The sequence below is a fragment of the Mytilus trossulus genome, chromosome 7 (genome assembly GCF_036588685.1).
Source record: "Mytilus trossulus isolate FHL-02 chromosome 7, PNRI_Mtr1.1.1.hap1, whole genome shotgun sequence".
In the NCBI taxonomy this organism is placed as follows: Eukaryota; Metazoa; Mollusca; class Bivalvia; order Mytilida; family Mytilidae; genus Mytilus; species Mytilus trossulus.
The window spans coordinates 58185234-58257322 of record NC_086379.1 but is presented as its reverse complement, the minus strand read 5'-3'; the positions used below and the strand labels follow the sequence as shown (position 1 = coordinate 58257322).

At 31.8% G+C, this 72089-nt stretch overlaps 1 protein-coding gene across 2 annotated transcripts; it reads left to right on the top strand.

The window, feature by feature from the left end:
* Positions 1–28115: 28115 nt before the first annotated feature.
* On the top strand, positions 28116–71662 carry LOC134725405 (substance-K receptor-like). Of its 2 annotated transcripts, XR_010108549.1 has the most exons (4): positions 28116–29284; positions 67332–67553; positions 69608–70005; positions 71546–71662. XR_010108549.1 is itself a non-coding variant. In XM_063589209.1 (3 exons), exons 1-3 carry the CDS (start codon positions 28451–28453, stop codon positions 69872–69874), a joined length of 1323 nt encoding a protein of 440 aa, XP_063445279.1. In that variant the 5' UTR covers positions 28116–28450; the 3' UTR covers positions 69875–70166. The 2 variants fall into 2 exon arrangements, 1 of the variants encoding a protein (XP_063445279.1); XM_063589209.1 differs by lacking the exon at positions 71546–71662 and having other exon boundaries at positions 69608–70166.
* The last annotated feature ends 427 nt before the right edge of the window (positions 71663–72089 follow it).

The following is a 72089-nucleotide window of genomic DNA, read 5'->3' as shown; positions in this document are numbered from 1 at the left end:
CTGTAATTAGAACCATTTCAAAATTTAAATGTCACTTTTTTAGGCAAAATCTCGTGCGGCAACTAATTTTGTAGGAGTTCAACTCCACGTTCATCAGTAAATGATACATGTATCTCTTTGTTCAAGTATTCACCACAGCATAGCATTCTCCGATTTTCAATATTTTGATCAGTTGAATAAGAAAATTGCGATTTAGAAATGTCTATACCCTTTAAGGCGGTGACAATTGCTCCACTCAAGCACAACCGGAAAATCCTCTCACGGTTTTCATTGCAGAAGCAAATGTTCTGCGTGTGTAGATTACAAGCCGTGAGAATATCATTTTGATAATATTCAACATTTTCTTTTCTTTTATCAGATCCTTGTATATCATTGGGATATATGGTACCAATTTAAGTTTTGTAAATTATGCAGAAATAGCTATTTATCATGGCTTGAAAGTTTATTCTCACACTGGCCACTTGTCAATTTACAAAAGTCAACTTTTAGCGTAAACTCAAGAGATAAATGTGGGGAGGCGGATCCATTCATTTTTAAAAGGGAGTTACCAACCCCGTATATAAAGTGTTAAACAATATGTCCCAAAATGTATTAATGTCCCCAAATGTATTGATCGTAAAAAGAGGGGGCTCCCCACCACTTGGAGGGGTTACTGGTTACTTCGCCTGAAGCTTGGTTTCGAGGAACCAATTAGATATGATTCCACGAACCCTCTCATACTTGTCAATGAAAAAAAAACCAAGGATCATATAAGTTTCACATTTTGTCCGTTCCCTTAATCAAGGGCTTGGGTATTCGTTGCTATGTTAGTAATTTTCATGAGATAAAGATGGACTTCATATTCTTTAATTTTGTCGCTAAGTTAATGATGAGAAATACATGCGTAGGGATAGAGAAATATTGGGACCCTCTTAACTGGTATACTATGTAATACTTTTGTATATCATGCCTCTCTGTCATCATTCTCTATTTTTATTTTCTTGGTTTAAACTTTGGTGAGACCGTTATCTCTCTGCCTAAATCTTCAGAATAGCTACTTTGCCCCCGCCACTCGGATGAGGACGAAAGCACAGTCGATTGATAGAGATAAAAACTTAAAGCCTATAAAGTTTCATCATTCTTCTACTTTTACTGTAGGAAGTCTCCAAATGACACAGATACTGTACCTATAGTTTATTATGTATTCTATTTAACTATAAAGAAAACGCAAAACCGTTGACAAAATGAGAAATTAGAAGTACCTACTCAGTCAAATATGATATTCAGTTTAGTCAGAAAAATGTATTTAGTTATATTAAACTAAAATTATTTCTCTATTGAATGAAAGCTAATTGTATGTACTTTTAACAATAAAATGTTCTGTGCGTAGTAAGAAATTGTGATTTAATAAGCAAAATGTCTCTTTGTCGATGTGGAAAACGTTAAATTTAGCGAATAAAGATATAAACTTGTTGTCTTAATTTACAAGATTGCCAATAGTAGTGTAAAATTAATTTACATCAAGTGTTCTTTATAGAATCATTAGGACGTTCTGCCTCCCACTCAAGTTTCCTTCTCAACAAAACAATAACATAATACTATTAAGGACAAGCCGATTTTGGCAATTCCATTCATAAAATGTCCTTTCTTGTCCGACTTTATCAGACTTATGAATGAAAAAGTTACCTTAAAAAGAAGTCGAGCCAAATTCATCAATGGTAAAATTGAATGCAACCTCAGGAGCTATTTTACCAACAGGACATAATCAGAATAATTCAATATATAATGGTTAAATTTTCTTGAAGTAGTTGGAACTATGGTTTCTAAATCATTTGTTTCATTTGTTTAAAAGTATATGTTTTAACGAATCAGTATCGAACTCCATCCACTGAGCTATACACTGAGTTACCCTGTTTGACTAACATTCCTTCAGCAGCAGTATCAATTCAGTGCTAGTAAATGAAATAACAATTCCGAAATTTCAATCTACATGGTAAGATATCGTAGTACAAATAAATAATGGATGAAATACACTTCATGGTATTTTTCTGGGGCTACCTTCATCAACGCTAATACCTTAACATTTAAAAGCAATGGATGCGTAAATAGGCCACAACTGGAAAATATGTTATATATATATATGTAAATTAAACACTTGCTCTGAAAGTAAGCCCAAACTCGTATGCACCAAGGTTTGCAAATGAGAAAATTTTTGTCCTTTACTCCTCGATTTGAACTTACTAGTATATGCATGCTTCTGTGATATCTTAAAAACTCCTACAGCACTGGGATACAAAAACCTCGGCGGTCATTTAACCTCCTTACATAGACCAATCAACTAACTAGGATATGTACTTATAAAGCCTTTGTTAGTACGAGCTGCCTTTCTCGTGGGCTTTACATAGAGTTGTAGCGCAGATCCACTATTCCGAAAAGTTTCACCTAACTGAGATTAGGTAATCTATTCCTGAGAAAGACAATCCTAACTTTTTCGAAAAAAAATAATAATTTGTAAACAGTCAATACAGAGTTATCTATAAATACTTACTATGCAGACATGCTGTCAAAATCAATATGTTTTGATTTAATACTTAAATATGCCAACTCTACAACTGAACTTCCCCATTGTTGTCTGAACTTAATATTGTATCTATCTCAAATGTTGTATTTCATTGCTATAGTCGTTGTTTTGGGGGCTATTTTGAAGACATAAACCTTGAATTAACACCAAATTCCACAGACAATTTAGGAACATCTGCATGAGTTTAATAGTACAGGTTGTTTCACCTTTCCAACTTGAATTTCAATCAAATTGGAAGAACAAGAAGCACACACGAAACAGTAAAACAGATAGGAGAATAGTAGTATCTGTAGCTATATCGGTTGTGTTATAGGAAAAACAAACAAAGGATCACTTTATAATAATACGTAAAATTAATTACTTTTGATAGGTGGACTCACAAATTTTAGCACGAAAACTGGCATAGTTTCCGAGGTCATAACTCATCTAAAATAATAAACATAGTGTTGGGTTTGTTAAACCTTATATCTGCCTAAAAACATGAATATTTTTTGCAAAAAATATTTTTTTGCTTTTGTTTTTATTTAAAACTTTGAATAAACTTCCAAATATCACGTATTATTTTACCAAGCCTGTACATGTGTATTCATCCCTGGTTTAATTGCGAAGAGCAAGAAAACATCACCAGTGACATAATTGATATTCTTTGTCTCCTAATTCTATCGGAACATAGACTTACTGGAGTCGTATATCTATACAGTTCTCATTTGTATGAGCACTGTGGCACCGTTAAAGTCCACAATTCCTCTAAAATCCACAACACCGCTAATGTCCACAACAATTTCCCGCTGAAGTCCACAACGCCGCTAAAGTCCACAAAATTTCCGCTAAAGTCCACAAAATGACCTCCGCTAAAGTCCACAAAAAAGTACCGTTAAAGTCCATTTTTTTTTTTTTTTATTATCAAAAGATCAATTCGCTGGTTTTATACTCCCAATAGTATATATGTCTAATAAAAAGCATGAACCCTTGTTTTTTCAAAGTATTTCTTACGAAAGCGTATTAGGGACATAGTAAACATAAAATTTGTAATGAAATATTTTTCAAAGTCGAAATTTTGCCTTAATCTCGAAATTTTGACCTTCTCAAATTTTTTAATTACGACTAAGTAAAATTTCAAAATTTTGATTTTTTTTAAAACTCGAAATTTCGACTTTTCTCAAACGCAAAATTTCACCTTTTCTCAAACTCAAAATTTCGACTTTACTTCAAACTAAAAAAATGACATTATAACGTACACGTGAGTGATTTTGATAAAAAAAAAAATTACCAATAATACTATGTTCAAAGTTAGCCACGCTCATCACGATCTTGAAGACCACACCACGACCGTGATACGACCTTACTGCGATCTACACGATCGTACTACGATCATCAAAATTTGCAATTTTGTCACAGATCGTAGTGTGATATTAATCATGCTCATACCGCGACCTCACCACGTTCTGATTTTTTTTTAGATCGAGGTGAGCGTGTTGCAATCGTGGTCTAGTGGGACTGGGGCTTAAAGCTTAAGCTGGGGTCACACATTCACGTTTTTACTGCCGTCTCAGTTTGACAGGACCATTCCCGATTAAAATTTGTCAAAAGTCTGATCTAGATCTTGTGAATCGTGCATGGAAATTTAAACCTTAATTAAAATTTGTAAAACAAATAATTTAATCACGACAACAGTCAGATATTGTTCAGGAAGCTTCGATATTCAACCATTTTCAAGCGAATGTATCCCGCTATAATCCCGTTCTCAATCCGCTTCTAATGCGGGGTTCACACATTGCCGATTAATGCTCCCGTTTGAGATCAGACAGCAATACGACACGAAAAGTGAAAAAGTCGGATTAGTATCCTCAATTATCTGGAATGTCCTATCATTGTCTGAACACAGTCGGTTTAGTTCGTAACAGATTCTTACGGGTCGGGAAGGGTCCGAATAGTTCGGCAAAGCACCCCGACAGTTAGGTGCATCCCGTAACATTCGGGACAACTCAGCCGATTTTGTCTAGTCGGATTACAATCGTGGCTATGTCGTGACAGATTCTGCTGTATCGGATCGAGTTCCGAACAATGTCTTGTGTATTCTGGACGGTGTCTTGTGGAACGGGAATGATCTGGAGTAATTTTTCATAGTTGTTTTCTGCCGATTGAGTCCAGATTGCATCCAGATCTTGTCGATTGCGAACCGTTTTTTGCCGAAACCGTTTCGAAACAATCCCGTTATTAATACGAAAATTAATCAATGATACCCACGTCAGAGTCCCGATAATTACAGAATACAATACGACTGAGACCAGACAAAACCGTTTGCAATGCGATAGAGCGGACCGTGATAGGATTACGTTCCGTCAGTACCTGATCATCCCGAATATGCCGACAGTTTTCTAACGGATATCTTCCGTCAGTGTCGGTTCACTGTCTGCTCACTGTCTGATCTCTGTCGGATTATGTTCGGTAGAGTTGGGACGAAGTCATACTCGGTCGAATTTTACCTGGCGAAAAATACAAATCGGGTTAGAAGCGGCTTCAGAACGGGATTATCGGTACTAATTCGCTTAGAAACGGTTGAATATCGTCGCTTCCTGAACACTATCTGATCGTTGTCGTGATCAAATTATTTTTTTTTACAAATTTTGATTTAAGTTTGAATTTCTATCCACGATTCACGGGATCTTGATCAGACTTCTGATAAATTTTAATCGGGAATGGTCCTGTCGAGGACGGTAGTAAAAATCATGAATGTGTGATCCCAGCTTAATCTCATTTGTATCTTTTAATTTACTGCCGTCCTTCCTTTTATCTTTCGCCAGGTAACATTCGACCGAGTCTGTCACGACTGCGTCCCGATTCTACCGAATGCAATCCATCAGCCATCAGATAGTGACAAGACAGTGAACCAATGCTGACGGAAGTTATCCGTTTGAAAACTGTCGGCATACTCGTGATGACCAGGTACTGTCGGAACGTTATCCTATAATGGTCCGCTCGATCGCATTGCAAACGGCTTTGTCTGGTCTCATTCGTATTGTATTCTGTAATTGTCGGGACTCTGACGTGGGTATCATTGACGAATTAAGAATTAATAACGAGATCTTGATGCAATCTGGACCCAATCGGCAGAAAAACAGCAATGAAAAATTTCTCCAGATCATTCCCGTTCCACAGGATACCGTAAAGAATACACAAAACATTGTTAGGATTTTGATCCGATACAGCATAATCTGTCATGACACAAGCACGACTATAATCCGACTACACAAAATCGGCTGAGTTTCCCCGAATGTTACGTGACGTACATAATTGTCGGGGTGCTTCGCCGAACTTTCGGACTCTTCCCGACCCGTAGGAATCTGTTACGAACTTATACGACTTTGTTCAGATAATTATAGAACATTCGAGATAATTGAGGATAGTAATCCGACTTTTTCACTTTTCGTGTCGTATCGCTGTTTGGTCTCAAACGGGAGCAATAATCGGCAATGTGTGAACCCCGCATAAGGGACATAGTAAGGCCGTTAGTTTAAGGACCCACATAAGGGACATAATAAGGCCGTCTCATAGGCAATAATTACCATATCTTCTTTTAATATATAGTAGAAATGAAATTAGCAGTGAACTTCTTTTTTCAAAGTCGAAATTTTGGCATTTCGAATCTGTAAATTTCGACTTTAACTCGAAATTTTAACTATTGAAATCTCGAAATTTTTACTTTAACTTGAAACTTTGACTTTCTTAAATCTTGAAATTTTTTCAAACTAAAAATATCTGTCAACATGCATGTTCTTTCCGAATGAAAATCTTCAATATTATCCTTATCATATTTTTAGAACCAAACGTATTTCTGAAAATAAATTGCCAAAATGTCTGGATCCTCGGTTGCTTTTTAATTTGCGTCCATGTCTTCTCCTCCTAAAATTGTAATACTAGTAGCTTTGTTTGATTACTAACAGCCTTTGTTTAAATAGTGAGGAAACGACGAAATTTTCAGTTTTAAAAGTTTTTTGTTTTTGTTTTAAAAAAGTCGATATGTTGTCCACACGTACATTTGATTCGAACCGAAGGCCAATCGAATTCGCTAATCGTGTTCACACACTCTTCCTTTTTAATTCGAATTGATTTGAATTGTCTAATTCGCACTTACCAATTCGCCTTATACATCCGTTTTTGTTGATACGAATTAAAAGTTAACAACGTTCGGACAGTAAAGCGAATTACGTGTGAACGCATCATAAGAAAAGTCACAATTTGGACTTTCTTTAAGTAATTTTTTTAGTTTGAAGTAAAGTCGAAATTTTGAGTTTGAGAAAAGGTGAAATTTTGCGTTTGAGAAAAGTCGAAATTTCGAGTTTTAAAAATAATCAAAATTTTGAATTTTTACTTACCGGTAGTCGTAATTCAAAAATTTGAGAAGGTAAAAAATTCGAGATTAAGTCAAAATTTCGACTTTGAAAAATATTTCATTACAAATTTAATGTTTACTATGTCCCTAATACGCTTTCGTAAGAAATACTTTGAGAAAAAACAAGGGTTCATGCTTTTTATTAGACATATATACTATTGGGAGTATAAAACCAGCGAATTGATCTTTTGATAATAAAAAAAAATGTTTGGACTTTAACGGTGCTTTTTTGTGGACTTTAGCGGAACTTGTTATTGTGGACTTTAACGGCGTTTTCTTGTGGACTCAAGCGGAGGTCATTTTGAGGACTTTAGCGGAAATTTTGTGGACTTTAGCGGCGTTGTGGAATTTAGCGGAAAATTGTTGTGGACTTTGGCGGTGTTGTGGACTTTAGCGGTGTTGTGGACTTTAGAGGAATTGTGGACTTTAACGGTGCCACAGATCACTTTGTGCTGGAATTCGCAAGAACTGAAAATGTAATTTGTTCATAAATGATTCAGTAATATTCTCAGGATATTTCCAAATTATTTTACAATTTTAACGCCCTTATTCTACAGCAATATAGATTAATACGTTCATTTTGTAGTCTTGCAAACGAAAACTCAGAGGCGGATTTAGGGGGGGGGGGGGGCAGGGGGCCGCGCTCCCCTTTTTGGGAAAAAAATAATTGCTTATGTAGGGAATCACTGAAGCGTGACTGGAGCAGGCCCCCTCTTAGGCAGTCAGTGGGCCCCCACTTATCAAAATTTCTAGATCCGCCAGAGAAACTGCCAAGTGCTTGTTTAATACTTAAATAACTTAACATCTAATTGATAAAGGAAACGGTGAAATGCAATACGTTGCTTATTTGTTTTTAGTACTTGAAGGCGGATCATAAAAATTCCATTTTCACTTTAAAACACGATATAGATGTTCATTTTTTTAATCGTTTAATATAGGAATACTGTATTAATACGGAAATAATTTGAAAATCAAAATCCTTTGGACCTGCACACCTCTATTATGCGAAGAAATGACCTACAAAATATTAAAGCTGTAGCTAAACAAGAACGTTCAGTATAATATATGTTTAAAACTATCATTTCGATAACCTTCAGAAGCACAATTTCTCGATCCTCGTATTATATCTTTTTGGTTTACATTCACCAAAACTCCGCGGAAATCTAACATGCGTAGGTGCGCATTCTAAAAGTCATGTACGTTCGTTCAACAAAGTTTACAATTAAATTTATATAATTGTCCCGAATAAACAGCTGTCATGGATGCAAAGAGCTATTGGAGAAACAATTATTTTAATACAAAAATATAAATCTTTGTAAGATCAAGTTCAAATATTTATAGTTTTTCACTTGCTTTCCATCACGACTTAATTAACGAGACGTTTTTTTCAAACACAACCAAATCACCCACCATGACAGCATTTTGTCCAATCACAGAAAGGATTTTCGAGCATGCGTATTATGTTGCCATAGTTATACCGACTACGTTAACTCGAATAATTCAAGCCCTTTCCGTGTCCATTTTCTCCCACACGAGGTATAACGACTGAAATATTCGGGTTACGACTACGTCGGAAAAATGTAGGATATTTATCTTGACGCATAGGGGTAAATTTATATACCCCGCGACAATATATCGAGGGGGTATAAACAAGTAAATTCAAAGCACACAAATAAAACTAATAAAAGATAATAATATTCAAGGTTGAAAAATACAATTCCATACAGTGTATTTCTTGTTTCAATCAGATAATTAGGTTAGGGTAAGAAATGAAACAGGATTAGTATATGTAAATTCAGCCGTAAACTTTATAAAGGATACTAAAGCAGTCTGGGTATTGGAAAAAATAATACATAACCTAAACACTGACAGTTGAAAAGTTTGTATTGAGAAAAGTGACTTACTTTGGCATGTTATATTTTAACTTAGACTAACATATTATATTAGTATCTGTTTTCACTTGTTCTCAGATAATTGTAAAAGTGTACTAGTGTATTGCAAATTGAAACAATATTGTTGATTAAAATAAATGTATAATTTATCATTATTTAACATGTACTAATAATTACTGAGCCACATGTCTTTATCATAAGATATAACTAAAACATTTTTAAGATAGAAAAAATGTCAGAAATAGCAATATATACGTCGAAAGATCAAGTATATCTAATTCGTAGGTAAATTATGATACAATAAATATTTTACCTTACTCATAAACGTCAATTTGCTTTTAAAGCCGTTGAAATCACAACTACAATAGCAGCTTACTGAAAACATTGTTGTCAAGAATTCACAACTTTTAAAGTAAAGGTTCATATAGTTACAATGTATCGTTTGCAATTTTCTCGTATCTGTTGTGCAGATTTCCAAAATAAAACTGAAACATACGAAATGTTTTGTGATTGTAGTGTTATACCTTCATAATGTCATGGTTGAGGATGCATATGGGAAGTTGTATAGTCAATAAAAAATCTTTAAGCTGAAAATCTAAACTATCAGTTATGTCTGTCATTGAATATTCGTAGGGTCTTTAGTTTTTGAAAATTATAATCCAGTTGTTACTACATATGTTTTGTGATTATGCTACTTCACAAAGATACAGCCTTATTTCATATTTGTGGCTTTATTTTTCTAAACTTTTACACTAAGATGAAAAAAAATATTGCCGATTTGAAATGGTCATTGTCTGAATAGATATTTAAGCAGTATGTGTTATTTTTTTTTTATATAACAGAACAATTGAAAACCCACGAAGTTAATGTAAAACGCGGAATATGCGAGGGTAAATCGACTTGTGATGCCAATTATGCATACTAAACATGTGTTAGCTCATGAACCTGTATTTATATATTCAAGATTATTTAAATTAGTTTGATGTTGGAACACACATTGATTTTATTCGTTACATCTCCCTGAAATTATTCATTTTGTCGAATTCTTTTAGGAACATTACACAATGTATCTAACAATTCTATTTTCAGGATGTCGGAAATCAAATTCCCTTTATTGAAGATTGGTTCTGAGAAAATCATTTGCTTTTGTTTGTGGTAGTTATATGAAAAATGCTAAAGATTAAAAGTACATTAAATTGAATATTCCCAATTTTCTGTCTCCATGTATATTTTGAATGATCAAATCTGTGTTTGCAGTTCCGTATACTAAAACAAAGAATGATAAACGAAGTGGAAATCCTAAAATGTCAAATCTTTTTTAAAATAATCTTTAAGCATCAGGCTATTTTTTCTGTAATATTAACTTTATACAGAGTAACTAACATATTTTCATGTTATTGTTTACTTAATTATACTTTACATTTCGACTTGTTTTCACATGCCTCAGAAAAGGCATGTTTGAGACCTTCTCATCCTCCCTTGAAACATGATAAAGGGCATCTAGTCCATTGCATTGTCCCTTTGTAACTCCAACAATAACTGGCTTTCCTATCATAAAATAAGTCCATTCTTTTGTCTGAGAATATACACGATTTGACCATTTTGATTAGGTGCACCTGTGACATTGGCAAAATTTCTTTACTTGAGAATAATTTATATGACGTTGGTTGCACTAGAACAGCACCACGAAAAAAGGCACAGGGCCGGCAAGGGAAGTGTATAAAAAGTCAAGTTGAAATAAATCGTTTATCAATCAAGTTTCCTCTCACAGTCTAAACACACGAAACAAACATTTCGTATTGTTAAAATTTAATAATTTTCTAATTTGTTATGAAATTTTTAATACTAAATTAAGTTAAATTAGGGATTGAAGGTTATTGTTAACCAACGATATCAAACAAAAATCTTTTATTTGTATTTTGACAAGTCTATTTAAATTTGTTCAATTGCAATGGTAATTTTTTTGAATCTTTTAAAGTATGGCTATCCTATTACTTTCAGCACACCTACATTTGGTATAAGAATGTTAATAGACCTAGTAGAACAAGTCTTAATCCCTTCGTTTACTCACCCAATTACCAATTATTCTGACCACCCTGGTCAATAGTTTTTCAAAGCAATACATGAAAATACAGGAACATCTCCAATTAGCTGTTATCCCTATAAGTCATAGTTAATACAAATATATTATGGCGACCGGAATCTAATGAATATTCAGGAAGCCAGCACATCGTACAAATTTAATGTCTATACTGTCACAATACTGCAAAGGTATTACTATACTCAGTAGAGTATAAAACCCGCTGCCATGATAACAGTTTGATCTATGAGTCAAGCCCTTTCAAATTAAATTTTACAGTTTGATCTTAATATGTTGTACTGTTAAAAGTACACCAATGGGTCGTGTTGCAGGGAGGTTGAGCACATACACATTTGTATGATAGAACATCATCTTATTTTGTATTACATATACCAACCGCCAACCCGTCTCAAGTCAGGAGCCAATCTCCGGCGCAGAGATCACATATCCGTTCCGTTCAATACTTTGTAACACTACACTCAATATGACAATGTGTGGCAGAGGTCATATTTAGGGTTAGTGATACGAAGTAAGTACGGAACGGATGTGAGCTCTGCGCCGGAGATTGGTCAGGAGCCTACATGTCAATACATATCTTTGGTTGCTGTCAGCAATACTTAGAAGATTTTTTGTAGTTTTGGATGTGGAATAAAGTCTGAATAACGTTTATTGTTCTGTCACCCAATTGATACCTGATCACTCACTGCTTTTGTATGGCAATATGAATTGCTGTACTATATTGTCTTTTTCTGGATTCATTGTCAAAATCTGATCTTTTTGCAGATGAGCTTTTAAATAACACTTCTATGTAAATATATCTAACACTCTGTACTTTACTTCGATACAACATAATTTTATATAAGAAATCAGATATACTCTTTAGAGAACTAACATCATGCCTGACAATCCCTATCTATTTAAAAAAAAAAAATCAGTTTGTTATGTGTCTTCTCTGTACTTTAAGACATTTAAAACAATTTAGCTGATCTGGTTTGCTTTATTTGAAGTGCAATGCTGACATTTCTCATTTGTTTGTATTTGAATAGTTATTCAATGAAAGATACAACACGTTAAAAGTCTAACAAAAGATGGTAGGCGTAGTGCAAAAACAATATACGACAAATGACATTGAACATATTTAAACAACGCAAATAAAAAGAGTAATATTGACCTTTACGTAGGTTAGGAACTTTTATTTGTACTAACTGTAGATGGTCGTAATTCTAGAAATTCTGTAAGAAAGATTCAAAAATTTGTATCGCAATGGGCTTAAATAAAGCTTTTAATATCTTTCAAATACTTACACCTATATTTTTGCTTTTCGCAGATTATTTATTGCGTCTTTACACCATATCAAAGGGATCGGTGCTTTGCTATAGCGCCAATTGACATTTCATTTGCGCCAAAAAAAATCTTTCGTTTGCGCCACAAACTATATTTCATTTGCGCCAGAAATAAAACCTTTCAATTGCGCCAATATTACAGGTAAATGCAGGTAATAGAACTATAAGAAAGAAAAAAATAAAAAAAGATTTTTATTAATAAAGGCAGATTTGTTTGCATAATTAAACATATTCCTCAGAAATTATTCCACAAAAAAACGAACAAGTAATTTCAAAACTTGAAAAAAACACAGTTCTGTTAAATTTATCAACACGTTCACAAAACCTAAAGCATGCTGATCGGTGTGAGTCAAGGATCAGTTTTGAAGACCGTACTTTGATCTATAATGGTTCACTTTCACAAATTTTGACTTTGATAGAGAGTCGTCTCATTGACACTCATACCACATCTTCTTATATCTATATGAACATTATATAATTTTTAACCTTAGTCACTCTAAGTTTTGTATCAGGGATTAATTTGATTTCACTAAATTATCCAGAAGGAATACATGTACTGTAGAAATTACTAGACACTTTTAGAGTAATGAATTGTTTAACCTTTCCATTGTATATTACCTGTATTACCTGTAAAATGGCGCAAATGAAGTTGGTTTTTTGGCGCAAATGAAATATAACCTAGTGGCGCAAATGAAAGATTGAATTTTTCAAAAATTGGCGCAAATGCAATACGCCCCAAAGGGATGTGTACTTTGTAATTTGGAGAACTATAATATACGTTTATTTAGAATTAGTTCTGAATAAGTCGACAGTAACTGCATGCATGGCTTTTTCAATCAATACTTGTTTTTCTTTTTTTTTCATTTTTTTTCTGTTGTTCTTCTCTTATTTTGTAGAATCAGCACTGTCCGATGTTAGAAGATGATTGGGCGCTCTATAACATGTTTCAGTCTGTGAACTTGTAATACTGGTTTTGCCGTTGGGTTTCTTTGTTGGATTATTTACATTTGGCCATTCTAGAACCGTTTATAGCTTATCGTACATTAAGGAATATAATATGTTCATTTTTGAAGGCAGTGTAGTGTCATATAGGTGTTTAAGTCCCAACCCTTTGTTCTTTAATGCTACCTGGGTAAGTTTTACTTAGTATTTTGAGTTCATTTCTAGTATTATACAGATACAAATACAGACGAAGATTTGTCATTTTTATAACATAAGTGGCAGTTCATTTAGTTCTAAATGCATACAAAATGTTGAACAAATCCAAATTATCGGCCAATTACTACGGGGCGCCGAATGGGACTCTTGTGGTTTTGTACAAAATTCAATTCTGTCATAACAAAATCATTTTTGTCTTACAAAACTATGTACTACAGACTTGTTTTGTGAGAACTTCAATTTTGTGATAACAAAATTCATTTGTGTAGACAAAATTCATTTTTGTCATGACAAAATTCATTTTTGTAGACAAAATTCATATTTGTCATGACAAAAGTCAATTTTGTCTTAAAGGTATGCAAATATAAACATATTTGCATACAAAATTGACTTTTGTTACCTGATATGGAAATTAAATCACAAAAGTCAATTGTGTACGGTAAGATTCAATTTTGTGAGACAAAATTGACCTTTGTGAAACAAAATTAACTTTTGTGAGACAAAATTGACTTTTGTGAGACAAAATTCAATTTTTGTCATTTTTGTTGAGACAAAATTCAATTTTGTCATTTTTGTTGAGACAAAAGTCAATTTTGTTAATTTTGTTGAGACAAAAGTCAATTTTGTAAATTTTGTTGAGACAAAAGTCAATTTTGTTAATTTTGTTGAGACAAAAGTCAATTTTGTCAATTTTGTTGAGACAAAAGTCAATTTTGTCAATTTTGTTGAGACAAAAGTCAATTTTGTGTAACAAAAGTCAATTTTGTGTAACAAAAGTCAATTTTGTGTAACAAAAGTCAATTTTGTGTAACAAAAGTCGATTTTGTATGCAAATAAGTTCACAGAAACCAAACTAAACTAATTTAAATACAAAATTGACTTTTGTCGCTCAATTTTCAAATTAGGTAACAAAAGTCAAGTCTGTGTAACAAAAATGAATTTTGTCATGACAAAAGTGACTTTTGTCCGCTGATAGATAATTTTGTATGACAAAATTTCAAATTTGTAGTATGATACAAATTTTGTTAAACTGAACTCATTTTTGTTGAACAAAAGTCACTTTTGTCCGTACAAAATTGAATTTTGAGTACAAAACCACAAGAGTCCCATTCGGCGCCCCGTAATTACGTCTACGTTATCTTAAAACCTTTATTTTCCGACGCTTTTCTTTTAGTTTACACACACAATTGCATTAGTTTCAATTAGCTATAATTTCAAGGTTCAAAACCTTGAAAGTGAATTTGTTCAGAAATAGCCAACATATTTCAATTTAAGATGCATCTTAAGGTGCTAACTTTACATTTTGAAATCTCATTAGCAGCGTCGTATTTACAATAACTTAATGTTAAGTCTATTCCAACAAATTAAATACCGAGGCAGAAGTTCGTAATCATATGACTGTTCGTTTCAATTACGATGACGGTGTCTAAGTTAGGACCAACTTATGACAAGTTCAAAAAATTAAATCTTTTTATGTTGCGACATAACAGAAGAAACAATAAGGAATCTGCACGTCCTCCAATTTGTTCATTTAAACAGAATACATTTACTACTGACTACCAAAAGACCCCTCTAAATCTGAAGAGAAAAACCCTGCACAAAATATTATTTGATTTGAAAAAGCATACATTTCAAAAAATCTAAAATAAAGTAATATATGAAGAAACTTTGCTATTTGAATTTCATGTTTTTTTCTTTTTTTAATTGGTGTTGATTACATATTAATATACTAGTAAACAAAAGAAACGATACAAGCATTTTTTTTTCAAATTAAAGATAAAGTTTTCCGTTCATTAGATCAATATTGAAGGTAGTATTACTTAATCATTATGGAAATATAAATCCGTTTTTTTGCTTTCGTGAAGTTTTTTCGCGATTTTTTTTTTTTTTACTTAATTTACATAAACCGACAATTAAAAAAAAGAAGTTCCAACTAATGATGTCAACCTCTCATTTAAAGGTAAAGACAATGTTTGCCATCAAATTGATTGTTTTTAAAAATCATACAGTTTCTTCGTTTTTTTAGTTAGGTAAAGTTCGGCCCTACTATATACGAGAAATCGTTAAAATATGTACATTCTCAACTGATTTACCATAGACACTATGTGTAAAGTAAGTGATATTCAAAAAGCGGTAACAATCTTAAAACTAATTCGAAAGGTTCCAAATTTACTGTGTGTTGTTTTCATATCTAAAGCATTGATTTGAGACGAAAATAAAGAAAACAATGCTATTTTTTGAGATTTCAAAAAAACACTTTTTTCCCCAAAATATTGAAAAAAAGCAATATTTCAACCCATTACTTACAACATTAACATAACTTTATTAGCATATTGAATATTTTTAAACAAATTTGAAATGTTATTTGGGACTTGGAAAATTATGTGTCGATTTTATTCAACTTTCCGCACAACTTATTTGCACCCTAGCTATGATCGTTTACACGGAATTTAGATACTTTCCGACAAGTTTTGATTTTCATTATCACATGTGCATACATTACAAATGAAAGCTTTTTAAAATAGTGTATCTCATTTTGTTTTATATTTAATACTTATTAATATATTTTATTTCAAAGTCGTGTATCGTTTCTTTTGTTGGCTAGTATATATGTACTTTTTATTATTATGTATTCTGTTCGTACTCGGCCTCTATATGACAAAAGAATGAATTTAGTGGAATCAGAAGCATACTTTCAATTTATAACCTGAAGTATTTCCGTTGATCTTGAAATTAAATCTTCGGACATTATAACTGTTAAGATAACAATTTCAATACTCTTGTCACTAAAAGAATGTCAGAACATACGTGAAAGAAATCCATCAGTTTTTTTTAATCTTACCTTTAGCACTTAACTGTTGTATAATAGCAACTCAAGTCTTTTCATCCACAGTGGGTTATAACATTAGCGCCCAACACACTTCTGTAAATCATCAAGTTTTATTTACATAAAGATAAACAAATAAACGAAGAAGTTTTATTATATGTTGAACGCTTTATTTTCACACTCTCAATTCTCCTGACAACCGATTGATTCATTCCAAACATATATCTGGTGATATGTGGTGTTGAAACATAATGCATCTTGTGTTTTATTTCAAATCGAGAATACAAACTGTATTTATCTCTATTTTTAGTTTAGGCAAGCCATCATCAAAATGGAGAAATAATCATATAATGGAAGATCTCTGTTCAATTCATACACATCTTGTCTAACCTGACTTGTATTAGTTTCAGAGCTTGAAATACTGTCAACCAACTTATTTTTGCGCATATTTTATTTCGCGTTTAGCCCTTTCCAGCCCGTTTCGCTGCGATTTAATTTCGCGATTCCAAATAAATTTACTTGTTGTATTTTTAAAAGTAAGGGAAAAAAATCAAAGTTTTACATGTTCGTGACCATTTATTTTCGCAATATTTTTTATTCGCGAACGTCGCGAAAATAAATCGCTCGCGAAAATCTTAAAACGCTCAACTTATCAGAATAGATTATAAAATATTGCTGAATGCCATATTTTGACCTTCAATTGATTACTTTCAAATTGGGACTTGGGAGAGTTGTTACATCTTCTTATATCAATTTTATGGAAGCGTACAAGCACCACCCTAAAAACAAAGCACATTTTTAAGAGTACAACATGTTTTACAATAGCACAATGCCGGGATGTATAAGTACAGAGCTACTTCATATGTATCAAGGAAATACAAAAAGGCATATAGACTAAGAACATTAGCAAACAATGAAAGAAAAGAGTATACAAAAATTATAGAACAATAAAACGTAAACGGGATGTAAAAGTACACAGACAGGGCATATATACATGTATCTAACGTCAGTATCCAGAATCTATATTTCAAGACTATCATGTATTATTTGTGAAGTTTATACGGAATATTTATCAACAATGTCAATGTACCTTCCGATGAACTGTTTTCGGAAAAAGGACGAGACGTTCCTTGACATACTCCTGGTTCTTCAACTTTCTGCTCAGACACTGGTGACGTTTTACAGAGTCTGAATAAGAGCTGCAAGCTCTTGAATACCGAATAAGTTTGGAAATATGTATTCCATATGCAGGTGAAGTTGGTACAATGGATATCGCTACTAAGTTTGGGAAATTAATAATTTCCGCATTAAAATCGTCTCGTTTGTCATAGATTCTGGTACTGAGATGACTGTGTATGTCAAATTCGATAAATAAGCCTAAAAATGAAGCAGAGGAAGCCGTGTCTATTGTTTCTTTAATTACTAGTTCTGGTAGATATATTAATGGAACCCAATCAGAAAAGTTTGGATTGTTTTAAAATGAAAAGAAAAACATCAATATATCTGAATGTGAATTTATTGAACCTGATTTTTTTTTATCGTTTTGTTTTTGACAAATGTCTGAAAAAAAATCCGATTCACATGAAAATAAGAAGAGGTCGACAAGGAGAGCTGCACAGTTCGTTCGCATAGGAATGCCGAGAACTTGTTGAAAAAGTCTTAGACTACCTCCAAATTCAACAAATAAGTTGTCAATAAGAAACTCCAGCAAACTGATTACTTGTTCCTCTGTGTAGCATGTTTTAACGTGGCTTTTTGTTGACTATTAACAAAATATGCCTTATGGTTTCCCAAAGTAATAAATTTAAAGCGTATGCTTCCTTTTTTATGTTGAAAAGCGTTGTGGATTTATAAACAGTTTCACAGTATTTCTGAATTTCACTCTTTTACTGCGGATACAATTGCTGACAATTTAACAAACAATTCTTCAGTCGCACATGCAGATGAAAATATACCGTTGTTTTATACGGAATTTCGTGAAGCCTAGTTATCAAATACAAGCAACGTAAGTCCTCCGATTTGTTGTTCAATGCTATGTTAAGGATGTCTGCTGCTCTAATTTAAAATAACAAGGATTTCATGTGGATGCTTAAAATGAAAACAACTTTGATATTTAAACAAAATAAAGTAATAAAATCATTAGTCTCGTGTGTAGTTTTCAAAATACGAGACATTTAGAAAATGGCGGGAAAAGGGTTTTCTTCAGACTTAACTATTTGTTAACATTGGAATTGTTTTTTACCCTTTAAACCAAGAAAAAATAACAAGGATTTCATGCCGCCGGATCACTAAATCTGAAATGATCTATTGAACAGATTTATGAAGACAAAAGTGGGGTGTCGTGTAAAAAAAAATTTAATACATTTGGATTGATAAAACCTGAGAAAATCGAAAATATGACAAGAATTCAAAAACATGACCAGCAGACATCCTTAAAGGGCATACAGTTACAGGGAAGGTAATGACGTTGCTGACGTAATTTGTTATTTTCGCGACGTCAAACTGTGACATATAGGGAAAAGATGCATTTTTCGACTGATTTTTATCATTCAAACTGATTTAATTTGAAAACGAGTTCATGGACCCCTATTTTTTCAAAACAGCAATTCGTTTCATTTTGCTGGGACATTATGTGACCCAAATTTTGTAAAACTGTAAATAGAGGATTTTTTAAAATTTTGATAAACATGCAGCAAAAAATGACGTTTTTTCCTCTATTCATGAACATTTGATAAATATAGAGATATTTCTGAATAAAAATTGCATAATTTTCATGATACTTATAAAATACATAAATGACCGATTATTTAACATAAAACAATTTGTGTTTATCTTTTAAAACAAAAAAGTTATGTCTATCTTTCGAAAAAGAAAATACGGACACAAATCTGAATTTTGAGCAAATATACAAAATTTCGATCTCATTTTACTCAAAAAGTAGCACATGAAGGTATATTTTTTATTACATATTTGATTTAATCAGGTAAAAAATAGCCTACATGCAAATTTTCATCAACTTGTAAATACAGGTTCAAAACTGTATCGAATGCCCGCGTCACACTGTCCCGATTTTTACGCCGATGACAACACGATTATGGAAATTTTCAAAATCGGGACTGATCGTTTTCAGATCGGGCTATTCGTAGTGCCATCTTTAACCATCGTAGAACCATCGGCCACTTTTTCTAGCCTTCGGAGACAACTTCGGGAAGGGTTCTAAATTTTTTGACATGTTAAAAAATCACCGAAGGTGCGACCGATGTTGAGGGTTCGTATTGAGTTCGTATCACCATCCTCACCAACGTAATATCACCGGGAATGCATCTTTGAGCATCGTATTGCATTCGTATTTCCATCGTTTACATCGGGCAGTTTTGACATAAAGATGTCTACACGAATGAATCGCGAAGCTACCCGAAGTTCTTACGATGGCAACACGACTTCCGCTAAAATTCATTTAAAGTGTCATGCACTGGTCAGTTTAATACGACAGTTAAGAAAGACGTTCACAAAACATGAAGCTCAAATCATATGAGAACAAGAAAAGCGACAGCGCTGTTTTTATTAATTCAAATGGAACAAGAAGAGCAGCTATTACAGGCTCAAGATTTACTTTTACAAGTAAAATATTTTTTTCTTGTCAATTTTTCATATCAAGTAACATAATGAAAATCATAAACGCGTCTCGTACACCAACACTGCAGGTACACGTATATAGGGAAACTTACTTTTTAGCTCACCTGGCCAAAGGGCCAAATCAGCTTTTCTCATCACTTGGCGTCCGTCGTCCGTCGTCCGTCGTCGTCGTCGTTAACCTTTTACATTTTGAACTTCTTCTAGAGAACCACTGAATGGAATAAAACCGAACATGGCATGAATGTTCCTTATGAGGTGCTGAACAAGTGTTCTTACTTTGTAGCCGATCCATCATTCAAGATGGCCGCCAGCGGGGGACTTAGTTTATCATATAGGACCCTTAGAGAAATGCATAAAAAGGACTTCTTTTAGAGAACCACTGAAAGGAATGAAACCAAACATGGCATGAATGTTCCTTATAAGGTGCTGACCAAGTGTTGTTACTTTGTAGCTGATCCATCATCCTAGATGACCGCCAGCGGGGGACTTAGTTTAATATTGGACCCTATGGGAAATACATAAAAATGTTTATTTTAGAGAACCACTGAATCGAATGAAAGCAAACATAGCATAAATCTTCCTTTCCTAATGAGGTGCTGGCAAAGTGTTGTTACTTTGTAGCCAAATTTTATCTTTTTATATGATTTTAAAAACCCAAGTAGAATCAGGTGAGCGATACGGGGTCTTGAGAGCCTTTAGATCTTTATTAGCCTGATTTTTTATGTATCGTCTGAGTTGTTGTCACACGAATGTTTACTCCATAACCATTTTGTTTTCTATATGTCATATTTTGCCGCATTTGTTGCTGTCCCCACATCCTTCCTTTTGTCTATATTATTATGATGTTCTCCTGGAAAGAGCTCTTTTTGAATAAAAGGGATCAACGAACCCATTACCTCACCTTTAAGATAGATCAGTAAACATGGGCATAATTATGGGTGATTATTCATACTAGTGCACACATTTTACAGTTCAAACAAGGCAATGCCGAGCGTGGCATCCCCTCCTATGTAACACATTGGGGACAAATATGGACACTATATTTGTATATGACAAATGCAGAAAATGGTAAATTGAATATGCATATTTGATACATAAAATATTTTCGTCTTTTAGACATCGTATGGCCATCGCACCATCATCGTAATCGATCGTGTAGCCTTCGTAATCCATCGTGTAGCCTTCGTGATCCATCGTGTAGGCTTCGGCTGAGATATGGAGCTTAAATACCCGTCTTCGGTTAACCTTCGTATGTCCATCTTTTGCTATCGTATATAATTTCGGCACCATCGTATAAACTTCGTTATTCATCGTACTTGCTTCGTTCACTTTTTGGTATTTTAACGAGATCGGGACCAACTTCGTACGAACTTACAATTTTCGCATTCGGGTGTCCATCGTATATAAAAATCGGGACAGTGTGACGCGGGCATAATTGGAGTCATGAACGACGTATAAATAATTCGCCAAAATCTCATCCTTAACAAAAACCGTTATTTATAAAAACAAATCTCAATACCGTTATTTCAATAACATTTTTTAAATAAATCTAGAAATAATGCATGCAATTTAAAAAAGAAAGAATGTATAAACTCATTTACATTCTTGACTTTATATATACACCCGAACTTGTTGATGGAAAATGATGGAGAGATGTTTCCACTAGTCTTTGCAATTTTAATAGACGTGAAGTCAGTAATTTTATTTGCAATTAACATTCTCTGCACTATTGAAGACTAATAACACCCAAAATCAGATTCACCTGAACCCAACAACCTTCTTTATTGATAACAAAGCTGCTGTCTAGAACCCTACCAGATCAGTCTTTCCAAGAATCACTATTAAAGGTTGTTTTTGTAAATATTACTAGTGTCTTAACCATAAAGTGTAGTCTTCAGGACTCGCCACCAACTACAAAGAAGAAACACTTGACGTAATATATGCATGATTGCCAATGAGAAAACTCTCCATAAGAGACCAAATGACACAGAAAATAAACTATAGTTCACCACACGGCCTTCAACAATGAGTAAAACCCAGAACTAACGATCTAATTATCTTTAAAATAATGAACAAAAAACAAATATGCCACACAGCAACAAACGACAAAAAATGAATTACAGGCTCCTGTTTTGGACAGCCACATACATAATGTGGTGGTGTTAAACTTATTTAAAGGCGCCAACCCTCCAACTTATACCTAGACAGTGTTGTAACAGTCACGGTACAATATAAGACTGCACTATAAAAATTAGTTGAAAAAGGCTTATCGCATCAGATGGGGACAAACTAACAAAAACAGAGTGGACATGGACGGCTATTTGTACATCCCCACAACACATATTACCACTTGTTATAGACATGAGTTAAAAGCCAATAAAAACAAATAATTCAAAAGAAATCATGCATCTAAGACTAAAATTTGATGACTTTATATTATATTCCGTTTTTTGGTGATATTTCAATTGTACCTTCTATGTGCAAATCAAAATACTAGTATGTAAAAATAATTATTTAATCAAGCTTTTCCCCATTTTGTTGAAACATTAATTTGTAACCTGTATTACTAGTATCTGTTATTGTTCCACATTTAAACTTCCTAATCGTCCTTCAAATTTATTCCTGATTGTTCCACTAATTTTCATTAATTTTTACCTGTAATTTCAAAAACTGACACAAACGGGGGAAATATTTTGAACATGAATCAAATCTTATTGGTACATATGACGTGAGAAAACGTTACGATTCTCATTACCAGATGTTATTAATGGGCGTCAAGTTGGTTACTTATTCCCTATTCCATGTTATTATAGCTGTTCTAAAATGTTTGTCTTATTTTCATGTTTGGTTTATGTCCGATATATACATGTTATCAGAGTGTCCTATGATTGGCAGTATCAGACAATTACAAAACATGTATCCTCCTACGACAATGATATTAACTACATGTCACTGTACGTCAAAGTAAAACCTAATGGATGAAGTAAGATTAAATGGAAATGGATGTATTATGAGTGGGAGGATTCGAAATAACATGTACTATGTCGGGACTGTGACATTTATTGATTTGGCTATTATCTTAAAGTACTTTTTGATATTACAGTTCGTCAAATGTTTCGGCTCTTCAACATCCTTGGCTGTCAAATGTTCTGCTTCGGAGTTTCTAGTGTCGGTTATTCTAAAAGAGGGATTCGTATACGCAACACATTTTGTCAGGTTGTGCATTTTCTCACTGTGATCGAATGAAGAGCTTTCTCTTAGAAAGGCGCTAGTGTATTTGGGCTTTTCCTATATTTGGACGCTTTTGGAATGTTTGTATTATTTTTCTTTAGTTATTTCATTTAGTGCTATTGTTATTTGTATATATTTCATGGAATGTTTGCATAATTTTTCTTCAGTTGTTTCCTTTAGTGCTCTTGTTATTTGTATATATTTCATGGAATGTTTGCATAATTTTTCTTCAGTTATTTCCTTTAGTGCTCTTGTTATTTGTATATAATTCATGGAATGTTTGCATAATTTTTCTTCAGTTATTTCCCCTAGTGCTCTTGTTATTTGTATATATTTCATGGAATGTTTGCATAATTTTTCTTCAGTTATTTTCTTTAATGCTCTTGTTATTTGTATATAATTCATGGAATGTTTGCATAATTTTTCCTCAGTTATTTCCTTTAGTGCTCTTGTTATTTGTATATATTTCATGGAATGTTTGCATAATTTTTCTTCAGTTATTTCCCCTAGTGCTCTTGTTATTTGTATATATTTCATGGAATGTTTGCATAATTTTTCTTCAGTTATTTTCTTTAATGCTCTTGTTATTTGTATATAATTCATGGAATGTTTGCATAATTTTTCCTCAGTTATTTCCTTTAGTGCTCTTGTTATTTGTATATATTTCATGGAATGTTTGCATAATTTTTCTTCAGTTATTTCCTTTAGTGCTCTTGTTATTTGTATATATTTCATGGAATGTTTGCATAATTTTTCTTCAGTTGTTTCCTTTAGTGCTCTTGTTATTTGTATATATTTCATGGAATGTTTGCATAATTTTTCTTCCGTTATTTCCTTTAGTGCTCTTGTTATTTGTATATATTTCATGGAATGTTTGCATAATTTTTCTTCAGTTGTTTCCTTTAGTGCTCTTGTTATTTGTATATATTTCATGGAATGTTTGCATAATTTTTCTTCAGTTATTACCTTTAGTGCTCTTGTTATTTGTATATAATTCATGGAATGTTTGCATAATTTTTCTTCAGTTATTTCCTTTAGTGCTCTTGTTATTTGTATATATTTCATGGAATGTTTGTATTATTTTTTTTCAGTTATTTCCTTTAGTGCTCTTGTTATTTGTATATATTTCATGGAATGTTTGTATTAATTTTTTTCAGTTATTTCCTTTAGTGCTCTTGTTATTTGTATATATTTCATGGAATGTTTGTATTATTTTTTTTCAGTTATTTCCTTTAGTGCTCTTGTTATTTGTATATATTTCATGGAATGTTTGTATTATTTTTTTCAGTTATTTCCTTTAGTGCTCTTGTTATTTGTATATATTTCATGGAATGTTTGTATTTTTTTTTCTCTCAGTTATTTCCTTTAGTGCTCTTGTTATTTGGATATATTTCATGGAATGTTTGTATTATTTTTTTTCAGTTATTTCCTTTAGTGCTCTTGTTATTTGTATATATTTCATGGAATGTTTGTATTATTTTTTTTTCAGTTATTTCCTTTAGTGCTCTTGTTATTTGTATATATTTCATGGAATGTTTGTATTATTTTTTTTCAGTTATTTCCTTTAGTGCTCTTGTTATTTGTATATATTTCATGGAATGTTTGTATTATTTTTTTTCAGTTATTTCCTTTAGTGCTCTTGTTATTTGTATATATTTCATGGAATGTTTGTATTATTTTTTTTCAGTTATTTCCTTTAGTGCTCTTGTTATTTGTATATATTTCATGGAATGTTTGTATTATTTTTTTTCAGTTATTTCCTTTAGTGCTCTTGTTATTTGTATATATTTCATGGAATGTTTGTATTATTTTTTTTCAGTTATTTCCTTCAGTGCTCTTGTTATTTGTATATATTTCATGGAATGTTTGTATTTTTTTTTTCAGTTATTTCCTTTAGTGCTCTTGTTATTTGTATATATTTTATGGAATGTTTGTATTATTTTTTTTTCAGTTATTTCCTTTAGTGCTCTTGTTATTTGTATATATTTCATGGAATGTTTGTATTATTTTTTTTCAGTTATTTCCTTTAGTGCTCTTGTTATTTGTATATATTTCATGGAATGTTTGTATTATTTTTTTTCAGTTATTTCCTTTAGTGCTCTTGTTATTTGTATATATTTCAAAATGTATTATTGATGAATTCATTTTTCCGTTTAGTGGTTCAATATTTTAAAAAATTCATTACATATCTATTTTGTTTATGATTTTCAGATTATATATTAATATGTTTTTTAACTAAATGTCTTTCAACCATGCTTTATATGTTCCAAATAAACGGGATGATCGGTACAATTATGTAAGGGGGTACTTTTGGGACATTGACTTTTGATGAGTTGTGCAAAAGACAAGTTCTAAAGAATAAACTATTGAGTTTGTTGTTAAAAAAATATGTTCGAGATCATATACAAAGTATTTAACAGAAATATTATGTAATTAATAAAGATATCCTATTATTCTTATTTTATTAGCCGTACTATATTATATTTTTGATTATTGGCTTTATCAGTACTTAACGTTGAAAAGTTACCTTTACTGTAAATTGCATAAGAATACCATCCAAGATGCCACAAATTATTAGTTTTTACACGAAAATGAAATTGTGAAGGTTGAATCTTAATATATTAATAATTTTTACAAGATTAATGAAAAAAAGTGATGACTGTTTCTTACAAATCAAAATATTGGTAAAAGTATTGAATATGTTGATTATGTTTTTTTCTTTACAAACCACAATATTTCGATTTTCAAATATAAGTTTAAGAAATAACTGAATACACTGTCCTAAACATGTGTTCTTGCCCCTATTCATACGGTCTTACCATAACAGATAGCACTATGGCCATTCTTCTATTGATATGTAGAAAAATGCAAATAGAGGAGCGAGATCAATTAACTAGAAATAAGGAGATTCCATTAAAACAAAATCTAAATACTGAGGGAAAAAGGGCCGTGTCCAAGACGCGTATGGTTTCAGTTAAGGACGAATAGGATTGACGAGATAAAGGCACTTTGAATCGACCATAAGGAGGCAAGATAAAATAGAAACACCAATATTCTGCCAAAATATCAAAGGCAAAGAATTTCAGTAAGTTGCTTGTTCCACTTTTTTTCTTTCTGAGAACGAGCCACTGTGTATTTTCGAAAGGAGTTGTGATTTTAAACAGATATATAATGTTAAGAAGGAGTATTTTTTTGCATATACCCTGGCGACGTTTAAAAATGAACGATATGCATTTGATAAAATACACTGGCTATCAACCAATCAAAACCCAGGATTCTTACATGAGGTGTAACTAATCCGAAAAATACCCAGATGGTTTAAATACTGTTTTTAGAAAAAAACAACTATACATGTACCATTTTGAATTTTTATTGTTTCGTTTGCTGTCTTGTATGGTTCAGGTCAATAACTGTCATGGCCGAATGTCAATTTTTACGACATCTTTTTTATACAATTAGGTAACACGTCTAGTGTCTAATGGGGATGTTGGTGATAATGGAAGAATGTTAAACACAATATTTAAGGATAAAAACAAGTTCATGTGATATGAATGTAGATCCATTTGCACTAGACCGACATGATTAATCAGATTCCCAACTTGCTTCAAATGTTGCGTACTCAGACTCCTAAATAAAACAAGCTATAACGTTGAAGCAGCAACCCCGATCTCCAACACTCGAATCGATCAAAATACCATTGATAATTTGGTTTGTTTGTTTTTGGTAGTATAATATTTTATATATTATTTTATTTTTGTAAGGGGGGCGTGTGGACGAGTGAGTTGTATATTGTATATCTGCTTCTATAGTTTGCATCTATCAACTAGTCGATTGATTCCAAATAGTATTATTACGCGCTTTGTATAATCAGTTTGTGCAAAAGAAAAGAATACTACCAATATCAGTGCTTTATGGAATAACATAATTAGATATGCACTAGACCAACCTGATTAGGTTTGCACGAGAAATATAGTTCGGAAAGAAAAATATCAAGTTATGAGAGGCCAGCAAAACTTTTCCAAGACGACCTGTCACTTTAGATGGCAGTAAATTTTCATTCATTTTCTTTCTTGACTAAAATTACAGTATGTGTGTTATTTATGAATAAGAACTATCACAGAAAGGGCAGATTTATTTAAACTCAAGTCAGTTATAAAATACACACTAAAACATTATTCTACAATAAACAATTATAATAGTAATTGGAAGAACAATATATCAATAAACAAAAAACATTGGCTTTGATTGAGTAATATCCACTGGACATACAATACAACTTTTATTAAAAATTGAAAGAAATAAAAATCCACTTTGTCAAAGATGCAGAAGAAATGAAATAAGACAATGAAAAACTTTATCTTTTAGTAATGATATACCACCATCTCTCGTAAAACCTATCAATAGTAATGTTCAGTAGCGTGATGACCAGATTTATCATTTAACATTACTGGAATCGTATGTCTTATGCTTTGCAAATCTCAAAGTCAAACAATGAAAAAATAAGCTGATTTACAGTACTACATGGTTTTTGTTTGTTTCTGATTTCAACTAAAAAGTTAAATTGAAATTATTGCTGGCTTATCTAAAGCTTTAAACCAGTCAGTTAATAAATATTCTATAAGGTGATGGCTAAGTCTTAATGTTATCTTGAATGTTATGTCCTTGAAGGTATACGATTGGCAAAAACTAAGAAAAAGTACCCAAGATATATAAAAACAAAATTAAGTGATAAAAAAACAAAATAACAAATTAAGTGATCTGACAAATGCAACAAGAAAATACATATGTCACCATTTCTCAGTAACGTTGATTTAAAAAAAAAAAGAGGATAATATAGAATTGCAATTAAACGGACACGGTTTATAAAAATATTACTACTGATCAGATATTGATCCAGTAAACGAACAGACAGCGAAGTGGAAGAAAAGGAAATAGACAACATAAGAGATGTGTATTGAGAGAAAGTGATAATCATTATTGTTGTTAATGAGGAGTTCTAGTGATGAGTGTGTATTGGTTGAATTGTCTTAGATAATTATATTGATCTGCTATCCACGTGGAGATTGTCCCGCCTTCTACAGAAAACAACTTGATTCCGTTGAAAGTTCGGAGAGGTGTGAAAGTAAGAAGAATTTCTCCAATTGAGAATTACGCCACATACTTTATTTCTTAAGTTAGACGAGGGCTTATAAGCAAATAAAAATTCCAAAGTTTTTACACCGTAATTGATAGTTGTCTGAAAATGGAAAGTTTTATTCTAAATGTTGGAACTGAAATTCAAACTACATTTATTTGCAATTGACTATTGTCAACAGGTAGTTTGAAACATAATGATACATAATATGGCGGGTGAAATAGACATTGAAAATGCAACGAATAAATATTTTTCGGAATTACAGGCGACAACTATAAATGCAAATTCTTTAAAAACCTTGGAGTATACTTTTTGGAATCGAACGAAAACGAATTTTCTGAACGGCTCGTCGAATGGTTCTAGCCATGAAATAAGTTTATCAGACGAGTCTTTAGCTGGACTCATTGTTCTTTATACCTTAACAACATTGTTTTCTGTGACTGGAAATATCTTTGCCGTCCTTGTTTTCACAAAGGGGCGCCATTCTAGGACGGATTTGAGACACTTTCTTGTAAATTTAGCCGTAGCAGACTTAGTAATGGCAATGTTTTGTATGCCATTTACCTTTGCTGACGTCATTTTAAACGAATGGATATTTTCAAAACCAATGTGCCCTATTGTTTTGTTTGTACAGCTTCTGGCTGTGACAGCAAGTGTTTTAACAAACATGGCCATAGGAATAGATCGTTTTTTAGCAGTAACTTTTCCTCTTCACCTACGTGTGACATTTTCGAGGAAGAAGTACGTCATCAGCGTGATTTGGATATGTGCATTTTCCTTAGCTTGTGTTCAGTTCTTTGAAGGACGTGCGGTTGACGTCGGTGGTGGGAACCTTAAATGTATAGAGACTTGGGAGAGTGCGGAGTCTCGTCGTATATATACTATTTTCATTTTACTTTTTACGTATATCATCCCATTATTGATATTAGCCATAACGTATACTATTGTTGGGATAATTTTATGGAAGAGAACGGCGCCAGGAAACGAGGATTATGCTAGAGACAGACAACGGCTGAAATCTAAAATAAAGGTAACTTTATTATAAAAAAATGTTTTTTCTTTTATAAACATAACTTGGGGAACCACGAACCAACAGAAGTGAAAAAACCCGTAATATTCAGTTTTCCGTGTCCATCTTACTGTTTATGTTCTTTTTTGACGTCTCTGTTTAACTTGTACATTAATTGTAGAGGCGAGGACAATAGTAGGTAATTGAAACATGGTGTAGCCACTTGTCTATGGTTGAAGACCTGTTAATGTAATTTAGTATGGTACTACTATAGGTGACGGTATTATTGAATATTCCTAAAATCTTCTGTAATTTGTATTTATAACAGTTTATACAGTACTGTAACTGCTTAAGAAATATATAAACGTGTAACGAAAAACTATTAACAATGTAAACTCACAGCTTCTTAATGTAATAAAATACCAATGAAAGGATAGCTGTTTGCAATGGGTGTAACTAAACCTCTTTCATGATAACTTGCTTACCAGGGGATTCTGCAAGAATTTTCCTGAGATTAATACTATTATATGTGGCATCTTGACTTAATTGAATATTGCATAACATCTAAATATATGATGTTTGCGAGAGTTTGCCCCTCGACACAATGCTTTGAGTTTTCGTATATAACTAATAATCTGTAAATAAAGTGTGACGGTTGCTTATTTAAGGCTAACATTTGTACTTTGTCTTACGTACGTTTAACAGGTAATTTAATGCACAATATGTATCAGCTTTCTGAATTCAACATTTGGATTTAATTTACATTACTGGAATGGTTTAATTAATTAAATATATAACGCTAAAATATATCAGATATAAACGAATGTGTAAATAGAAAATGGAATATCATCATATTAATTTTACACGTAACTCTCTAATCAAAACTAACCTGAAATTTCATTACTTTATCTGATCGACACTTATGTTAAGAAAGATAGATTACGTTTGAGTATTCGCAGTTCGAAGTTAGATTTATGTATAAATAACAGTCAAGTAGTTACATTTTGGGAATCTATCACCACTGTCATAATTTAAGTAATAATGGTTCTGTTTAAAAATTATAATAGGCTAGTATCCTTAATATCTTTTATTTCTAGTAAAATACCTGACTTTAAACGATCCCTAATTTTTAAAACCATCTCTTTGATGCCGATGCAAAATTAATTGACATTCTATACAATATGACATTTCCTTATAATATTAGCATGGCCATCACTATAATTTAGAATAGTGGCGATTGGCATATTGGTTAATACGTCTCTTTCGGTTACATGTACATGTACAAACAAAATTGTGTTTCCATTTGTAAGAAGCAAACACATTTAATCATAGTTGCATGTGAAAAAACGTTCAATTGATGATTTAGATAGGTTATAGTCGATAAAAAAGTTTTCAATATCCGTGGAATAAAGAACTTAGTAATAACGTTAAATGAATGTTTATCATCTTTAGGGGAAGGTATTAGATGACAGTATAAAATATCGTATCCGATGTCATAAAATGCTTGTAATCATCATTTATGCAATAAACATGCCCTCCAATGTAGTTTTACATCAAAACGGATGAAAGCCATCTGTTACAATACAAGTTGCCGTTATTCCAAAGAATGCAAAAGTACAAAATATATGCTAAGATACGTATAATTAATTTGTTAATGATGTTACTAATACGATGACGATGGTTGAAATAAACGAAGAAAGATATTTTATGAAGCAGCGTTAACAAGGCAATAAATAAAAACAGTTTACTTATGGATCATTTATTGTGTTATTTTGCAATTAAAAGTAATGATTTAGAACACAAAGACCATATTGCTTTCGAAACCATATATCTGATATGAAGCTTATTATTTCTTATCATCATGGGTATATTCATTTTTGACGTAATCGCAGACGACATACGCTACAAAGTCTAAAAGAGAAACAGTAAATTGAGCTTTGTTCTTGATTGAATAAAAGAAAAAGTAAATAACCATTTTCAGGAAAAATTATTCATTTTTGGAATCTGAAACAAATCAGTCTATATCATGATCTATAACATCAGTAAATATTCTAGCGTGATCACATTGACCTCCCTTTGAAGCTTTTCAAAAGTCATCATTTATTATACATTAGAATTGTATAATTGATGATGAAATGTAATGCAATAATTTATACGACGTACTTTTAAAGACATGAGAACTAAAAAGGCCTACATGTTACATGGCATGCATAGCTCCACTTTTGAATTTAATACAACTAATTTTTTTCAAATTTTCTGGCTTTAAATCAGTATTTAAATGTAGCAATATTTCGTATTTGTTGATGTCTGTATTTAGAGCAATCATTTCATAAGTACATTTGAATAAAAAAAAATCATAATGACATATCCGTAAAATGAGAACAGAACACAAACGAATCATTATTGATGGGCTATGAGTAACACTTGAGAATACCTGCGTGTGTTATTTCATATTTTATTTAACAACAGGGTATTAAAATGGTTAGAAGTTTATGCTCTAGAAACTTTAAGATGTACAAAGCACATATACAACAATGTCAGCTAATATCTACCGATAATCTGAATTTCTGAACATTAATATTGTAAATACAAACTGCGATCATCATACTACGAAGTTTGTTTAGGTGTGTAAGCGCAGCTTTGATAATACATACAATACGAACAAATGTAGAACAAAAATGAATTCGATTAGTTCCCTCAGCAATTTGTATGTAAAATTCCAAGTGTTGGTGAGACACCGTCAATAGATTGCATCTTGCTGAAGGGTCTCTCGGACTCCAGCAAACGAATTGTATTGACACTTTTGTTTTCTAATTTATTAACTGGTATAGCAGACACTCAATACATGGTGTTTATACGAATAACAGTTACTCACCAAGAGTTTTTTTTTATTAGGAAGTCATTTATACATGGTTTTTGTTAAGTAATCAGTTAATACATATTGTCTTTTAAGATAGTCAAAATAGAGGATGTTTACTGTAGTCAACACAGGGGGTGTATTGTTTTCTACAAGGTGCTTATCTAGCAGCCAAATCAATACAAGTGTTTATGAAATAAATCTGAATATGATACATATTCTTACCAATGTAATACTTTATCGTTTCCTTTTAATACTATTTTATTCTACAATTTAAGCTAAATCTGTGGATAAAAGGAGACAATCGGAGAAGCTGATTTGAAACAGGTAAAGTGTCTTTTTGTTGTCGGGATGTACAAGTACCCGGCCACGTCCACATGTTTTTTTTTCCAACTGAGGAGTTAAGCCTTTTTCAACTAATTTTCATAGTTCGTTCTTATGTTGTACTGTTATACCACTGTCCCAGGTTAGGGGAGGGTTGGGATCCCGCTGACACGTTTAACCTCGTCACATTCCATATATGTGCCTGTCCCAAGTCAGGAGCCTGTAATTCAGTGGTTGTTGAAGGCTGTACGAAGACCGATAGTTGTTAATGTCTGTGTCATTGTGGTCTCTTGTGGACAAATGTCTTATTGGCAATCATACCACATCTTCTTTTTTTATATTCATTGTTATGTTATTGTCAAAAACAACACAGCTAAAATACAAATTTTTAACGACTATTTCGTGCGGTGAAAAATTTAGAACTGACTCCTTTGTGTTCTTATTTATTACTGGAATGAAAACAGACCCTCATACAGGGTGTTTATTTGTATAGCACTTATTTTTTATCGTTTGTTTATGTGTTACATATTCGTTTTTCGTTCATTTTTTTTTATATATATATAAATAAGGCCGTTAGTTTTCTCGTTTGAATTGTTTTACATTGTCATATCCGGGCCTTTTAAAGCTGACTATGCGGTATGGGCTTTCCTCATTGTTGAAGGCTGTACGGAGACCGATAGTTGTTAATGTCTGTGTCATTGTGGTCTCTTGTGGACAAATGTTTTATTGGCAATCATACCACATCTTCTTTTTTTATATTCATTGTTATGTTATTGTCAAAAACAACACAGCTAAAATACAAATTTTTAACGACTATTTCGTGCGGTGAAAAATTTAGAATTGACTCCTTTGTGTTCTTATTTATTACTGGAATGAAAACAGACCCTCATACAGGGTGTTTATTTGTATAGCACTTAATCTAAGATTTTTTATCAAGTACTCAATTAATATAAGGTGTTTTTAAAGTAATTAGTTAATACGTCAAATAATGTGTATAAGGTAGTCATAAAAAGAGGATGATTATAATGTACCCAACACAGGGTGTTCAATCATATTCTACAAGGTGTTTATCTAGCAGGAAAAGATACCGAATTTCGAGGAAAATTCTAAACGGAAAGTCGCCAATCAAATTTCAAATCAAAAGCTCAAACACATCAATGAATTGAAAGCAACTGTCATACTCCTTGCTTAATACATACATTTTCTGACGTAGATAACGGCGGATCAATCCTGGTCTTGTATCTAGATAAAACTCTTACTAATAAATACAAGTGTTTATGTAATAGATCTGAATATGATACATATTTTTACCAGTGTAATACTCTATCTTTTCCTTTTGAGACCATTTTATTCTATAATTAAAGCTATATTTGTGGATATAAGGAAACACTCAGAGAATTTGATTTGTTATTTTATTGTCCAACAGAAACAACATTGCTACAAAACAAATTTCTGACGACTATTTCCTGCGGTGAAACTGACATTTTGTCAATGAAATGATTGAAAGGTTGTAAATAAAATAAATCGACTGTATTTTGTTTTACCAATTACAATTATCTTTGATGTTCAGCATCCTCGGTTAAAAATACATGTTAATGCTAGGTAAATTAAGGAAATGCTTGAAGGTTAAGGAAGTGGCAATCAAAGACCAAAACAGTTGTTCAAAATACAAACTGTTTACTCAGATATTATTTCACTCAAAATAGTGCCACAGTGTGCTGCTACCATTCATACTTTGTTGATAATTAATTCTAGCTTACAATATGTTAATGCTTATCCACCGAAACCTACAATTTTACTGCAGCTTCTTAGTGCTATAGACTTTTATAGTTGTCTGCATACAGAAGACAGTGAATTTATAATCAGGTTCAATAATAAAAAAAGAACATGGCGAAATATTTTGTTATCATGATTTGTAATCCTTTTTTTATTATATTTGGGATTTTTTTACTGATACTTTTAACATTTTTTCACCTTTTTTTCGTTGTATCTTTACATTTATTTCTCCACGATTTATAACCTACTCCATTTAATGATTTTCATCGTCCCAATGCATTGTTTACATTGAAATGCATTATTAAAGACAAATGTATTTACCTTCAAATCACGTAAATAGTTTTTTCATGTATCTGTAATTTACAAATGTATAACAATGTTCTTCTAGGTAAACAATTAATTGATAAGCATATCTGGTTCCTTAAGTCGGTTAATATATTTGATCACATTCGATGCAATTAATAATAGTTATCAAAGGTACCAGGATTATACTTTAGTACGCCAGACGCGCGTTTCGTCTACAGAAGACTCATCAGTGACGCTCATATCAAAATATTTATAAAGCCAAACAAGTACAAAGTTAAAGAGCATTGATGATCAAAATTCCACAAAAATAAATGATAACCCTCTTATAGCCAGTTGGCTTTCTTTCTACGTTAATAGAATGAAATATTGTACCGATCTGTTGACTCTATTTGTTGCAAATACAGAATTTATTAAACGAAATATAATAACGTCAATCGTATTTACATTGTTTTATAAGTTAATGGGAACACTGTATTGTTCAAATCAAACATGACGTGTCTCTTCTTGACTTTTCTCTTTTAATGAAGATGGGATATTGAAAATCACGAATTGTTTTGTTTTCTATTAAAATATAATTTCGCGAAACAGTCTATGATGCAATGATTTCTTAAGTTGCATAATCAGTCTACTGTCATTTGAGTCATGGTATGTTTCGGTCAAAACTGCATCACCGTAATTATAAAAACATATTTCAAGCAATTAGAATACGTGCTTTGAAAACGTTACAGGCAGTATTCTCAGGACAAATAAGTGGATAAGAATGCTTTCTTGTGCAGCATGGAATAATATTGGACAAGAAACTTTTATCTAACAAGTACATATAGATACAATTTAGTTTGCTAAAATAACGTAATTAAATTAAAAAATACCGTTTCGCGATCAGTCGAAGTCGAAATCTAATGAAGAATAAACAAATATCAATACAAAAAAGAGGTATAAATAGAGAATTCAAAGTTTTGTCTGAAGTAGTTTTAATTTTAAAGTATTTTAGAAAAATAAAAAAAAAATCTAACTGAGAATGAAATTATGTAACATTCTTTCCATCTATATAGGCATTCATCGTGTGGGTGAAACGCAAAGCTAAAAGTATTAGATTCGCACCATCCTGGATGAACAGCCAATCAATAGTGAAATCGACATTAAAAGTAGTATTAGATAAAAGTAAAAAGGACTGTTTGGTTATTTTCGAGGATCACTTTGGATTAAAAGTATGATACTAACATCCATTCGTTTTTTTTTGGTAATTACCCCCAGTAGGTGCGAACTAGACCAAAGGTTTGGACAGCCCAAATTATGAAAAATTAAAATCACACAAAAATACTGAACTCAGTGGAAAATCAATTAGGAAAGTCCATAAACACATGGCAAAATCAAATAACAAAACGCATAAAAAACGAATGGACAAGAACTGTCATTTGAAACATTCACTATTGATTTATAGCTCTTGTATACTTTCTGCGATTATGTTATGGCGTAATCTTTTTTTTTTTTTTTTTACAAATGTCTAAAAGCGTCATAAAACCGTTATGCATATTTTTTTATCCTTTTCAAAACTTAAATAAACCATTTTATGTATGACCGCTTAACATTGTGCTTACTTTCATCTCGCATTTGCTTCGGACACAAGTATTCTAATAAAAATGAAAATGAATCAATCGAATCTTAATTCATGTAAAATCAATATCAAATCCACTAAATAATACCTACAAATTTCAATAAAGAAAGTAAAGTAGACGATGGATGATACTATAAAATCATTATGCAAAAGAGAATTCTTTTTAGAGTTTAAAAGAAAATAATTAAGAATGCTAGATAGCTGTATACTGTATAAATCATATTGAATTTCATAGAATATGCCCATATTTTACGCTTATAGATATACACTATTATACTTTATCATTGTAATACAGCAGATTTAAACGAAATCAATTGACTCAAGAAAATGCAGATCATAGAAATCGTGGTAAGTTTTACTGGGAAGAGGACATAAAAAAACAACCTTTCAAACTAATGATTAAGTACGCCAGACGTGCGTTTTAAATTATTCTCAAGTTTTACAAATATTGAAATTATTCAAAAAATGCCGGAATTAATATTTCATATCAACGAAGGAGTTGTGACTGTTGAATTTCCAATTACCGGCCAATGACGAAACGTCTACCAGCAATAGTATCGATTCAGCAGTTGACAAAGTATATCAAATATACATGAACAGGCTTATCATTAAGTACGCCAGATGCGAGTTGTGTTTTCACTTATAACCTAAAAATCCGTAAAGTATCATACACATTCTAATCATGCATCGAAATAAAACTAGCATTAAACAATGTCATTTATATAATTTAATAGTATTACAATTGTTGACTATTCTTTGAAGTTGATATTGATAGGACCATATTACTAATCATTACTACCTCCAACGCTTCTAACTCAGTCATCTAAACTTATATGGGGATCTAGTGAGAAGACCAGTATATCATATCTCTTTTGACGAACGCTATGGTTTAAAGTGGATTTCAAATAGTCAAATATTTGCGAGAAGTTGTCCGCGCTTACAATTTGTTTTTAAACGTTGTACTCAGGTTTTCATATAGTCTCAAATTGGAAATCATTCTATATTTACTTTAAATTGCAAACCATTTAATAAGAAAATAAATAGTTTAACCATCGGCAGGGTGGAATCAGGAGGACGAAAGACGGTTTTAAAGGCATTATATAGAGTAAAACACAATCCGGCACCATGACATAACCATTGTAGCATCACTCAATTGATTGTATCATTTATATGGCGTCGTAATGGCATCATAACTGACATTTAAGTTATCAATTTGCAGATTATTTTAAACTGTTCACTTAACAATAAATCAAATACATGCAAAAAGTTTATAGAATTACAAATATCTGTTTCCTCGTTAACAAAACAAACATGCATTACAACATTAGGTATACAGACACATTTCGCGAGCCAATTATATTCACGACTTTAGCAAGGAAAAAATAACACAAATACAAATCGTCGCGAGTCTATAAAACTTTGAACGTCCCTAATACACTTTTTGCTTTTTGTCCGCAATTACTGGACATCACATAGGTTACCGTAAAATGTTGACGTCTTAATACAAAATATCTGACGCCACAATGGAAAATTGATTGTTGTATGACGTCAATAGTTCAAACAGGACATATTATCGGATCAGCCGGGTAAACGAAGAGGTGTATTGAAATACAAAAACAGCGTATAAATTCGAAAATTGCGAAATTAAATTTACACGAATTGGTCCAGAAAAGGTTAAATTCGATACAAAATAATCCCGAACATAAATTAGTTTATAGCACTCGATTTCGTCTTACGAATTAATTTATCATTTACACTGTAAATAAACATTTATATGTTAAATACTGATAATAAAATCACCAATTATTCACATGTCTTAATATGTTTTTTCTTCTTCAAACCTTTGCTGTGTTGGCGATTTTATAAAGTTTAGTGTGACTGTAAGTGCAACGGTAGCTGTATTTTAAATGCTAATATGTCATATAACCGAAACACCAAACATTCAGTTGTTTGCAATTTTATACTATCTGTTGCTAAATTTTGCAAAACATCTAACAAAACTGACTCTTCAAGCAAACCTACCAGGAATTGTCAAGCCTGAAAACAATTAACTAAATGCCACCTTTAGCATAGTTAGGGCAAATAGTTCAGAGTGTGCCAAGTATGAAGCAGAATACTTTTACAGTCTCATAGGTGCAATCCTATCTAATCAAAAATGAAAGAAAACTTAAGTTCCTTAAATCTATTCAAACGTGATGTGTGGTAAGCAAAACCAAGATGTGAAATGTTGCTTGCTTATTTATATGATTTATTTACCGGTCTTTGATAAATAAGAGTCAGGTAAAAGTAATCAAGGCAATTGCATGGATATATCAAAAGGTGCAAACCTCTATGTGATATTTATCATTTAATTACATACAACATCAAAGATGCCAGAAATAAATCATGTCTTGTAGATTACTGATAGTATGTAATGACACACATTCTTTTGAAGGTGGTATGTCAGTGTATCCGTCTGTGTCTGGTCATCTTGGATGATTCTTGATAATTGTTTGAGCCTGAATCGTGTTTTGTAGCAATCCTTGTCTTTAGGTCATATGAGATTTTATCATCACTTGACGCGCGTAGTCATCCGTTATCCATTATTCGCCATGCAATCACCTCTGAAACAATCGAAGCAATTTTTATTAAACTTATTAATGAGGCGAATGTTCCTATGTGTATCTAGTATAAAGTGTGCTTTTATTTCCGTTTAGTCGCCAAACGGTTTACCAGCGGTATACTACTGTTGCCTTTATTTACCACCATAGCTAAAGAAAAGAAAAAAGAACTAGAACATACGATTCATTACATACCTCATATGGTGAATATCATAATAAACGAAGAAATTAAACAATTTAACAATTTTCAAGATCCCTCTACTTCGAATTTTCACGAAAATTATTTGTCAATAAAGGGAGCGAGTGTTTGTTTTTCAATGACAATTGTTCGTTTATTTTCAAGTGCTTGTCTATTATCTTAAAAGTATTAAAATGGATAGAAACTGTTCCTATAGAGTATGTTCAACAAGAGGCTAATGATAATACCACCAAAACCATTGAAAGACTTGGTAAGGAATGACAATGTTCAGTCGAGTTTCGTGTTTTGTATCCGTTCAGTGTTTCTATTGTTCCTTTTTTCCCTCTTATTATATATATGAAGTTGATGTTTTTCCATCGGTTTTGGTATGTGACCCGGATTTGTTTTCGATCAACCGATTTATGAATATTGAACAGCAGTTTACTTCTGTTGCCTTTTTTTCACCTATTACTGTGAAAGCTTTTTGAAAAATAAATAGGTAGACCAAATTTCTACAAAAGGGCTAATACGATGGAAATTATTGGAATGCACTCTAAAATGACAATTTCAAATAATTTTCGTGTCTTTTACTTATTATTTAGATAATTTTTGACAGTACATAGAAATAGTGATCAGCTATACATTTAGTTTAATAATAAACAAAAAGGCTTTTAGTGGACGACAATAAAAGTACCAAATAAACAATAACGAAAAACTACTTTCTAGGACTCTTGTTATATTGGTTTGATGAACAAGATTTAGACGTGTTAATTTAATTGAATTGCTTCCTTATTGTGGGAAAATATAATCAAGTATGATTTCGCTCTTATCTCTCGCTACACTTTGATGTTTTTTCTATTTGTTTATGGCTCAATTACGTGCGTAAGTACCTGTAGAGGAATATGATGAATGTGCAGCCAATGCATTCTTGTATCTAGCTGTGATATAGAAATCGCGTGTTAAAAGTAAATAATGATGTAAAATACATTTACAATTGTCTTCTGTACTATAAGGGAGTCTTAGTAGAACACTTTTATAGTTATAAATAAAGACAACAGTTGTATAATTCATAAATCGACTGAGAAAAAAACAAATCTGGGTTACAAACTAAAACTGACGTTTTTGCATTCTATCCAAATTGAAAATGATTTTAGAATGAAACTTTCTTCTATAAAAACGGTAAAATTACCGATATGGAACTCTGCTTACCGTTAACACTGTTGATTCATTTTAGTTGAATATCAATTTTCGTGAATTTCGTGGTCACGGGTGAACCTCGAAATTAAATATTCAACGACTACCATATTTTCTTAAAGCATTTATGTAGACTTCGGTCAAAGCACGAAGTTAAATATCCTCGAACATGTGAGTTTTCCTTAATCAACAAAAGTTGGTACCCACGAAAATAAATAAATCTACAGTTTATTGGTTTTAATTAGTATGGTATGAATATATTTCTTTCAATATTGAACATATCGATTAAACAAGGGAATGCAGGCCTCTGATTTGTTTTAAACACCAAATTAAGGAAAAGAACTCGATAAAAGTAAAACAACTAAAATACAGAACCCCAAGGAAAATTCAAAACAGAAAAACCTCAAACACCTCAAACGAATAAAAATCTTCATGGTATTGCAGATGCAAAGCTTAAGTTCTGAGTAAGTTTATAATTTTATTTTGTTTCAAAATTTATCTTTATAGGTATATTAAAGATATTGTCTTACGTCATAATCCAAAAGCATGTCTTAGACTAGTCAAAATATATCTTATACGAAATGAAATAGAAGATTGTATATTGGGAATCTTATAACAGAACATTTAAGATAGTGTTATAGTATATAGATAAAACATGATCGAACTTGGAAATACCTTGTCCGAATGGAGTTTTTATTGTGATTTCAAAGATATCAAAAGATTGCAATACAAACATAGTTACATTTCTTGTTTTCGAAATACAGGCTTGGTAAAACTCTCGTATATGAAATAGGACAAAGGAAGGTTACTGTGATACCTTTTTAGTTGGTGAAAGATTTAAGAAATCGTATGCAATCATGGCTTACATCACCGCTTAAGCTTTAGTTACACTAAGCTAGACACATCCCTTCCAATTAAAATCACTAAGTATGTACTTCTACATTAGATATTACGAAGTAAATGGCAATAGGGACAATCAACCATTACTTCTGACGTCAAAGCGAATAGTTTTTGTCAATGAAACTATGAAAATGTTGTATTGTCTTACAGATAAATGTAACCATCCAAAACAATAAACTTCTGGTAATATCATTGTGTATTATCTAGCTAAGTATGTTCTATTGTTTACGATAATTACAAGAATACAATGCTTACATGTATTTCAATCTAGTGTATCTGAAGTAATATACGTATTTACAACACGTGTGATCTTCTACTGCGTATGTTATTGCACAATCAAATAGTACAGCAGAAACTGTACCAAAATATGCATGAAGCATTTGACTCCATTAGGAAGATCATACAATTACATAATATTTATGTATTTGGAAAAAAATAATTACTTGTAAAATATATGGAGTCCAGGTGTCTGAACTAATTTAGCATGTGGTATTTATACCATAAAGAAAACATTTACGCAACACTTAACTTTTTCTTCATACTATCATACTCCCATTTCGAAAGTTAGATAAAAAATTAAAGGCTGTTGACTTTTTTTAAAATAATTTGTTCAAGTAATATGAAATATTATGTTATTATGTTAATAGTTTGGAAAGATAAAAGATGCATTTCTCTGAGATATCTTAGATCGATAATTATTATTTTGCACATTTTTGTATTTATGACATTATCAATTTTGGAAAGAATGTTACATTAATTGAAGAAACACATTCAAGTTTAAAATGGTCTTTAAGATAAGGAAAATAGAAGGCTTCCGATACTTTTCATATAGCAAAAAGTCTTTTTGTAACATAGAAAAGCAGACTAACTATTGTACCTATTAAAATATGTTGTGATTGGTAAAGTATCAGGACAAGGGGATTTGAAAATGATATGTTCCATAAAAGAATATGCAAAACAATATTTAAATCATATTTAAGGTAAATACTAGCTAAGCCCATTTAAAATTCTACCATCCTGACAGACTTTATTGAATTATTGCAAAATGTTTCTCTGAGGTTGACGAAATTTAGGTGAAATGAAAGTACTTGAAACAAAGAACATAATCTGTTAACCGACTTTCACCAATATGTATTTTTGCAATATCTTTAGCATCAATAAAACATATTGCTACTATTACTGCTCCATTTGAATGAAAGGATTCCCCGGGGCAATGCGATAATCATGCATGCAATGCATATTTATATAATATCATAGTTATGTACAAATAAAACGCATATTTCTTATATGTAAACCGCATTTTATGTTCATAGGAAGAGCATTACACCTAGATACTTTAGAAACAGTTATTTGCATGATATTTATCTCGTATAATTTATTATGGCATGATACTAAGACCTAACGAGAGGGATTGTGCTTGGTGTTTATATGATACAGACATGATCAGTTTAATTGAGGTCTGGAGCTGGCATGTCAATACATACTAGTAGTCTTTTGTTAATTTATGTAGACCAATGTCATTTGTTTTTGTTTTCGTTTCTCCTGTTAGCTAATATAACATTGAACTCGAACTTAGTTTGAACTGAGTTTTACTGTACATATTGCTGCGTGTTGGTTAATGCCACATTGGCTTGGTGTGTGGTTGTAATCTCACAAAACATTAATAATCCCGTCGCATTTTTACGTCTGTCCAGTGTCACTAACCACTAACCTTTACTATATTTAATTTAGTGTTTTTTTGTCAGTCAATTAATTTTTTTAATTGTGTCGTCCATTTCGCTGAGCTAGTTTACAATACTGTTTAGGGATAACCTGAAATCCGCCTCTGGGTAAGATATTTTCTTCTTTAACTTACCTTTAGGGTTTTTACTGCTCTTTGGTGTCTCTTTTACATATTTTCAATTTCGTTGTCTTTCCTAAAATTACTCTCCAATTGATTCTGCTTTTATAATAAATTAATAAATATTGATCCAACGTCAATGAATAAAAAAGCATTCAAAAGACTGCCATCATCCATTATGCATACAAGGCCTGAACAAAGCAGGTTTACAACAAAGAAGATGAAAATTCAACGAAGACTCAAAACAAAATAATGGTAATAGTCAATACAAGCGCTAGCTCTTATATAACTATACATGAATTTCATCAATATTGGAACATGCATGTAATTGCATGCTTCATTCCATACTTATTTTAACCCACTTTTTTACCGGATATACGAATGTTGGATTCATGGTACATATGTACCAAATAATTCCACAAGTCGTCATCGTACTACCTGAAATGCCATCTGCATTAAGTTGTCATAACAAATTGTGAAGGCAACAAGAATTCAAACACTAAAAAATATCTATTTCTAAATAGACATTTGCGGAAACTAGGTCTATACCAAGGATTACACTTTAGACTTACGATTACAGGTGACAAAAACAAGGGATCATCTCAAAATACAAAAAAAAACCCAACAATACAGGTACAAAAAAGCAAATGGTGTCTTCTATATAAAAACAAAGATGCACGCAGCACGTTCAAATTTCATATGTCCGACGCGCTTTTCTGGATTTACCATCAGGACATCACAAAGTCCAATACTTGAGGACAAGGATTCATAAGGACCGAAGGTTAACTTAGTATTTATGATACATTATCAGCAGGCACAATAGACTTTCTCCGCGAAACATAGTACTTTTAATGCAAGGGTTAGTATACAAAAACCAGCAGAGGATGCTCTACAAACTGTTTCATTTGAAATAGAAATGTTGGTTTCTTTTTTGTTATGCACGATTACAACTTTGTATCCACAACTGTTGCTTTGCCCACTTAAATAGATTATGATTTTTTAACCATTATTTCTCGCCTGCTACATTTTTTTTTTATCCCTAACAATCAATTGAATTAATTTGCGTATACACTTTGTCTTGAAATAAACAACGTCGCATTGTGCGAACACTGTCTGTTCCGGGGATTGGAATACCCCTTTTCTTGCTGATCAATGATTTCGAATAGGTCATATGGTCGTACCCCCTTTTATCTTTGATTTGAATGCCCTTTGAAAATGGCTGGATCGACCCCTGAGTCATACCAGTCCCACCTATATTCAAGGATAATTATCGACACTGCTGAAAAAAAACATACTTTAATAATTATTCCCAATATCTCTATTATAATAACTGTATAAAAGAAAAATAAATTTGGAAATCGTTTGTCATTTTTTTTGTGTTGCTGTTGAAAACATATATTGCAATGTTTTAACTATTTGAGTTAACATATTCTTACATTTCAACGGAGTCTGACGCACTGCCAAAATATATTTCCGACATAGAGATAAAATATTAAAAACAACACGTTATTAATTTCTTGCGTCCGAAGCGCTTTTCTGGATTTACCTTCATCAGGAACGCTCAAAGCCAAACATTTGAAATCCGAAGATGTATAAGTACCGAAACCGTTGAAGAGCTGTATGTCAAAAATATACCTAAAATAAATAGCCAAATTCATCTTAAGCCAACTTTGCCTGAGGGAGTTGAAACCTTAGTTTCTTAATAATTTATAAATTTATAAACGGAAAAATTTTAGTAAAGTTTGTTAAATCATGTCAGTACCGAAATACTGACTACTGAGCTGATGATACCCTCGGGGACTGATAGTCCACCAGCAGAGGTATCGACCCAGTGATGTAAAATATTGAAAACAACACGTTATTAATTTCTTGCGTCCGAAACGCTTTTCAGATTTACCTTTATCAGGAACGCTCAAAGCCAAACATTTGAAATCCGAAGATGTATAAGTACCGAAACCGTTGAAGAGCTGTATGTCAAAATTTTTTTTAAGGGTTTTTTTTGGACAGTTGTGATTTTTTCTATTGCGACCAAAACGTAGACAAAAGTGAAAAAAAACGAAAAAAAAACCAATTTTAAAATAATATCGAACGGCAAGTGAATAAATAGCTCAAAAACAACCGTCCACTGTATTTCCACATTCTCTTTAAAACAAAATAAAAGAAAGAAAGTATGTCTGAGCATAAACATGCTACGTGTGAGCCTGTCCCAAGTCAGGAGCCTGTAGTTCAGTGGTTGTCGTTTGTTTATATATAACATATTTGTTTTTCGTTCATTTTTTTTTTATATAAATGAGGCCGATTGTTTCTCGTTTGAATTGTTTTACATTATCATTTCGGGGCTTTTTATAGCTGACTATGACGTATGGGCTTTCCTCATTGTTGAAGGCCGTACGATGACCTATAGTTGTTAATTTCTGTTTCATGTTGGTCTCTGGTGGAGAGTTTTCTTACTGGCAATCATACCACATCTTTTTATATAACATGTTCCATGGTTGATTGCACCTTTTCTTACACAAAATATTGCTGATTTTTTTAAGCAATTGTCCCAATTTAACTACTGCAACGACAATTGCGATATTTTTTGTGCTTCATGTTAAATTCATTTTTAAACTAATGTTAGTTCATCACATTACTACGTTCATTTACAACAATTTCAACCTGGATAACACCGTAAACAATAATAAATGTTAACACATTGCTGCAAAATTATTAGAACAAAATCGTCGTTCAACTACAGAAAAACATCACTATTGTTACATTGTTTTTGATCAACGGTTTATTTGTACACTTTGAGAAAGCCATAGATTTAAATACTACCTGTAGGTGTAATTTTAAGCCTAATCGTAGGTGTATGACAGTTTCCGCAAATGTCTTATAACAGTATGCTGCGAACTCACAAACACACTCTTTAAAAGCTGTTTGAATGCACAGAACAAGATTGTGTAATTAGTAATAAAAAGCATAATCATATGGTAACATTGGTTTAGCTGAACAAAATCATTTCTGCCTCATACAATTTAAAGATAAAAAACACATAAAAGCTAGTAACTGCAGCTTTAATGTTAATTGTTCTTAATGCATCATCTTGTTTAAAGTCATTCTTTGATTTTGATTGAATACAACTAACTACATTTCAAACGCATATTTTAAGTTTTTTCAGTGGGATTTTCTCGGTGCGTTGAAGATCTATTGGTGACGTTGTGCTGTTTTCTGCTCTTTGATTTTGCTGTTGTCTCTTTGTTACTTTCCCAGTTTCCAATATCTGTTCTATGAGTCCATGAAATGATGTAGAATTCAATTGTGGTCTGTCTGTTATAACGATCATGTTTGAATAACTGAAGTGAAAAAAATAATGAAAATGAGACAGTAAATCTTTGAAAGGGAAAAAATATGAATCGCATCCGTATTGCAGACTTGTTTGGAACATACGGTAGTTGACGATATAATTGAGAAATGGAAATCTATGTAAGAGAAATTGACTCATGTTCATATAAAGTTCTACAACTACAGTTGATTGTCAGCAAATGGTTTACTGTATGTTAATATGTTAACCATCTCAGTACCGTTAACCAACTACTAACGTAGGGGTATACCTCTAGCACATAGTAAGCTGAATAGTATTGACCAAGTGACTGCAGCTATAATATGAATTAAATGACCAAACACATCAAACGAGTGGACAACAACTGGCATATTCCTGTCTTGGTACAGTCATTTGCAAATGTAGAAAGTGGTGGATTGAACCTTGTTTTATAGCGCTACACCTCTCACTTTTACAACAGTCTCATCGAAATTCCGTTATATTTTCAGCCATGTGTGAACAAAACAGAATAAATAAGATAGTCAAAATATGGGTACAAAAACCGTGTGCGATGAATTTGGACTTTTTTTCATGGACACGAAAGACTTGTGTCATGTTTGTATATTGTTGTAATCTATATTTAGTATCTACGAATTTTTATATATGTATCTATACTATATATTATGTTGTTAAACATTTGGTTTATAAAGAATAGAACATTAATATATCGTGAAAAAAAGAGAAAAAAAAATGCTCAGCATATCTATAATTCTATCAAATCCAGTTAATGATATGACGTCTGCTGTTAATTGAACGGCATTACTACCAAAGAGCAACAAGTCAAGGTCAACCGTATTTACATTGTCTGATTTTTTTTATACCATTATCACATTTATAAACACATTTTAAAAGATTAGTTTCATAACTATAACTTCAAAATATTTACATACACATTCCCTTGTCGACTCATTCACGATTTTATCTATCTTTGCCATGAAAACGTTTTAAATATAGTGGGACAAAAATAATTTTGTTTTACCACAAGGAATACAAAAAGCTTTACGATACCAATGACAAAGCATCAAACTTCCGATCTACAATTAGCAAAGAGGACAACATTATATCCAAACGATATTACAAACAGACTTTTAGATGGTTTTACCGAATTGTGTTGATACCGCACGTAAACCAAATAAAAATCTAACAAATAATTGTGCGCGCAAATATGTAATAACAACATTGTTTACAGTTTTAAAACGAAGAAAATCATACGGTTCAATATATAATGACATTTACATAATCAATCGAGGCTGCTTTTATTACTTTAACTATCAGCATTTTTGTATGTTTATTAATTTCTATCAAGAAACAACATTTGCAGCTGACATCTTCTGATGTCGTAAAAAATCTGGCTGTACTTCAATTTTAATGCTTTTTGAAATATGTTGCTTTCTGTTCCCTTTGAAGTTGGTTATTTCTAGTGATCAAGGAATCTATTTTTACTAGAATTAACATAAAAGTCAAATACTTTGGTGTAGTTCGTTTTGAAGCAAACGTTTTCAGTGTGTAGGTTGAAGCTGTTACGTCGTCACGAATTATTGAACACTCGTTCCCTTGAATGATAACGTTTGTAAGTTGAACCTGTTACGTCGTCGCGAATTGTTGAACAGTCGTTCCCTTGAATGATAACGTTTTCAGTTTGTATGTTGAAGCTGTTACGTCGTCTCGAATTGTTGAACACTCATTCCCTTGAATGATAGCGTTTTCAGTTTGTATGTTGAAGCTGTTACGTCATCACGAATTGTTGAACACTCGTTCCATTGAATGATTACGTCACGAATTGTTGCACACTCGTTCCCTTGCATGATAACGTTTTCAGTTTGTATGTTGAAGCTGTTACGTCATCACGAATTGTTGAACACTCGTTCCCTTGCATGATAACGTTTTCAGTTTGTATGTTGAAGCTGTTACGTGGTCACAAATTGTTGAACACTCATTCCCTTGAATGATAACGTCACGAATTGTTGAACCCTCGTTCCCTTCAATGATTACGTCATCACGAATTGTTGAACACTCGTTCCATTGAATGATTACGTCACGAATTGTTGAACACTCGTTCCCTTGCATGATAACGTTTTCAGTTTGTATGTTGAAGCTGTTACGTGGTCACAAATTGTTGAACACTCGTTCCCTTGAATGATAACGTCACGAATTGTTGAACCCTTGTTCCCTTGAATGATTACATCATCACGAATTGTTGAACACTCGTTCCCTTGAATGGTAGCGTTTGATTTTGTCAGTTTTTATGACATTTTTATCACGATTTTGAAACTTGCTTTGGTTGACCCGAAATTTGCCCCTTTTAACTATTGATGACATACAACAATCAGCTTGCCATTGTAGAGTCATATATTTTGTATTATCGCTATTTTGTGCATTTTTCCTTTGATATTTTTTTGTGATGATTTTCATATCATGCTTCTCGCTTGAGATGGAAAAATTATCACTAGAAACTAAGGAGGCCACGTGGCGTTGCTAACGAAATTGACATGAAATTGACAACGTCGTCATAGGTAAAATAGCGATAAACAGATTATCATTGGTCATCTGAACTCGCTTGCTTTTCTCACTTTCGCTGCACCAGCTCAAGCGAGAAAATCAATCTCGTTGAGATGATCAACGATAATCTATAACTATAACGAGAACCTTTGTGATTTCCTGTAATAGCGGAAAAATATCAATAAAGTGTATCAAAACTGCTTCATTTCACCGAATATTTAGTGTTACTTTGTTCTCTGTGATTCACAAATTTTTCTAATATCGGTTGAAATCAAAGCTATTGTACAAAATGTACTTGTTAAACTTAACGCATTTACGAAAATAAATTATTTGCTTCTGTTTACTTTGGTCTTTTATGTTTTAACAACAGGCAGGAATTCGTATACCTGAAATTTTTGTATTGAAATTTCGATCATAGTTGTTTATTCTGAAAAGATTTTATGCTTAACAGAACGCTTTTGTTGAACTTTGCGTTTACCTGCATATGTGATAGACACTGAACAATTTGTAAATCTTTTTAGAGACACATTAAGTGCCGAAATATCATAGTAAAATGTTCTTCTTGCAATGAAAAGAATGTTTTACTCAGATGTTTTGTTTCTAAATGAAGCAGTAACGTCAAGTTATATGTACTTGTAATTACTTTTGGCTATCGTCCTTCACAACTAACCCAAAACGTACGATATAGGTACAATGCTGCATCTTAATTGACCGGAATTGTTATAAGGTAAACACGGTCAATGCAAAGATAAACAAGAAAACTTCATTAATCACCATGATAAAGATATTTTAACTTAATTTATAACGTATCGAGGGAATGTGATTGTATCTTTTATAAATGTTCTCCTATCAATACCGAAGCACAGAAGTACTTTAAAGAAGACCTAATGCCGTTTATCAATCTGCATTTAGGTCAAACATGTGAACAATCTTTAAGAATTAAAAGATTTCGTTTATTGTCTAAAAGATGGATCTATCCTTGTCATCTTTCGTCAGATAGGAATAATATATTTGAGTCTTTAATCTGGAATAACCTTCATCATTTTTTTTTATATTCAGCATCATATACGCTATATGCATCCAAATGCATATACATGCACTATTTTGGAAGATCAAAACCTAAAATGGACTTAAATTTCGGTGTCATTTGGTCTCTTGTGGATAGTTGTCGTATTGGCAGTCATATCACATTTTCTTTGTTTTATATCACAGAAAAACGAATTTGTATAAATAAGTTATGCATGTGCGAGCTGTAGTATTTTCACTAAAGTATCTATCAGCCTAACAATTGTCATGAAATATTTCATTAAAATAAAAAATAAACGGGTTCAAAATGTTTTGCCTAAACTTTTCATTGCACATGTGATACAGGTGTTTTACTTATAAAGCTTTACCAGATTAGATTGGGAAAACTTCTATAAATCTGAAAAATGTGGTTTCGCGATACAAACTATAGCTACTGTAACAATTTGTGCAGAACATTTATTGACTGTGATAAGGAGAATGTATCAAACACTTTTGTGTTGTTTCTTATTTATAATTGTTGATGTTAATGTCCTTTGGTTTTGTGAGTCTTTGTTTACTGCTTGGTTTTGATTGTTATTGTCTTTCGGTCAAGTAAAAGGAACTGCTTATCCTTCTGAAAGGTTCTAGTTCACTTCAGACATGTTTGGAGGGGTTCGTGTGTTCGACCTTTGTAGTGTTTTTATGGAACGACAATTTCATGTTAATTATTAAGCCATAATGTTAAAAGTAATTAAATACGCCTAGGTAGTGCGAGATCAAAGGATGAAATACAACTACACAGCTCCTATGTCAAATCAACATCGAGGTAAAGATCTACAGAGTTACATTAACTAAACATTTCAAGGTCGAACTTTTATATTTTTGTTTTATTTTACCATGAACTCTAGTTTGCATATTTACGAGTGCAACACTTGCTGAAACATTTGTTTTAAAATAAACCGGAAAGAAAACTAACTACTTTAATTATTTATCTTCATTTTATAACATTCAAAGGAATATTCTGCCAATTTTTAAATGAACTCAATCAAAGCTGATCTATAAAGTTGCTGTGAAACTACATAAGCTAGGGGCGGTTTGAAGCAGGGTGGTTAGTTATCTAAGAAAGCTATTGAGACTGATATCTTTTTGAATTTTGATTTTCGTGTATAAACATATATACATACATTTTTCTAAAATACTATGCGCTGAAAAAATCACAAATGGAATGTTTAACAAATTAACTGATAATCAAAACAATAAATTACAACCAAAAGCAGATAAAAGAAAACATAAACATAAACAAAACAAAAATCAGTCGCAATCAAATCTTTTAAATAGCAAAAGATAAATATGATGTGAGTTTTGTTTTATAACGTCAAGTTAGATAAGAATTGACTTGAAGACAAATGAATAAATCTTGAACAAAAACAGCAACCAAATTAATTGTTTAAATCATCGCGACATATTATGGATAGAGAAACAAGTTTGATGCTATTTATGTTGTTCGAAAGAAAATACTTTTCAAAGTCAATTATTTCAAACGGAATGCAAATTAAAGAACATGGGTAATGTTATGCTAATTATGTTTGATGTACAAGTTACACTAACTGCTAATTTACATTACAAAAAGCGTAGATAATTGATGAATGGTTGTAAGTTAGGCACAAGTGCAATTATATATATAAAATCCTATATAATACAACGTTTCAAGTAAGATCAGTTTACTAGAAAATCAAACAAAAAATGCTATTTTGTTTGATTCAACTGATGTTTATGTTGAAATTAAATACCAATTAAATGTGCATGATCTTGCATAATAAAAATGTTATAAATGTCGAAATGTAGTTATATAATAACATTGAACTGATTGACAAGGCCAAATGGAGAAAAATCATCCCGACAGGTTTTTATGTAGCTTTTCGTATCCAGTAAGGCTTAAGCGGTATAAATGTTGTTAAAAAATAAGTATGAACTCTTAAATCCTACAAACGTACATTTATTTTCTCTCTTTTCTATATTTTAGTTTATCTGTCTGATGTCCACATTGATCGGAAGTCAAGAAACACATATAATCAATGTTTTCGCTTTATCAAAATGTATTTTGTTTTATAAAACTAGTATCCCATAGGTATTGGCTTGTGATTGCTTGGAGACCAACACTAAAGAGCACAAGATAAGTTCCAAAAAAAATAATGCCTTTCATACTCCTGAATCAGAAGAGATCACTTCGGAAGTTATCCATTGTATATATACTACTAAACTGACGATACATTTGTAGTATAGTAAACTTTCATCGAGAAAAAAAAGATAAACTGTCAAGGAGCCAAAACCTGAACGGTCCTTTAATGTGATATAGACGAAGTAAACCATAATTTCAAGCCATTCTAACATGACTCATTTTTGATCTGTCTATATACCAATCATAATAAAATTAAGAATGGAAATGGGGAATGTGTCAAAGAGACAACAACCCGACCAAATAAAAAAACAACAGCAGAAGGTCACCAACAGGTCTTCAATGTAGCGAGAAATTCCCGCACCCGGAGGCGTCCTTCAGCTGGCCCCTAAACAAATATATACTAGTTCAGTGATAATGAACGCCATACTAATTTCCAAATTGTACACAAGAAACTAAAATTAAATTAATACAAGACTAACAGAGGCTCCTGACTTGGGACAGGCGCAAAAATGCGGCGGGGTTAAACATGTTTGTGAGATCTCAACCCTCCCCCTATATCTCTAACCAATGTAGAAAAGTAAACGCATAACAATACGCACATTAAAATTCAGTTCAAGAGATGTCCGAGTCTGATATCAGAAGATGTAACCAAAGAAAATAAACAAAATGACAATAATACATAAATAACAACAGATTACTAGCAGTTAACTGACATGCCAGCTCCAGACTTCAATTAAACTGACTGAAAGATTATGATTTCATCATATGAAAATCAGGCACAATCCTTCCCGTTAGGGGTTTAGTATCATACCATCATAACATATATGAGAAGAACATAACCCGTGTCATGCCAACAACTGTTTTTAGAATAAATGTGTTTAGTTCCGACGCAAAGACCTTATCAATGACTCAATATTAACGCCAAAATATGCAATCTTTAATGACTTGACAACAGTATCGTAATTATATCCCTTCTTAATAAGTCTATTCAAAGGTTTTGTAAGTTTCTGAGGTGAATACTGACACCTTGTGCTTTATAAAGAATATTTTCATAAAAAATTGGATGTGAAATACCTGAACGTATAAGAAGTCTGCATGTTGAGTTATATTTACGAATGATGTCTTTATACCGATGATAAAATTTAGTAAATGTTTTGACTAGTTTGTGATATCGAAAACCCTGGTGTAATAATTTTTCAGTAATACATAAATTTCTCTCGTTAAAATCTAAAACATTGTTACATACACGAGTTAATCGAACAAGTTGAGATATATAAACACCGTAAGATGCTGACAAGGGATTGTCACCATCTAAAAACGGATAATTAACGAAATGAAAATTCATCCCTTTTATCATAAATTTTAGTATTCAGCTTTCCGTTAGTGATATAGATATCAAGATCGAGGACAGGGCAGTGGTCATTGTTAGTATTAGCTTTATTTAAAGTCAGTCAGCAGGATAAATTTCATTAATATACATACTGAAGTCGTCATTATTGAGAGCCAAAATATCATCCAAATATCTAAAAGTATTATTAAATTTGTTTATCAGATGCTGTTTTGATGGGTCTTTGCTTATTTTTGTCATATATGTAACTCATAACAATACTAAAAGAGGTCCGCAATAAGTGGTGCACAGTTAGTCCCCATTGGAATTCCGATAATCTGACGATATACGGAATCCCCAAAGCGAACAAAAATGTTATCTAGTAAAAATTCAAGGGCATATATAGTATCAAAGCATGTCCAATTAACATAGTTTTTTTTGTTTATTGCTACTAAAAAATGACCTAAAAGAGTTTGAACATATATATTCACATTCTGATTTTTTGAATGCCCATTTAATTAGGTGTGTGAATTTTTTCTTAATGAGAATGTGAGGCAATGTGGTATACAGGGTAGAAAAATCAAAACTTTGAACAGATTCAAAATCACCAATATGAGCATGCAATTTATCAAGTACTTCCAACGAGTTCTTGACACTCCAAAAGTAATTTATTCCACTATTTTCGAAGGCCTTATTTGTTATTTGAACAATTTATTATAAGGTTTTTAAATCTGCTGCATGTACTGCCACTGACACTCCGGGATATCATCTATCATCATTTGTTTACGTTAGTAGATATTTAGACCTTTCAGTGCAGTTATCGTAGTGGTTGGTACATTGAAAGTTTTCGCATAGCTTCGCATAAGCAATTCGATAAGTTATATGGTAAGGATTATAACACTATGTTGACTGTTGTACTTCTACTTTGACTGTTAACCTATGATGTATGTTTGTTTACTTCACACATCGTTGTCAATATAATGGAATTTTATGCGACTGGCATACAAGTGAGAGGTTAAGCTAGATATAAAACCAGGTTTAATGCATCATTTTCTACATAAGAAAATGCCTGTACCAAGTCAGGAACATGACAGTTGTTATCTATTCGTTTGATGTGTTTGAGCTTTTGAGTTTGCTATTTATTAGGAACTTTCTATTTTGAATCTTACTCGGAGCTCGGTATTTTGTGATTTTACGTTTTATACAGTGACGTGAGTGATTTGCGTTTTGAATCTTACTCGGAGTTCGGTATTTTGTGATTTTACGTTTTATACCGTGACGTGAGTGATTTGAGTATTGAATTTTACTCGGAGTTCGGTATTTTGTGATTTTACGTTTTATACAGTTACGTGAGTGATTTGCCGCAATATTACTCAGAGCAATGATAGTTATTAAATTCATACACTTTACTGTTTATATGCGTTCTCTTCGCCGGTAACCAAGGAATTTTCAATGTGATTTTCCAAATTATCCAGTTGTACTGCTAGATAATTATAGCAGATATATATTTCACGTCATAATAAACAGTAATATCAATAATTAAAATAATAATAGACTAAAAAGATTGTGTGTATTGATTGAATGTCTTATTGTCAGATTTCGGTTCACATGCAATGTTGAAAAAGAAAATTAGAGTTAAATATACGTTGTTGTTAATAATTAAAATATACGAGATTGTTTTCCCAAATCAGCAATTTGTCAAGATATACTTCTACAGTCTTCCCTTCACATTTCCTTTGTTTTATGTTAAATGAAGCCTTCGGAGATTTCCATAAGAAACCATTAAAACGTCGTACCATCAATAAATATATAATTGAAAAAAACAACAAAGGAACGAAGTTGAAAAGTTCATGTTTTTCTCTCTGATACAAGTACTTTCATATGAATTATTGATAAAACATTTGGTAATCAAGGAATTTTCCAATGTAACTGATTAAAGGAAGCGGATGCAGTACCTAGTTAAACTTATGTTTTAACTTGATTGCATGTTTTGGATCGTAAATAATACTTTTTACAGATTTGTTGAATGATTATGAAGATCTCTTTTAACAAGAGATCATCAAAATGAATAGTACCATTCTACAAATCATGTGACATTACAGTAACAGTGTTATTAAAATATGGTTTTTAAAATAAATAAAATACCTAATTACTGAAAAGCTATAGATTTACTGAGTTTAAACAAACCCTTCCGACGCACCTGAGATCATCCCCAATTCAAGTTTTGGTAAAGGTTCGTGTTTGTCAGTCTTTAATTATACATTAAAAGAAGATAGGTTATTTTATTTTTGCCATTAGAGTTTGAATGTCCCTTTGGAATCTTAATTTTCTTTAATAGACAACAATCCAAAATTAGCAATGAAAAGATTACAAAATGATGCATTGATTAAGCGGTGGTTGTGTAAAATCCAGCGGTAAATGTGTCTTGCGTGTTCAGGACGATAAAGTTACAAAAAGAACATAACATGATAATACCTTTTTTAGTATAAGAAAGGTGTAATTGTTGATACCTATGTAACAGAACATATAGTTTGTTTAATGTGTCGCCAATATGAATATCACGCACTTTAAAGTTATCCTATTATGAAAGATACATTTCTTTTATATATATATATGAGACCAATAGCAAGGACTATTGACATTTTTATTTCCTTTTTTAGAATACCCCAAAATACTGACGTTTGACTTATTGAACTCTCTACTAGCATAGACTATGTTTGAAGAACACGATCTCGATGCAGGTGATACCTGACCTTGGTCTTTTATTTTGGTAATGTAAGAATGATAGGATCAGGAATATGTAGGTTGCTAACCTTTCACTTACGTAAATGCTTTTTAAAACCTTCATAATGCAATTTATTATTTGAGAAAACCTTACAGCGTGATCGAATGTTCTATTTCTATTAAATATTTATATATATCGCATATCTGGTATTTAATATTAATTCACACGTGTTGTTTTCTATTTAACTTGTTCATCAACTGAAGGAGGCTGATTATATATGATTACGTTGATATATCAGATTTCGTGCAAATAGAACCACAATCGCCTTTTCTTCTTTTCTTTATTTTTCTACAAACACATTCAAGATCAAGGTGGTAAGGAACCTTCATGAACAGATGCAATCACGAAGTTTGGCGAAATAGAAAAAAAAATTAGCCACTTTTAAACGACAAATATAACAAAATTACAGCCATTAATAGCAATGATTGTTTCTCGTTTTTAGAATTGATCTAGTTATTTACATTCCATTCTTTCTTAAGCGTATAATCCTGACAAAAAAATGTTGGTTAACTAATTAACATATGACCAGTTTTTATAACAATGGTTTTACCAGAATACACAATAGTGTTTCCAATCTTTGCTGTATATCTACAAATCGGTTAGAAAAAAAACCCCGCTTTGTTTTACATCATGCTTGGCCGCCATAATAACAATGATGAGTTTCTCATACTACAGATTTACATTATTTCTATCAGAGATAGTTGTATTTGCTTAAACTCATCAATTTCTTTCTAATTATAATATAAAGAACCAGCAATGTTACAACAAAGTTTAAAGGTAATGGAAATATTAAAAGAAAAAGATAAAAATAATTGACCAATAATACAGTGAATAAAAAGACCAGACTAAATGAGGAACAATGACTTTTCCAATATCCTTATATCTTGACACTTCACACTATGATAATAAATAATTTCATTTGAAAAAATATAATACACATATGGTAATAAGAAATAATGATGCGACACTTTATCTATCCTATCCAAGGAGGTTACAACCTTCTAACGCAATCAATCTATCATGCAATCTGTCATTCATATTCAAACATGCATAAATAATGTAGCATTATTCGTTTAGTTCAAAAATATTCTCTCCTCGTACGCGTGTGCGTCAATTGTGAGCAAACGATTATATTCGAATTACCATTCACGTCATAGTTCATTATGGTCTAACTTCAGTGTTCCTCATCCTCATATGTCGATTTATATGCAAAACAAAGACAATGGCTATGGATTGTATACTTAACGTTAAACTGCTTGGTTGCAGAATAAAATCAATGTACGTACTCCCAACGGAACGGCACAAGAGCTCAAAGAGCCTCGCGTTTGGTCCTTTATATAAGGCTCACACTAATACATTTTATATTTTTCAAAATTGCCAGTTTTCTTGTCTCCGTTTGGTATGAAAGAATATATTATTACAGGACAGAAGCCAAAGAGGGACAGTATATAACATAGGTATATCAAAATTTGGTTGATTATTTAGGGATTCCCTGAACCAAAACTAGATCGGGCCCCCTCAAAGGACAGTTAGTGTCCCCGTTTATGAAAGTTTTTGAATCCGCCACTGTATAACATTTCTTTGATTTCCATCAGTGTGTATAAAAAAGAAGAATATAATATGTTTGTACATATGTATGTCTAAATAAAACAATGCCTGTACCAAGTCAGGAATATGACAGTTGTTATCCATTCGTTTGAACTTTTGATTTTGCCGTTTGATTTGGGACTTTACGTCTTGAACTTTCTTCGGAGTTTTTTTGTGTTTTAACTTTTTGTAGTAATTGATGTTAATATCTAAAAGTTTTGATCGCGAAAGTTTGAAAAGTGCGCGATAAAGGATTCAATTAGCAACGGTCGATAGCAATCAATGAAATTGATCAGGAGCATGATCGAATTTGATCGGTTCTTATGATAACAGTAGAATAAATTACGATCTATCAGTTCATGGGCTTCTTACATAAAAGACCTATCTGGTTTAAACAACTGGCCTTTCTATGTCTATTAGTATTCCTTTGATCTAATATTGTATCACCAGCCCAGTTATCGGCACTATTGTGTTAACATGAATTATCATTGATATTGTCATAATTATAAATAAACTGTTTATAAAACTTTGAATTTTTGATATATTGAGGGGTTTCTACCTCAGGCCTCAATGCTTTTCAACTTTGTTCTTTATAAGATTTTTTTTCTTTTTTTCTTATTCCAGTGTCTCTCTATAAAACGTTTTTTTCTTTTTTTATTATTCCAGCGTCACTGATGAGTCTCTTTTAGACGAAACGCGCGTCTGGCGTAAATACAAAATTGGTATCTGTGATGAGTTTATTGAACATGATCATTGATACAACTTTTGTTTAAAGGATTGACCGAGGCTTAAAGAGTCAACGTCAGTTCAGTAGCTTTTTTTTTATAATACAATGTATATTTCAGCTTTAGAAAGAATCTGACCTAGTGCCAAACAATAATCAGTTATTTATGTTCTACTTAATATATACCACAAGAGACGGAAATAATTGAGTCTGCTTACAAGCTTAGTACTATTACAATGTTTATATCATCAATGTATTGTATTTAGCCCGCGTTTTAGCCAAAGCGCATGGGTAAATCATTACAATCAATCAGACCATCCTGTAAAAAATTGAGTTCCATTAACTTAAGAATGTTAAACATTACCCAGTTTTCGAAAATGCAATAAATTAAATTACGAAAAATTATCAAAAAGAAGTTGATTTCTAACTTTTCGTGTTAAGGTTATCAAATATTTAAGAAATTGCATGGAAAGAATACATGCATTAGAGTAAATGGTTTTCTTAGAAGACATTTCAAATGTGAATAAAATGCTATACACTAAAGAAACAGCAAAAGTAACGAGTTGGAAATAAAAGACAAAAATCCTATATAGTTCTACAACTGGTTCATTTTATACCTCATAACGAAATGCGAAATAGCAACCAATATAAATAAAATGGGATTTTTCTGGGTAACATTTGTTAACTTTTAAGAATTTTATGATTTGTGAACTAGCTACAAACAAGCTAAATCTTCACCACAAGTATTATTTGAAATTTCAGACATATTATCAATTCCCTACAATTCGAGTAGTATTCATTCCATGTTATTGTGAGATCATAGTTTTCTTTGATGTAAATATAGATAATGTTTTCTAGATTTTTTTGTAGTGGTCAGAGAATTAGGTTTTTTGCTGTACACTAAATAAAAATGAGTTATAAAATAATGTAATTTCGCTGTGCGACGGCTACAGCGTCTTTTGTGAGTACAGTAGTTGGACAAGTTTTTAGCTATCATTTAACGTTAACGATATACAAATTAATGCAAGATGTATGTAATATATATTATGTATTTCTTTTCTCTGTCTTTATTAGCTGATTAAAATCTTATAAGCAGTTTGACTTTTAATTGATAAGAACCTATTTATTTGTTTTCATTTTCTGATATGTGTTACTCCGTCGGCATTGTTTGTCTTTGTTAAATTCTTTTCATTATGTTATCTTAACCATGAAGTATATGTTAAAGGTAACTTTTCGTTCGCAATGTAACGTTCAACCTCATGGTGAATATCTAACATGCAGCTAGATTCCTCAATTTGACGTCCGTCATGATCTAGACGTACATGCCGTTAGTTTTTTCTTTCTTTGTTTTCGACACGATCAACAGGTTTTCTATGTTCATTTTTAACTTGGTTTCTTAAAGAATATCAAGTAATATAACTTCTAGTGGCTTCACCTTTTACACTTTTGCTGTGATGTTATCCCTGCGTATTTTCTATTTAAATCACTAGAATTTTTTATATGTCTTGTTGTCGTAGCTGCAGTTGTAGAACTGAAAGATCGAGATTATTTTGCATATTTATCAACAGATAAAAAAATACAAATACAATCAAAACGTTTTTCAATTTATTCGATCTCACTTAAAAATTATCATACAGTGTAAAGTAAAACTCAAATTATACAAAAGCTTTGCACTGAACGACGTAACGATAACAATTGCTTTGTCTGTCAATTTGTGTCAAATTGTTCTCTTGGGTACATTAATGTAATCTCGTCTTACTGATTCTTTGAAACTTTCTATAAAAGTATGCAGACTAAAATGCACTACTCAAATTATCTCATTTTATACTTCCATTTATAAGGTAATTTTTTACACTTTAAGTGGCTTGGGATTCTTAACCAAAAATTAATTTGGTTGATAAAGTTTGATAATATGTTTCCGGAAAGTATCTCTTTACTTTTATACGAACAAAAGTTGTTGTTACCGAGATTGTTTTAAAGCTACAGCTTGTGCACTATTTTGTATTAATGTAGGGAAATTCAATTGGATGAAAATAAAGAAAAACGTGACCGCAAATATGCTGTTCAAAAATAGTATCTGAAGATAGCGTCTTAAAATTTTGGGAATGCTTTTCTAGGGGAATGGGAAAATACGACCATCTTCCTTGTTGTTTACGACTTTATTGGAAAGATAAATTTTCAGTTTGTTCATCATAAACTTATTAAGGATAAAAACCGTAATAAAAAAAATCAATGAATATTGTTCAAATCTACCCATTTTGTTCACGTGTGTCAAACAGAAAAATGATTTTTCGATACAATAATATTGATGTTTTTAACAAATCATAGGGCGTTAAACAATCTCAAACTGATCAAAAGGGTGGAGTTGTCGCTCAAACACATGTATTAACCTCTAAAAATCACAACCAGGCTTTTTTCAAGTACATGTGTGTTGGTATACATCAAGAATAAGTTGAATAAACATGTTTACTTTCATTAGATATGTATATGGTATCTACTTATATCGTTTCGAATATTAGAGCAATTAAGCAATTCGGTTGAGTACAAATATCAAACATTGCAATCATCAAATATCTAAATAACGATCTAGTTTGTTGAAATCATTAAACACGGATAAAACAGACATAATCATTTTATGCACACTTGATTACCAAACGCCTAGAACATAATCTCACAATCGTGAAACGTTCTATACGAAAATTATGACATATAGACACTTTGATCTGTTCTGGCGAAAGTAATGAAGTCAGAATCTCCATTATATAAGTAACCTTAGAAAAAATTCCGATTACTTGACATGATGTAAATATGACAATTAGTGGAATGTCAGATAGTAATAGAAACTAATACACCAATTAGATGGACACACCTTCAATATTATCCTAGGTATAAACCTAACACCAGCTGTTTTGTTAATCAATATTTCACTGTTTCGTGTAAATGATTTCGTCTCAACAGCAGCAGCTCTTTTATGAGGTTTTATTAACTTTGTGAAGCGTGATTAGTAGACGCATATTTAGAAAAAAAAATATGCGAACAACTCAATAAAAAAACCAAACAGATTTTTTCAATAAATAACTTTATAACATTAAAATCAGTTTTTTTATGAGTCCGTATTCGTGCATTCAATCTAAGGAATAATCAAAAGTTTGTAACCCGCGCGTCCACACTTAAGAAGACAATACAACACTGGACATACTAACTAGCATCAGATGCGTCTGTTGATAGTAGATGTTATCACTTAAAGCAAGAATCTGTATCGTTTATACTAGTAGAAGCTATTACACGCACGATTCTGTTTCTTTATAATTACCGCTAATATTGTTTGTGTAAATCAGTAATTAAATTACAGAATACAAATAAATAAAGGAATAACATATCATAGTGCTCTTATTTCCTCCATTAAATAGAAAGAAGAAAAAAAGATACGCGTGTATATATGATATTAGTACACTAACATAATATATTTCAAAAGACACGTACAAGATCAAGACAAAAATAGAAAATAAAATAAAATGAAGACTTAAATTAGAATGTAAATATAACGAGATATAGTTTATTTCTAATGCGTCAACTATCAACTAGAGACATAAGGTTGGACAGAAGAAGAGCAGTTGCAATCAAAACCTTATCGCAATTATCCTCAAGAATTCAAGCAATTATATATACATCCTTTTATTTGACAATTTTAGGGTTTCATTGTTCCCAATGTAGTGGAGCGGCGGAGAGGACAATTTTAGAAATTTAAATTACCTAAATACCTCATGGGATTTTAATAGCTCATTGGAAAGCTGAAATCCTGTACTTTTTGAAAATATGTGTCGTCAATATCAAATCTGGTACAATAATATCGAAAATCAAGGTCAAAGGTCATCACTTAAAAAAATCCTACTTTCATCTAGAGACACAATACCATTGATATTTTTCAAAATTAATAATCTATTCAATAACTTATACGAGTAGTATTATGTAGAAAAACGTAAGTTCATACAAAATCTTTTTCATATTTGCACATGACGTCAGAACAACGTTGTATTTAACTTTTTTGAAGGTAGTCCATGGTACATACAAATTTTAATGCCTAATGGAAAATAAGAACATATAAACATTGATAATTGACATCGACAAATAGCATTTCTTGAATACTTTAATAGTTAAAAAGTTTTCAAAGAGTATCTGAAATGCATAGTTAATAAATCAAATCAAATATGCAGCCATGAAAAAAATCGTTTCAGTTTTCAAGGATTCGACGTGATACTGACTTTTCTGAAAATGAATTCAAACTATCTCAATACAAGATACCTTCTTATATATTAAGTGCCAGTCTGCCTAAGAATCAGGCAATTGTGAAAACATGACCAAAAAAAAACCCACCCAATTTGACATTGATTTCAGTTCATAAAATGTAGTTATGCACAAAAATAACATTTATTTCCATTATCTGTTCTGGTAATAGAAGATACAATTTGGTTGAAATGCACTAAAAATTAACGAATAAGGGGATATAACTCTGTATTTTGCTGTAATTTGCTATCATTCTAACCAATTTTCTAACCATGTTATTTGATATTACCAGACACACACAAACGAAAGACCAATTATTTTTAACTCAGGATGATGATTAGTATTAAATAGCACGATTAGCTCGGTGGGTTTTTTGTGATCATGTTTTGATTTTTCCCTAAATTGCCTGATTCTTAAAAAGAATGGCACTTAATATAGTTATTGGAGTTTGATATGTTACTCAATTAGTGCAAGCGTGTTGTAGAACAAATTCCTAAAATTGAGACATGACCGTTATGGTATCTATGATGAGTTTATTTTCATACCAAATGAAACGTGGAAAACATGGAGCAAATTAAAATAAAGTTACCAAATATTACAAGAACTATTTTCATGATATTTCATTACAACTACCTACATTTTGATAAAAACAGAAATCAGTGCAAGGAAGACCCTGCTCCTTGCAAACACGTGCTGCCTAGTATGTTTTCCCCCTTGCATGAACTAATTATATATTGTAGAAAGTCCGATGCCATTTGTCCCTCAAAGAAACTGGCTCTAACTTGTCATGTTGCGCAGTTTTCCAACAAAGGCACATGGGGAGCCATTACTTCGGTTGGCTAGATTTGCCGACAACCAAACCTTGCTTTGCCACATTGTACGTAGTACGTGATGCTTAAATACGAATTCACTTGCCGAAAGCTTTTCATTTGAATTGTTTACACTGTCTTATCGGGGCCTTTTATAGCTGACTGCGGTATGGCCATTTGGGCTTTGCTCATTGCTGAAGGCCATAAGGTGACCTAATGCTACAAGATTACCGAAACGGTTTGGTTTTGTCCTAAAGAGGTTAAATACCGACTTTTAACCGATTCCAAAAAAAAACTTGAAGTGAAGTCACACCCACCCAGAGCATGAACGACCGGCATAATAAGACTTTAAATGGAGTAATTGTGTTATTACAATTTGACACCAGGCACTCTGCGAGAGTAGCACATTTTCTCCGAATGTCATGCAAAATATTCATTGATACTGAAGAAAATGTTTCTAAAGACTTTTTCAAGAGACAAGTAACAAAACTTATCAAACAGGTTGACAACATTTCTTCTGATATTTCAAATGATATGCATTTGTACTTGGTTATTTGCACGATAATAATCCCTAGATATATAAACATTTTCCATTTTTTGTCATAAAATTGAGGCTGCTTCATAAAGTACTTGCATACCGATTTGTTCGTTGGTTTTGTTGGAGCTACATGAACTTAAGTCGGCTTTTATCTCAACCATTTTTAATTATGCTTTGATGTTATTTGCTGTCCTAACAACTTCTCCAATGGAAATATCGCTAGCAAATACAATGCTAGATTTATATTGTCCTTGTTGAGCAAAAAAGGCAATGGTATTCCTGTAGTAACTCTCAAGTTTAGCCTTATGTTTAGAGGAGTTACAGTATGTCTTTCTTATTTTATCAGGTAAAAATGACTGAAACCTTGTCAAAAGTGACGATAACACAAGAGACTTTTTGTCAAGAATAAGGTCTCTGTCTATAATTTAAACTATGCTAAATGCCAAATCGTACGCAGATTGATCAGTAGATTTTGGTCTATATGCCAAGTTTGTGGTCAGACATGCTGCGTGATACACTGCATTATTGAGCAAATTATCTTGCTATATTCGATTAATCATTTCATCGTCGCATGCTCTAAAAGCAGCATCTATAAGATTGACTAACCTTTCAGCAGATGATATTGTATGTAATGTTTTTACCCTTTTATGAGATTTTTTTTGGCAAATAATACACTTTTATGTATTGTGATCATTTTTTTCAGGCACCAAGCCATTCATTATAGATAAATCGGAACCTATATCTGGTGATTCCTTTTCAGCTGATACTGATTTTAAATTCTGCTTACTTGTGTAGCTTTTATAACATAACCTTTGATACCTAAATACGGGTAATTCACTTGCTGTTTCATTTCAGAATTCGTTCAAATAACTGAACAAATCATCACGTCTCTTTGCTGCAGCAGTAATCAGACTTTTTCTTCCAGATTCTGTTGATGTTATTAATATTTCATCAACAACAGAATCGCAGATAATGTATTTGTCAACACAAACTTCCACTTTCCTTTTTTTTGGCATCTAGCGGGACCAGTTTTAACGAGATTGTTAAATTGTCCATGTGTTGAATAAAAAAACAAATCAAACACACCTGAAAACCAAACGAACCCTAAAATCAAATTCACTTTCCCAGTTCAGTTCAACAAAAACGAGTATACAACAATACCAAACAACATAAATTAATCACAAGGCTTTGGAAATTATAAAATGAACAAGAAATATGCTTAAAAATGACTACAAATGACCTTCGCTAAATCGATGAATGTGTGACTATAACTAGAAACCACAACAATGTCGGTAAATCTGTGACAAATATTCGGACTTGAAATCTGGATAAAAAGCAGATATTTAGTCAAATATTTATATTATTAGGAATTTACTTCAAAAAGTAAATCGGGTCGATTAAAGTATTATACGGCGGCTTCACTGTTGTGCCTTTAAAATACACATATACTGCACGTGCAAATAATGCTAGATGAAAAACGATGATTTTTACAGTGTTATTTTCAACCATTTTCAGATGCATTAAGCATTAAATTTAGGACACTTTGGAAATGCCCTTACATTGTATGATGTTCACGAATAACTATATTTACCAATTTCATTCAAAAATTATTTTTTAGAACGGGTTTGTTGTGAAATTTGACTACAGAAACGGCAGTGGGGTATTCGATGCAAGTTGGGTAACGTCAGTAAAGGCTACTGTTAACGTCATTTGTACCACATTTGATATTGACGACAAATATTTATTTAAAGCTGAATAATCGATAAATATTTTAAGACCTTAAAATTACATGAGGTATTTAGGTAATTTAAAATCGTTAACTAAGCGACTTTTTTAACATTCGCCGCTCCACTAATGAAGGAACTCTGGAAAAGTGCTACGGATTATAAAAAAAAATATAAAGTGATATTTTCATTATGTATGTATATTTCTTTAATATTGTTATCTCGATCTGGGTATTTCTCTGTTGTTTGTTTTCCACTCTGGATAAATTTTGTGACAAAACGTTATAAAATATACCAAATGTTTAATATATATTTTGATATGTCAAACGTCTAAACTAGCTCTCTAGAAGGTACATGTAACATCTTTTATATTCTTATAAAGTTGGCTTGATAAAATAGTTGTTCCCATTTTGTACACCTGTGGTACTCAATAACATGCACATTCCAATACACAGCTGATTCAACAATTAATTCAAAACGTGTATGGATTTCAACATTACAGTGATATATCTCAATTAGTGATAAGAAAAAAGACTTTTATCTGAGTTTATTTTTTTACCAGAGGTATACCTAAACTAGTAAATCACGAAAATACTGTTTTGTTAGTCATATTCTGTGTGTAATGCACATTCGTGAAAATCATTTATCGATTTTACAAGTTTGAGAGCATATACTCAGCAAAACAGTAGAGATACTAGCAGAGACTTTAGTATCACAGTATTATACAATTGTTTAATTTAGTTTTCAATGAATATAATTCAATAAAAAAGCGATTATATTTTAAATTTTAATAATTTATAAATGAAACTGACCGATGTGTTTTAGATCTGAAATAAAATCATGTCTAAATCACCATCTAAATCTATTACGACAGTGGTGAAATAACGTTTTTTTAAACACTTATAATTTTTCTCGAAAGTGTCAGTATTATTTGCCAAGCTTTGCATGAACTCGAGGCTAGGCAACAACTGAGTAAATTAACAGACTTTTGAAGATCTTCTACTCAATCTTAGGACAACCACTGACAATTTTTTTGACATTTACAAAAACGTTAAACTCGTTTCTAATTTCAAATTATTTTAAATAGAGTTACAAAGACGAATCATACCATAAAGATACGTGATGAACTTTAAGTTATTAACTGTCTGAACAGTATATTAAGTAGTTCCATTAATTCTTTTTGCATCCGAGTCGAGTCAATGGAGTAGATTCCACTTCTATTCTCTAATATATGGATGTGATTGGGTGTACGTTCATTATTACTCACTAATACTGGGTGTATATGTTGAGATTTGTTTCATCTTGGAACGCCACATTTGACATGAATCGGTACTTATACATCCCGTCGTTTTATTATTTTGCTATGGTATATTTTTGTATTCTTGTCTCTCGTTTTTGCTAATGTGCTTTGTCTATATGCCTTTATGTTTTTCTTTTGCGTATGAACCCGTATGTGTTTTCTGTACATCAAAATGTTCTTTATCGAAAATTTATAGAACATGTAAATGTGTTGCGAAAGAACCAACACCATGTAGTGAATATTTTTATCCACTCCAAAGGTGAAAGGTACAAAGCACTCAAACTCGAGTGCATACCATCAGGATTAATTGGTATTATTAGGTTTATTTGTTATTTTGCATTTTATGTCTTTTTCAGATCGTAAAGATGCTAGTTATAGTAGTTGCAGTCTTCGGATTATGTTGGCTCCCTATTCATGTATTTACAATGATCTTGGACTTCAAGCCGGAAATACTTCATTACGAAACAATGGAAGACGCCATGACTTTAATGACTATTTATCTCTGTGTTCATTGGCTAGCAATGTCCAATAGTTTTGCCAATCCATTGATATATGGATTTACAAATGCAAATTTTAGGGTTAGTAGCTATAACCATTAAGGTACTTGTATATCTAATTTTGTCAGAACAATTATAAAAAGAGAGTATTTATAGACAGGTGACCTGAAGATGTTATGTACTTAAATTCTCAATCATAAGGTTGTAAGGTCATAAACGAATAAACCAACATATTTTGATATAATTTGGTTTTATTCCAATGTACTTTTAATTGGAGAGATTTTGTAATATTTTTCAACATTTTTGTTTTAAAGTCAACTTGTATGTTTTTTAGTAGGACTCCAGAAATGAAATGGAAACAAAATGTCTACTACAACTTCCTTTTCTTCTGTTTTTTCGGTTTTGCACCATTCAATTGCAAAATTTGTGGAGTTACTTTCATACTTATAAAAATTAAAAATGATAATAATAATGCTAACAATGATAATACATGTACATTTGTACTACTAATTAAATGCTTGCAATACGGTCCAACATACTGATTGTTCCATGCACATATATAAATTTGCACATTGTTAAAGAACGGTGATATTTGTCCACGATTGGTCTTTGGTGCATAGTTATTTCATATGCACAAACTATCAAACCTCTTATTTTTGTTCCGGTGCCCGAATGAAAGAACTGTCACCCATCATCCGGAAACAGAGGTCCAATATTCTCACTTCCGCGAATTGAATGTCATTACAGCACATTCGGTGTTGGAATTAGAACTGTAACACCTGAACATTGTTTGATGAATACAAAAGTGCTACATTGACTTTTAATTGTTGATAATGTTTTACTCATCAATATCATTTAGGAGATACCTTACTGTTTGATTGACATGATGTGAATTTAAAGTTTAAGACACGTGACCCATCATCCGGGATTTCCATATGTCTAACAATATGCGTTGAAGTTGTATAGTAAAATGTACTTGATATTTTCTAGTTTTTTATGTTTTTATGATATATGGTAAACTTTTTCAAACATTTTCTTGGTTTAACAAGTGCAATGCATTCCTCAACTACCGAATGGTTATTGCCAAAAATGCACCCGATCTCATGTTTTTCTTTTGAAATGTATCTAAATCTGATAAGCATTGCCAATTAATATGCGTCCAGAAAATAAAACTAATAATACATTTATGTTAACCTTTTAAATAAGAAAACAATCATATATATTTGTGTTCATATTTAGAATTAACTTTAAAAAGTTGAGAAAATTAGTTCCCGAAACTTGCTACCATATCATTTCATTGAGGTAAATTTCGATAATATGAACATTAATATGATCATATCTATGAGTTAACTGTTTATAAGCTTTAAAATTTTTGAAATAGTTTTTCTACCTCAAGAATAGATTAAGTCTTAGCTGTATTTGGCAAAACTTTTAAGAATTTTAGTCCTCAATGCTCTTTAACTTTGTACTTTGTTTGGCCTTGTTAAATATTTTTGATTCGAGCATTACTGATGAGTCTTTTGTAGACGAAACGCACGTCTGGCGTTAATACAAAATTTAATCCTGGTATCTATGATGAGTTTACTCACAGCTTGACTGGTATAACTGAAAAATATAAATGGAACCGTAGGAAGTAATATGACACCTCCAAATTAAATAGCTGAATATTCAAAGCCCTATACACTGTCTGTGGACCCTTGCTTACTGCTTAAGGGTAAACAGTATCTTACCTTTCCAGTGCATCTAAAATGATTTTAAACTCGTATTATCAACGACATCAAGGGCAATATAATTTAATGTGATCGAGTTTTGTTTTGTACCAACTCTTTTTAATTATCTGATCTTTTTTGTTCTGAAATATCATTGGACATTTCGATAATATTATTTTTCCTTCCAAAATAGCTGCTTTTGGTATCCTTCAAGTCTTTTACAGACTTATTATAAAAGAACTCAATATATGATGCTAGCAGAAACACATACAGTAATTTTACTTTAAAGTCGGAAGTTTCACGATGGCTGATAAATTATAAGTGCACACCTATTTCTGTGAGGTTGCGTCTGATTGACTTTAACCTTTTAATTCATTCATTTACATTAAAATATAATGTTAAGTTAACAATTCGTCTATATTTCAGGCTGACTTAGCAACTTTGATGTTCCTGTGGTTTCCATGTTGCGGATGCCTTAGAAGAGTCATTCCGAAAAGACAATACAGCTCGAGTACACGTGATAGTGTCATAATGAGGCGACAAAGTACTTTTAAATCGTGCCGAGTAGGTAATGGTTTTCATTCCGTTAAGAACGATGTCAGTCTTGTGACCACTTCTGGGGTGCCTAAACATTTGACATTGCGACAGACAAGTAAAGACAGCACATTGTCGGATGATTGTAGTGCATGGTAGTATCGATGTAAATCATTCAATCCGTTTAAATTTAGTGATACATTTCGTTGATGGGACCAGATCAATTGAATAGAATAACATTTAGACATCTGTCAATGAAGAAAGAACATGCTCATATTATCATTTTTGTGGTGAGCATTAATTTCAACATACGTTCTGTGATTTGTAATACATAAATACATAACACTCCTAATGTATGACAACAAAGCAATATTTTGCTCTTAAATTGTTTACCAATGAAGACAGAGAAAATATCAAGGGGACAAGTAAAAACTTAAAAATATCGCAGATAGCACCATGATCAAAAAAGAAAATGTCGAGAAAACAAACAACAACAATCAAACACTTATCCCAAGATTAAGCAACGCGATAATAAAAAAAAAAAGCGGGAGTATAAACAGGTGCACCGCAAAGGTAAGTTGTTCCTGTTCCTCTTGTGACACCCGCAATGATATTCATATCAAGCAAAATGTATTGATCAACCGCCTTTGGTTATATCACGAAAATTGTCTTATAATTTATCCAGTTATCATATCACTCTTTTACAGAAAATTAACAAAACCACATTATTTAATCAATCTATAGCAGTTTGTACAAGTTTTAAAAAGCACAAAACGCAATATGATTGGTTTTTTTTTTACATCATTTTACATTTTTAAATGGTTTGCTATGTCATCAAAACAACTTAAAAATACAACCTTATCGTTCATCTCGGACGTTGCTCTCACATTTAGTGTCAAAGTGGTATTATGATCAGCTTGCATGCAATATATATAATTACTGGGTCTCTAATAAACAACATATATTGCAATCATCGTAAGATTATTCTACTGTGCTAACTGTATTACTGGAAAAGGAAATATTTTGATTAAATATCATATTCTAAATAATCTTGGTTTTCAGACCAAACATTTAGATAAGGAATATAATTTATACTCATCCAATCTGGTCAGAAATATCTTCCATATTGAGATATGGTTCTTGGTATTTTTATAATCAAACTTTAATAACGATGTAGTTTATTCTAACATTTTATTCTTTTTTTAAACAAATATTTTAGAATCGATTGTAAGAGACGTTGTAATGTTTGTAGTACATGTATATCCGGATACTATGAACATAAGGCTGCCTATTTCTAGTTATTCTGAGCTGCTCAGTGGTTGATTTTCTATCAATGTATTTTTAAACTGAGAGTTTTCTTTTCGTCGTTTTCTGTTTGTCACTGGTGTTTCCACATATGCCTTTTGGTTGTCTCCTTGGTATCTTCTTCCACTTTTTATCCGTAATCATATTTATTTTTATCCAAGATATAAAATAGATGTGTAGGTATACTGGGTTATTACGAGTTTCGAATGCAAAATCTACAGTGTAGTTAGGATTGTTTACTAGTATACATATTGCTTCAAAATTAACTGGTTGATATGGCTATTTTCCATACACAGTAAACATTATGTATTCTGAGAATTCTAAAATAAAGGTATAGTTCAGTATCAGAAGATCGGCATAGACATCATGGCTTGGTTAATCATTATACTTTTTGATACCTATATAACAGATTAACAGACCGCAACATATAGTTGCGAAAACATCAATCGACTACATTTATTTTTGAATATTTACTGTGAATAGTTGGAGGTCTATTTGTAACCCATAATTTTTCCTGTTTTTCAGATTTTTAACAGATAATGGATACCAAAGATCATTCCTGTTTCGTTGTTGTTACATTCTAATTATTTAATATATATGTAATCACATGTTCGGTTGACTTCATTTTTAATCCAACTATAAGCCTATGTAACTTTAATATATAGCTTGAATATTAAGGGAGTTATTTTTCTTATCCATAAATGTTCACGATGTTCAAAGACATTAGTGAGTACATATTTGATCTGCAATTCTTAAACATGTCTTTCAATTAATGCCCCTCTAAGACAAACTAATAAGCAGATTAACTTCACAATTACTTGTCTTAAAAACAATTCAAGTTTTTTCAGACTCATAATAAGAAGTAAGATTTTGATTGAACAAAACTGAAATATAGGAGACAGGCGAAAGATACCGGAGGGACATTCAAATTTATAAGTTGAATAAACTAACTACTCCATGTTCAGAAAAAAAGATACCATCAGACAAGCAACAGGTACTGTATACAAAACACAACATGTCGTAAAGTCAACAGTAGCATACCGAAGTTCAAATCGCATCAATCCATCAA

Bases quoted from the DNA above. Each gene is read 5' to 3' on its own strand.
- LOC134725405 (XM_063589209.1), top strand. From the start codon at position 28,451: ATGATACATAATATGGCGGGTGAAATAGACATTGAAAATGCAACGAAT. The intron at 29,285-67,331 runs GTAACTTTATTA...TGTCTTTTTCAG, and splicing joins GGCTGAAATCTAAAATAAAG to ATCGTAAAGATGCTAGTTAT. The intron at 67,554-69,607 runs GTTAGTAGCTAT...TCTATATTTCAG, and splicing joins TTACAAATGCAAATTTTAGG to GCTGACTTAGCAACTTTGAT.